At 44.0% G+C, this 72,089-nt stretch overlaps 1 protein-coding gene and 1 pseudogene across 2 annotated transcripts; both read right to left on the bottom strand.

Moving 5' to 3' along the window:
• Positions 1-17,767: 17,767 nt before the first annotated feature.
• Positions 17,768-62,694, bottom strand: LOC147001104 (arf-GAP with SH3 domain, ANK repeat and PH domain-containing protein 2-like). Of its 2 annotated transcripts, none has more exons than XM_085830217.1 (2): positions 62,303-62,694; positions 17,768-17,851 (listed from the first exon to the last, which is right to left on the bottom strand). In XM_085830217.1, the coding sequence occupies exons 1-2, from the start codon at positions 62,426-62,428 to the stop codon at positions 17,768-17,770; spliced, it is 210 nt and encodes a 69-aa protein (XP_085686343.1). In that variant the 5' UTR covers positions 62,429-62,694. The 2 variants fall into 2 exon arrangements, 1 of the variants encoding a protein (XP_085686343.1); XR_015045181.1 differs by lacking the exon at positions 17,768-17,851 and adding an exon at positions 52,665-52,739 and having other exon boundaries at positions 62,303-62,426.
• Positions 40,534-42,074, bottom strand: LOC147001105 (uncharacterized; annotated as a pseudogene).
• Positions 62,695-72,089: the final 9,395 nt, after the last annotated feature.

Below are 72,089 nucleotides of genomic sequence, written 5' to 3'. Positions count from 1 at the left end.
GTCTCTGCACCCTTCCTTCCTGCCCCATCCTCCTCTCTGTACCCTTTGTCCAGGCGACTTTCTGCTCAGGCTCACTTCTGAGTACACTCCTCCTGTGGTCCATCCTGTGGTAAATAACCAGCTTAGAAATCACAATGGACTTAGTTTCTAAGCTGCATTTACCAGAAAAGGCTACATGTCTAGAAGGCTTTGCAGGACCTTGTGCTAATTTTAGCTTCAATCAAAGAAAATACACTTTCATGATTTGTCAATTACATTTAATAGTTGCAGGTGATGCTGGAGTGACCCTGAAGTCCGTGTCATGAACTTAAAGCATAGCCCCATGCACAAGTGACCCCATTGGGGGTGCTGCTGCTTTTTGGCTAAATTCTACTCTTTGAGGGGTCTCTCCTAACTGAGGCAGTTTCTGAGAAACCTAGCAAGTAAACTCCCATGAAAGCAAGGGGGAGAGAAACACCCTATCATTTTTATATCAATTTTCTGCTCCACATATTTTCGGTCACTCACTAGCATATGAATTCTTCCATCCATGAACTCTGATGTTGGAGGTCTGTAAACAGAAACCCCAGACTCACCCAGTGGAAAAATAGTCCTGCAGGCTGCAGAAGCAGCAATTGAGTAGTGCACCACTGCCATCTAGTGCTCACATTCAGTGTTGGACCATAGGGTGGCTCTTGAATATCTTGGAATCTGGACTTGTTAGACTGTTCCTTGTCCTTTCAATGAGAACAATTTAGTCAACTTCAATGGCTCCCAGAAAAAAAGAAGTCTAGTGTAGAGAAGTTGGGGGTCAAGGGGACCCTGAGATGAAGCTGACAAGGCTTCCCACACCCTTTGGAAGGGGACAGAGACAAGCAGTGGTGACAGTATCTAGGGGCTCTGGGAAAGGCAGCACAGGGTTTGAGTCCTGAGTCTGTCCCTTGTCAGTTACTGGACCTAGAACAAGCTACTTAGGCCTCTTCATTCATTCTATGAGACAGGGTGTTCCTGGGGAGGCAAACATGGACTCAAATTTGAGATTCTTCTGCCTTAGCTCCTCTGGTGCTGGGATTGGAAGGGTGACCCATCCTGACTGGACCACTTAAAGTTTTGGAGACTGGTGTTTTTAATACCTAGTGGGAAACAGTACTAATGATCTGACCCTAATTAGGCCAGCATGGCCATTAAAAATATGTGAACCACAAGGAACATAATAGAGCCACCAAATGGAAGGTATATATAGTTCTTACTGACTGGTAGCTAGTAAACTAAGAAGGACGTATGGGGGACAGGGAAGGCTACACAAATGAGACAGAGAGACAAGGTTTCACAGGGTCAGTAGGCGTTTTCCATTCAAAGGGGGGAAGGGCAGTCCAGATGCAGGAACCCTGTGTACAAAGGCATTTTAGTAAGAATTGTCCCACTGTGCTGAGTGCATTTCATTGAGTTTGGCCTGGTCTAAGCTCAAAGTGGATGAGGTGTGGCTGGAGAGAAGCTCAATGGTTAGAGCACTTACCGCTTCTGCTGGGATCAGAGTTTGGTTCCCAGCACCCATGTACCAGGGCTTACAACTGCCAGTAACTCCAGCTTCAGGAGATCCAATATCTTGCTCTGGGCCTCCACAGGCACCTGCATGCATATATGCAAATGCATGTAGTCTTTCTCTCTCATACACATGCCCACAATTGAAATAATAAATCTTAAAAATCCACTGAGTGAAATAGAACAGGTGAGTTTGGCTAGAACCTCCAGGAGGGCTCAGGAGTCCATCTTGCTTCCAAACTTCCTCCAACCTTTCACCTCCCCACCTTGACATTCCCTCTCTGGGCTTCCTGCTACCACTGTCTCCAACACTGTCTGGCTACATGGTTTGGTATAGGGCAAGGAGTGGATTGGGGTTAGCTCCACCCACAGCCACAGAAGTGCAAAAGCCATATTCTGCAAGGCTCACCAAGACTTTGTCCCTTTTGGGTGGTGCTTCCTTCACGTGCTTGAATGGCCCTGGCTTCCTGACAGGAAGTTCATCTTTAGATTTAAAAATGGACTGTAGTATTGTAATTTTAGGGATGTGTTGGTAGTATCCATAAGGCTATGAAAGCTGATTGGCACCTTCACTTCCAACAAGACATCCTGTGGGTGTTCTGGGGTCCCATGGAGAAGGTTAGCTCAGAGTTTGGCCACAAGACAGCTTCTTCCTTGAATACGTTCTTTTTTTTTTTAAAAGGTTTATCTAAATTTATGTCTGTGTGAGGGTGCCAGATCGCCTGGAACAGGAGTTAAAGACAGTTGTGAGCTGATATGTGGGTGCTAGGGAATTGAACTCAGGGCCACTGGAAGTGTCACCAGTGCTCTTAATCACAAAGTCCTAATAAGTACATCCTATGACAATTGTCACATTTTGTTTTTCAGACGGAGTCTCACTATGGAACCCTGGCTGGCCTCAAACTCAGTATGTAGCTAGGAATGGCCTTGGACTCCTGATGCAATTGTCAGGTCCCCAGACTGCTGGGAATGTAAGCACAGGTGGAGACCAGAGGACAACTTATGGGAGTCGGTTCTTCCCTTTCACCATGTTGGTCTAGGAGATCAGACTTGGTCTCTGCTCTTGGATATTTGACCTGAGGTCTCACTACAGAATCCAGGTTGTCCTAGAACTCATGACTTTCCTGACTCAGCCACCCCATTTCTGTGCTCTTATTTCTGCCCCTCACTGTACTCTCACATCTTGTGTGTCTTTGGGTTCTCCATTTGAGAAGACTACCAAGGCTGGAGAGATGGCTCAGTGGTTAAGAGCAGTAACTGCTCTACCAAAGGTCCTGAGTTCAAATCCCAGCAACCACATGGTGGCAGAGAGACAGACAGACAGACAGACAGACAGAGACACAGAGAGAGAGACAGAAAGAGAGAGAGAAAGTCTTCATAACTGGCAGACACATCCATTGATCCTCTTATTCCCCATTATTTGAATAAGTGATCCTGAACTTGCTGGGTGACATTAGCCAAGGCACATGCCCTTTTTGGCCCTGAGGGACTGTTTCTATCTAATATCTAAAACACCTTCTAGCCAAAAGCACCTTTCTCCTTGAGGTGAGGTGGGAGCAAAGACAATGTCTGGCCAATCTCAGAGTCTCCAGTGCTCACCCAGGACAGGTGCTCAGTGGGTGCTTCCTAAACATCATCAGACGGTCTGGGGCTCAGTCTACAGGTTCTGTGGCTTTAAGCAGGAGGGCCAATGGCCTTGCTGTGTGTGGAGCCCACTGAGCGGGGACAGGCTGGATGGACTCTTCTCTGACTAAATTCTCGGCTGTTCCATAAATCAAGGATTTTCCCCATGTCTACCACTTATCTGCTTCATCCCCACACTCACTGGAGAGTGAACCATGAACAGGGTGCTTGGGGCAACACAGGAAACTCACAGACCTTGGTTTATTTGATCATTTTAATATGCCAGGTCAATGGAAAGGAAGGATGGAGCACACAGGAACACCTGTATTTGGAGGACGGAGGGCAGATGTCCACAGCCTTGGGCATGCATGCATCTCCTGTGTAATTAGGCAAATGAATACATAAATACCACAGCACAGCCAGACTTGGGGGTGGGGAGAATCACAGGTCACAGGGGACCATGCTATAAAGGTAGTCAGAGGCTTTAAATACAGGGGCTGAACCTTCTCACTTTATACAAAACGTATATATTAAAAGTAAGGATACCATGCAAGGATACATGCAAGCAGCTTTGGTCAGAGAAAATAAACAAGGGAGGTGGAGCCATGCACAGGAAGGGCTTGCCTGTCTGCTCTCGATCTTCTTCATCCTCACAAAGTCAGCTGGAATCATAGAATAAATCAGCTGGTCTCAGTAAGATACTGAAATGTCCTGTCTGGTGTCCTTAAGGGCCTCCAGGCCCTCTGTGGGCAGGGAAGGAGCCCTACAGCCGAGAACACTTGAAACCTTGGAAGGAACCAGCCTGGACTGGATGGGGGGGGGGGACATCTATTGGGTCAGATAGAGGAGGGAGCTGCATCCAGCCAGACCAGGTGAGTGTGATGTGCTGCCTGGACCCAGGTCCCTAGAGAGCAGGAGAAATCATGGAAAAATCCACTTTTGCAAGCAAAGCTGAAGATGGCAGGTCAAGCCTGTGTTTCTCACAAGTGTGTAAAAGCCCATTCCCCTCAGAACTGGCTAGCAGTGCTGGGATCACACTGCAGCAACCGGACAATGGATGGGTCGCTCTTGGCACCTTTGTTGAATTCTTCCAGGGACATTTTGCCTGAGGAATGGAAGAGGGAGACTTAGGATTAGCCAGTGCTCTGGTTAAAGTCTGGAACCCTCTGGAAAATGGACAATGTCCAGTCTCTTCTCTCTCTCTCTCTCCCTGTCTCTCTACCTCCCTCCTTCTCTCCCTCCTTTCCTCCCTTTTGATTTGTTTATTGAAACAGGGTTTCTCTGTGTACAGCCCTGGCTATTCTAGAACTCACTTTTTAGACCAGTTTAGCCTTGAACTCACAGAGAGCCTCCTGTCTCCTATGAGCTCAGATTAAAGACATGTGCCACCATGCCTGACCAGAGGGTAGAGTCAGGACCTTTCTCTCATCAGAACAAGTCTCACAGACAAGGTGCTGGGAAAAGGGAGCCAGGAAAGTTTAAGTGACGTTCAAGAGCACAGGATACAGCTGGGGCGTGGAAGAATGGAGGGCTCCTTGGTTCGGAGTAGAGGGGAGGTTGTGGGGTAAAGCGTCTGTCTGAAAGGAAGATCTTTGGTGGGGAGCTGGGAAATCCTGGAGGGAAGGTCAAAGGGGAAATACATCGAGCCCTGCCCACCCATGGGTCCTGAATCTGCAGATCCAACAAACTACAGGTGGGAAATAGTCTAGAAAACGAAGCTGGAGGTACACAGACAGTTTCTTGTTATTTCCCAAATAATACAAATTATTATTAACATCTATAGCCATTGTATTAGGCACTGTATATAACTACTTTACTTATTTTATGGATGTATGTAATTATTTATTTGGGGGAGGTGATCTCATGTGGAATCCAGTGGACAACTTGTGGAAGCTGGTTCTCTTTTCCTACCATGTGGGTCTTAGGGATCAAACCCAGGCTGCCAGGCTTGGTAGCAAGCACCTTTACCCGCAGAGTCATCTCACTGGACCAAATACAGAGATGGTTTAGAGCATAGAGCAGGAAGGATGCAGGGTGCACATAAGCATAGCTCCTGTGAAGAACTGACTGCTGACTCATCCTTTACTTTGTCGTTCTGATTTCTATAGGAAGCCCTATAGACAGCTAATGTGTGTGTATGTTATACATGTGTGTGCAGATAAACACCCACTCGTGCAGAGGCTAAACAGGAATCCCGGTGTTCACAAGATTCCCTTTTCTCTATCACTGAAACCGGCTGGGGCTTACCATTGTAGCTAGGCTGCCTGCTCAGCAAGCTTCTGGGACTCACTTGTCCCCTAGTTCTAGGGTTTCGGGCATGCTCAGCCACTCCTGACTTTTCCGTTGGTGTTGGGATCAGAACTCAGGTCCTCATGCTGGGTATCAAGTCTTGTTCCCCACTGAGTCATTTTCCCAGTTCTTGCTTTGACAATTCTTAATCACCTATGTGAGCCTCAGATCTCATTAGAGGTTAAAAAAAGAAGACCCAGTTTATAGAATTGTGTGAATAAACCTGATGGATGAGCTCAGCTGGGGCCTGATGTCCAGCAAGCAATTGATAGATGCTTGGTTTTTATCTTTACTCTCTGCAAAGACATGCAGTCCTTTAGTACACCAGGTAGCAAGTGGGCAGAGGAATGACCTGGTGTATGGGGCCAGGGATGGGGGTCCTGGATCCCTGCACTCCCCATGTGCCAGGCCCTGTCAAGTGTAGGTACCTGCACTATCTCCAGCATTTCACTGCTGCTGATGTAGCTATTGCTGTCTAGGTCGGATATGCTGAAGGCCCACTTGAGCTTCTGTTCCAGCTTGCCCCGAGAGGTCAGGCTCAGAGCAATGATGAACACTCAGAAGTCGATGGTGCTGTCACTGTTGGTGTCAAAGGTGTGGAAAACATGTTCAGTGAACTTAGAGGCTTCTCTGTAGGGAAAGAAGTTGGCCTAGATCTTGAAATTGTCCACAGTTAGGTGGCCAGTGGGACAGTCCTTGAGGAAGCCCTTGTACCATTCCTGAAGCTCATGGTCGGTGAATTCCGTGTGTTCCCGCAGGTCCTGCAGCACCTCAGGATGCAGCTTGCTGTTCTGCTTGCCCATGGCAGCTGGCAGTGGAGACTAAACCTGCAAGGCCAAGACACAAGGTGAGCTGTGGATACCTGAAACCCCAAGTCTGGCTTCCTATCACAACCTAGCACCATGATGGCTAAACGATATCCTCTGTATGTCCAGTGACATCCGTAACAGCAGTGGTTCTCAGCCTTCCTAAAGCTGCAACCCCTTGATACAGTTCTTCATGTTGTGGTGAACCCCCAACTATAAAGTCATTTTCGTTGCTACTTCATAACTGTAATTTTGCTATGGTTCTATATAACATGGCAAACCCCAGAACACTCTAGGAAAGACAGAAAGAATATCTTTTTATGGCTAAATACAGTCTACTTGGAGCATGCATGCAGAATCGTGGTATAAGGGGACAGGGAGAGACAACCTAAAATCAGTGAAATGAAGCTTTGCCAAATGTCCTGTGAGGGTTAAACAAGAGGCAGGATTGAGACAAACCCCTCAGCTCATCAGCTTGGGGAAAAGGGGTCTCATGGACCCAATCCTGACTCTTCGCTTTGAACAGCTCGTTCTTTTTCTCGTGGGGGACCCGGTGTGTTTGTTTCCTTTACACATATACATTTGCTGATGCTGCATTGTAAATAAATTATGCCTGCATAGGTGGATGTTAGTGGTTCACATTCCTAACTAACACAGCTAGGGTAAATTTAGAACTAGGTTGACACCCATCCTGAGTGGACTCAGGGATGATACCAGAGAACAGGAACATGGCTTTGGCCCTTCAAAGTTCAACTTCATTTATCAGCAACCCTAATTTTATAAATTACATTTAAAAACCCCATTCTTACCCAGATTTCTGGGTTAATCTGGGTAAGTAGGGTTTCATGGGGACCCAGGTATTAAAGCTTTCAAGCATGTTGACAGGGGGCTTTTAGACCCCCCAAGACCTCCCTGTCCCCCTCCATATAATACTGGGACAAGATACCAGCACGTGCCATGCTGTTTTGACCCTAGAAGAGACAGCTGGGGACCTTATGGGAGTCCCCACTCTTTATTATGCCTATGAGATATTGTTCTGCCAGGGAGATCTAGAATTGACATCAATCGGTTGGTGAATGTCGATGTGAATGTTAACAACTGAAACAAACCCAATGGAAATTCAGGACTGTGCTCCATTGGCCAGCACACCCCACTGCAGTCTCCTACAAGGCCCAAGTGTGAGATCCTGCAGTGATTGGCCACTGGACATTATTACTCATTCACTTCGCTACCTCAATTTTGGTTTCTTTCTTTCATAGTAACACACCTGCATAGCTCAGTTATTTTTAAAATGTGTAGAAGAACTAGTGTGGGTGAGTCTCCGCTACCCAAGTCCCAAAGGAAACCACTCTGAACTGCTCAGAGGCTTATGAATTCTAAGCTCTAGGTACTAGGTCCTGTTAAGGAAGATGAGACATGCACTCAGTATTACCTGCTACTGCCCCTGTCTTCTTCACCTCTTTCCCAGGCTGTTAGCGTTCTATGTACATATTTTATTTACTTATCTAGATGACTAGGAGATATTTAAAGTTCCTTGTTCAACACAGACATGTGGCAGCTTGATATTGCCTTGCAAAGCACACATTTACTTATCTAAACACCCAACTCCTGTATAAACAACCAACTCAAATGTCTACCAGAGAACTCCTAAGCTTGATAAACATCTTCAATGAAGTAGCTAGATATAAAATTAACTCAAACAAGTCAATGGCCTTCCTGTACACAAAGGATAAACAGGCTGAGAAAGAAATTACGGAAACAACACCCTTCTCAATAGCCACAAATAACATAAAATACCTTCACGTGACTACTAAGGAAGTGAAAAATCTGTATGATAAGAACTTCAAGTCTCTGAAGAAAGAAATTAAGAAGATCTCCGATGATGGAAAGGTCTCCCATGCTCATGGATTGGCAGGATCAACATTGTAAGAATGGCTATCTTGCCAAAAGCAATCTACAGATTCAATGCAATCCCCATCAAAATTCCAACTCAATTCTTCAACAAATTAGAAAGGGCAATCTGCAAATTCATCTGGAATAACAAAAAACCTAGGACAGGAAAAACTCTGCTTAAGGATAAAAAAACCTCCGGTGGGATCACCATGCCTGACCTAAAGCTGTACTACAGAGCAATTGTGATAAAAACTGCATGGTACTGGTATAGCGACAGACAAGTAGACCAATGGAATAGAATTGAAGACCCAGAAATGAACCCACACACCTATGGTCACTTGATCTTTGACAAGGGAGCAAAATCCATCCAGTGGAAAAAAGACAGCATTTTCAACAAATGGTGCTGGCACAACTGACAGTTATCATGTAGAAGAATGCAAATTGATCCATTCCTATCTCCTTGTACTAAGGTCAAATCTAAGTGGATTAAGGAATTCCACATAAAACCAGAGACACTGAAACTTATAGAGGAGAAAGTAGCGAAAAGCCTCGAAGATATGGGTACAGGGGAAAACTTCCTGAATAGAACAGCAATGGCTTGTGCTGTAAGATCAAGAATCGACAAATGGGACCGCATAAAATTGCAAAGCTTCTGCAAGGCAAAAGACACCGTCAATAAACAAAAAGTCCACTAACAGATTGGGAAAGGATCTTTACCTATCCTAAATCAGATAGGGGACTAATATCCAATATATATAAAGAACTCAAGAAGGTGGACTCCAGAAAATCAAATAACCCCATTAAAAAATGGGGCTCAGAGCTAAACAAAGAATTCTCACCTGAGGAATACCGAATGGCTGAGAAGCACTGAAAAAAATGTTCAACATCCTTAATCATCAGAGAAATGCAAATCAAAACAACCCTGAGATTCCACCTCACACCACTCAGAACGGCTAAGATCAAAAATTCAGGTGACAGCAGATGCTGGCGAGGATGTGGAGAAAGAGGAACACTGCTCCATTGTTGGTGGGATTGCAAGCTTGTACAACCACTCTGGAAATCAGTCTGGCTGTTCCTCATGAAATTGGACATAGTACTACTGGAAGATCCCGCAATACTTCTCCTGGGCATATATCCAGAAGACGTCCCAACCGGTAAGAAGGACACATGCTCCACTATGTTAATAGCATCCTTATTTATAATAGCCAAAAGTTGGAAAGAATCTAGATGCCCCTCAACAGAGGAATGGATACAGAAAATGTGGTACATTTACACAATGGAGTATTACTCAGCTATTAAAAAGAATGATTTTATGAAATTCCTAGGCAAATGGATGGACCTGGAGGGCATCATCCTGAGTGAGGTAACCCAATCGGAAAAGAACTCACACGATATGTACTCACTGATAAGTGGATATTAGCCCAGAAACTTAGAATACCCAAGATATAAAATACGATTTGCAAAACACATGAAACTCAAGAAGAACGAAGACCAAAGTGTGGACACTTTGCCCCTTCATAGAACTGGGAACAAAACACCTATGAAAGGAGATACAGAGACAAAGTTTGGAGCTGAGACGAAAGGATGGACCATCTAGAAACTGCCATATCCGGGGACCCATCCCATAATCAGCTTCCAAACGCTGACACCTTTGCATACACTAGCAAGATTTTGCTGAAAGGACCCAGATATAGCTGTCTCTTGTGAGACTATGCCGGGGCCTAGCAAACAAAGAAGTGGATGCTCACAGTCAGCTATTGGATGTCTCACAGGGCCCCCAATAGTGGAGCTAGAGAAAGTACCCAAGGAGCTAAAGGGATCTGCAACCCCATAGGTGGAACAACAATATGAACTAACTAACAATATGGCCATCAGTGGAAAGAGAGGCCCATTGTTCGTGCAAACTTTATATGCCCCAGTACAGGGGAACGCCATGGCCAAGAAGTGAGAGTGGGTGGGTGGGGGAGTGGGTGGGGGAGAGTGTGGGGGACTTTTGGGATAGTATTGGAAATGTAAATGAAATAAATACCTAATTTAAAAAAAAATAATCATCAACTCAGGTAGCCAGGTGCCACACAGCTGTAATTCCAGAACCGGAGGGTGGAGGCAGGATTATCAGGAGTTCCAGGTCATCTATGACTATATAGCAAGTTCATTGTCAGCCTGAACTACATGAGACCCTGTCTACAAAAGTTATATTAAAAGAGAGAACAGGAAGGCCAGTAGTGGTGCTTGCCTTTAACCCCAGCACTCAGTGACAGTGCAGAGAGATAGGAGTTCAAGGAAGGCTACCCTGGGCTACAGAGCAAGTTCTAGGATAGCTAGGACTACACAGAGAAATGCTGTCTCTCTCTCATAGACATACACACAGACACACAGACACAAAGACACACACATACACAGAGAGAAAGAGAGACAGACAGAGACAGAGAGAGACAGAGACAGAGAGAGATCTACAAATGGAAGAAGATTATGCACAAGGGCGTGTGGTGATTGCTGCCATCTGTGAGAACAGGTCAGATGGGTTTGTGAGTGAAAGCCTCCTGTGGAAGAACTTACTGGAAAGGTAAAGTTGACTGAAGTGGGGAATTGGCTGGATGGACAGGTACCTTGTAGGACCTTTTGTCGTGTTTTCCTTTGTAATTTTATTTGTTTATTTGTTTTCTGAGATAGGGTCTCATGTAGCTCAGGCTGGCTTCAAACTATGTAGCTGAGGACGACCTGCACCCTTACCTTCCTGCCTCCCCTGTCTAGCAGTCACAGGTGTGAGCCACAATGCCTGGCTCATTTGCAGGGTTTTTTGTTGGTTGTTGTTGTTATTATTATTGTTTTTTCGAGCCAGGATTTCTCTGTGTAGCCCTGGCTGTTCCAGAACTCACTTTGTAGACCAGGCTGTCCTCGAACTCAGAAATCCCCCTTACTCTGCATCCCCAGTGCTGGGATTAAAAGTCATTTGCGGTTTTAAAATGTCAAAATTTGTCCATGCGTTCTTTTCCTTTTTTCTCTTTCAAAGCTTTAAGAATATTTACTTATATAGTATGTTACAAATGTTTTTCTTGTTATATAATACATTGCCAGTTTGCCTGGTACCTGCAGAGGCCTGAATAGTATGTTGGATTCCTGAAACTGGAGTTACAGAAGTTGTGAGCCACCATGTGGGTGTAGGGAACAGGACTGAACTGGGGTCCTCTACAAGAACAGCAAGAGCCCTCTCTCCAGGATCCCAGTCCCCTTAGATTTTATTTTCTACTCAAAGAAGAAGCATCCCCAAATCACAGTGTCCCAGCCTCTATCTCTTGACTGGTGGCATGTCTAAGAACCTCCAAGTTGATAGAACATTATAGGCTAAGCCCTATCTGGGAGGGGCTTCAGGAACAAGAAATGGAAACAGAGCCTTGGCGCTGGAACATAGCTCTAATTCCAGCAGACAGAAGGCCGTGGCAGCCAGATAACTTTGAGCTCCAGGCCAGCCTGGTCTACAGAAAGAGTACCCTGCATCAAAAACAAGAACCAAAACTGAAAACGCAGAACTACAGTCCTGGAGGGCCTGCATAGAGGGGCACAGGCTCTCTCAAGACCCCCCCGTTATGGCTGACTGCCAGATCTTCTGTTTTCTTGCTTCACGAACTTCCTATCTCACAGCCTTGCTTCTACCACGGTTTAGTGTCCTCTTTCCATATCACCTATAGCCTGGGCTTCGACAGGAGTCAGGCAACATCTCCCTGCCTCACTGGACATTGAGCTAGACAGGGTGGCCAGTGCTGGCTGGAAGTACCCCTAGAAGCTACCTACATCCATCTCTGAACAGGAGCACAAAATACCAACTTCTCTAGCCACAGAGAGTCTGCCCTAAGAGGACAAATGTGACTGCTGGTGGCTGAGGGGTTACCACAGGTCTAGGATAAGCATACAGATGAAGAGCTAGCTGCGCTTCATTGAGCCCACTACCCAGGACTCTAAGCCACACCCCAAAACAGAGTAGGAGCATATCATGACTCTTTGGGAAGGGATAGAAATGCCCTAGTTTTATTGTAGGTAATTCATTTTGGAAACTCAATTAACAAAACACATGTAAAATTGAAGCCACCCTGGGAACACGGAAGTGTAGGTAAGAATAGGACAGCCAACAGTGAGAGGGTGGTACACCTGGTCATGTTTGGTCCAAAGAATCCCTTAGTGGCGAAGGACAAGAGATGCAAAAAGAGATGTTGAGATAATCCAGGAATATTGATGGGGAAGGAAGGGAGGAAGTAAGGAAGGAGGAAGGAAGCAACAAAGAAGGAAGGAAGAAGGGAGGGAGGGAGGGAGAGAGGGAGAAAGGGAGGAAGGAAGGAAGGAAGGAAGGAAGGAAGGAAGGAAGGAAGGAAGGAAGGAAGGAAGAAGAAAGGAAGAAATGAGGGAGAGGGAAAAGGAGGGTAAGGGAGAGAGAAGGGAACTGGAATACCTAGAGGAAGGGTCAATGAGCTGAGCCAAGGAGGTGGCTACTAGGATGTTACTGTCAGAGGCAGGCCCTCAGGCAGGAGACAAAACTGTGAAACAAGGTGAGCAGGTAACCCCAGAAAAGAGGGCAGAGTTTGGGGTGGTAGCAGGTAAAAGGTAGAGAAGCCAGGTTGGACCAAGATGGGAGGTGTGGGGTCCCCTGCTCAAATACTAGTATTGGAGAGAGAAGACCTAGACCCGGTGAAGCCATGTAGCTCCAAGGCCCTCAGCACTGAACCATTCACACAGGGAATCTTACAATGTGTCTCTGGCCTGGGGTCCACTTAGAAATGTCACCCATCAGATATATCTTGCTAACCAGAGAACTGACCATCAGAGAGCTGCAGAACCTCTCCTAAGTGAGCCAGGACCTGACTCCAGGATACCCAGCTGTGGGATTGTGCGGGTATGACAGTCCCAAAGAGGGCAGTGTGGAAACAGCTGCATTGCCACCATAGCCAGCCCTGTGCTTGTGGCTCCTCTTCATGATCAACAGCCCTGCTCCCCACAGCCTTGCCACAGACCCTTGGTTTCCAGCTCACCCACTCAGCATCCACTCACCTCATTGAACACACATCACTGCTGTGTCTAAGATTTATCATCTACCAGATGCTACTAGAATGCCAAACTCCTTGTACCCGCTCTGCAGATATCTGCTGGGAGGAGGCTGCAGTGCAGACAGCCTTTGAGGTGTTGGAGGAGAGACTTCGTTTCCCTTATTCCCATTCCCTTCCCAATGGCTTGAAGATCTGCTTTTTACCAAATACTTTGGAGGTGGGAGCTCCAGAACACAGGGCTGTGCCTCTGCCCAGCCTTTGCCTCCTCCCTGGTATCAGGCTGCTAATTAGAATGCATGCTTTGCATTGGTTTAGGACATTCTTGCAGTTGTGGTTATAGTACACACACACACACACACACACACACACACACAAACACACACACATACACAGACGCCCTTGTTCCCAGGATGTACTAATACTAATTTGGAGGCAGGAAGAACTTTGACATAGCTCACAACCAAGCAGATCCACGTGACCTTCTTTGGATGCAAATAACAAGGCGTAAGCATCAGGAGGATGGAGACCACCTGGGAACCTTCAATCCATGTTTCTGGGCTATCCCTGAGGCGTTGAGGGTTCATCAGATGTAGAAAAGGGAAAAGGAAGGGTCTGAGCCTCGGGACCTGGTTCTGAGGAGCAATGGCTTGAAGATCTGCTCCTGCATGCAATGTCATTTAAAGAAAGGGTTGTGACAATAGGAATGTGTCTGGCCATCTTAAGCACCTGGGATCAATGGCATAAGCAGTATGAGATAAGGAGGAAGAGAGGGTAGGATTGACCCTTTTCGGAAACTCCAGTAAAGAAGGGCTCTATGTAAAGAAGTCTTAGTCCTTGAGGGACTCCATGGATCATAGTCCTCCCACCCTGCCATGTTCCACTACACCCAGATGGGAAAACACACCTTTACAATGCTAAGTGCTGCTGAGACTCTTGAATATCCAGCAGCTAGCCCTGAGCCATAGGAACTCTCAGCCAGTGCAATCAGTGACAGTGAACCCCCTTCCTCTCCAAAGGGGACAAGGATTCATTACTGATGCTTGGGATAGAGGACCAACAATCATAGAGCAAGCTAGCCAAAGAACCCCCAGGGAGGACAAGAAAGCAGGCTCCCAGCAGCAGAAAGCCCCCCACCCCCACCTTAGCCTCCTTCTTGACAGATACACCCCATCACCTGGGAGAGTGTATCACCAGAGAAGCCCATACTTGAGCAGGCATTCAGGACCTGCTCCAGTGGTTTCAAGTCTCTTGGTTCTTGAAGTATAGATGATTGAGTCATGCTGGAGTATGGTCCCTACTCTCGAGTGCCCTGCACTACAATGGCACATTCCTAGGCAGGAGAACTAGGTGCTCTGGCCAAGAAGATGGAATTTAGAGTCAAAACTGTAGGCCCAGAGGGGATGGTGGAGGATGACAGCCTCCAGGGACTGGTAAGCGGTCTCACGTGGCTCAGCTAGGAGTTAGCAGAATGAGTCCCATTGAGAAAGAAAAGACCTAGGTTAGAGCTGGGCTCTGTCCTTTGGGTTTTGATCTATCCTGGGCCCCTTCCCTGCTAACATCCTGAGAGGCAATGAGGTTCCAAGGTGCCTTTAGCTGGTACGCAAAGAAGCTCTTGGCCAATAAAGTGGTTGTCAAAGCCATGATCTCTTAATGCTCACTTTCATGAACCTGCAAAGTGGAGCCCACAAATGCTGCATCCCTCATAGATGCTTCCTGGCACTTGCCCATAGATGCCTAACAGAGACCTAGATAAAATATTTAATACGAGGGACCTCATTTTAGCTCTCCTGGATGCACTGAGACAGCAGTAAAGATGTGTGACGGGCTCAGGCTTCAATACAAGCTAAGACTTTGAATCTTTCAGTGTATATTGTTTCCTCAGCCCTGTATATTGTTTCCTAAGTGGAAAATATTTTATTAGATAATGCCTCTAAAGGGAAGTTTACTTCAAATCTTTGTTTTCACACAGTGAGCTTTAAAGTTCTGAGAAATAATTGTTGCTCCATAAGATTCAGAGACAATATCTTTTTTAATATTTAGGGTTTTAGTTATACTGGAAAATTGAGGTACAAACTTGCTTCAAATTTTTATTTTCCAAAGCTTCCAGGAGATGTTAATTGGCTAAGACCTCACCTTAAACTCACCACAGGAGAACCTAAGCCTTTGTTATGTGCTATCGAGTGAGATTCAAATTAACTGGTGAGAAACAAAAAGGCTTTAACAGAAAGGAGAGGAAACTTCTGTAATCTATTGGTATTGATTGTAATTGGTGGTAATCAAATATTAGCTACATATTCTAGTTATTGTTATTAAATGTGCCCACAGCTATTCTTTGGCAAGAATAAACATTAATGTAAAATCATCCTTCTTCACCTCAAAGTTTTAACATCCTATTATAAGGCTGCTGTGGTGCTAATTAAGAATTAAGAATTCCTTGTTCCAAACAGCATTGGTTATTGCAGAATATTGATATTTGATCTATTGCATACCATCATTTCAAATAAAATTGATACTCATCCTAAAAATAATTTTAAAATTGCTTTTGTATCTTCTATAAATTCATGCATGCAGGCATGCATCCCATTTACTGTATTTAAAAACAACTCTTCTATGGGAGAAAAGTATATGTGAATTGGATCACATGTTTATTTGTTTGAGTTTCTGCCTGCTTCAGCACAGATAATTAAATTATGTGCTGTAGATGGTGTTTTAAAATGTTGAAGATTGCTTGGAAAAGACCTCTTAAGGCAATGCCACGCTAGATTTATATCCCAGGTAGATTATGGATCTTATACAAAAATAATAGGCCATATAATCTCATTCTTTACATCATCAAAATGTAATGGCTTGAGATAATAATTTGGAACTTAAAATAAATAAATAAATAAATAAATAAACAAATAAATAAACAAATAAATGTGCATGTCACATTGTAAAGATTTGCTCTCAGTGTCCTCAGTTTCTACCTGTTCCACACATTGGTGTTAATTCTCAAGGACTTATACTTAATCAATTATTGCAAATGGATACTCATTTTTGATTTTAGAAAAATAAAATATGCACATGTGACTATTGATACCTTTTTAGTCTTTCTAATTACAACTGCTTTAACAAGAAAAGCAACTAAAAGTATAGTTAGTCATTACCTGTGTTGATTTTTTTTTTTGGCTTGGTGTTCCAAATCAAATTAAAACTGGCTATTGCAGCCAAGCATTTAAGATGTTTTGTCAAAAATTTAATGTTACCCATGTTACTGAGATTTTTATAATTTTCAAGGAAACAGTACTGTGGAACTTTAAATCTATATCTTCAAAAAAAAATTTTTTTTTTAATTTTAGATGCCAAAAATCTCGCTGAGTGTCTATGGCACCCTACAACCAGGCATACTCACGAGATAAAGGGATCCACTTATTGGCACATGGCATGATCCTGTTCAGATACTTAATATGGGGAAAAGGGGGAGTGTTTCTGTTTTTTCCACAGAATGCTACAAGAACATGATAGCTTCCAATGTGACAGGCTGACCTGTGAGTAGGAACTGACAGTGCCCTGACAGTGGTGACAAGAAAGCTATATTGAGCGCACAGAGAAGGAGAAATCCGAGAGAGCACACATAAGCAAAATAAAGAAACTCTTCCTATCTCTACCATAGGCTACAGCAAGGAGAGCCAACCTGGTGTCAACTTTGGAGACAACTAGAAAAGCTGACTCGTGAGGTGGAGGAACTGCTACAAGATTTCATCAGAGACACTGTTTTTGGCCATTCAGACCAACTCCCCTATAGCTGTAGAAACTGTGTACCTTACCTGTATGCTATATTGTTAAATAATTTTAAGAGTTAAGATCGCCAATCTTGGCAAGTCTTTTCATATTCATTGTAATTCTTGTCATTTAACTAATTGTGTAGATCCTAAATTAGACAAGGAATCTGCTGTTATGATTTTGTTAAAGAGACCTGCTTATGCTTTACTGCCTATAGAGTTAGGAAATGATCCTTGGTTTGAGAATTCAGGATTGCAAACTTTAAAAAGACTAAGCGAACTTATTAGACCTAAGAGATTTGTAGCAGCACTGATTTTAGGAATTACTGCCTTAATTGCAATTTTAACTTCTTTTGCATTATCTACCACAGCCTTAGTTCAGCAACTGCATACCGCTCATTTTGCAAATGATATGCATAAGAACATTTCTGTAGCCTTGTCAGAGCTGCATATTATAGATAAAAAATTGGAAGCAAAGGTTAACGACCAAGAAGAAGTAGTGCTGGCAATAGGGCAAGATATTACTAATATTAAGACCAGGTTAGCTACTAAATGTCATGATTCTTTCCAATACATTTGTGTTACCCCCTTACCTTACAATACAACCAGTGATTGGGAAAAGACTAAAGCTCATTTGCAGGGAATATGGAGAGATACTGATATTTCTCATAACTTGGAACAGTTAAAGGCAGAAATTTCAGATATTAGTAAAAGTCATTTGGACACTTGCAACATTAATGAATTGGCTAGAGATTTGAAAAACAACCTAAGTGCATTGAACCCCCTGGATTGGGTTCAATATATAATCCTACTTGTTATTATTTTTGACATTGTTTTACTAATAATCGTTGTGTTTCCACTCATCTTTAGAGTGCTCCTGAGGTTTGTAGCTATGACGAGGTGGGACATCCTGGAACTTCGGCTGAAAAATAAAAAAAGAAAGGGAGAAATGCCATGCTCTCCAGTTGAGTCAGCTTGACAAGCCGAGAGGCTTGAAAGCTACTCCGAGGCAAAAGAGTTTCACAGAAACTCGCTCCTGGAGTCTGGCGTTCTCTCTAACCCATACATTAATTTTCCATTCCCGCGTTAGTCTAGTGTATGGATCCACATGCTCTCAATTAGTATTATCCTATTGTAAGTGCCTTTTAAGATTGAATTCTGACATAGCTAAAGCCAGTGTTCCAACAGTCCTAGAACGTCCTTGAGCAAGACCTTGGGCTTGGAATTCAGTACTGCTCCTGGTATTACACTATCACTTTGAGTAAAAGTTAGGTCACTGCCCTTCACAGGAATCTACCATCACCAAGGAAGAAAGAAGTTTCTGACATTAGGAGAAACCAGAATAGATACTTAGAACTATAGCTGAGTTACACCCATATACAGCAATTTACAATGGTTTAGGAAGTAGATCGGGCTGTGGTTTTAGAGTATTGTATTATTCATGAGATGGTTAGCTAGAACAGAACTCCCTAGTTAGAACCATGACTTGGGTGTGAAAGCCCTTGCCCAAGGAGTGAAAAGATCTGGCTTCTAAGACTATAGCTGACCTTAGATAGGGCTGACTTTGTCTCAGTTATTTTATTCCCCAGTTCCTGCAAGTCTTTGCGTTTTCATTCCTCTGTTCTGTATAAGAGTCATTAAGTATCTGGTTACCTCATTTGTAACTTGCGGGTATGTCACCCAACTTCCTTATTGTCTTCTGCATAAAACGTCTGATGTTCGATTTGACAAAATACATTCAGATCCAACACAACCTCTCCTGTGTCCATCTGTCTGTCAATTCATCCTACGCTTTGCCCACCCGAGACTAGAGACCCATTCCATGAAGACAAAGGGGCCCAGAGGGTCTGCGGCAACCTACATTCACTGGATCACTTGCCCATCACACACAAACCAATCCATATGCATAAAACTTAATCAACAAGGTAAAAGTGCAATGTAAAAGGATAAAGAGGGGCAGCTGGCAAGGCTGCAAGGAAAGCCTCACCCTACACCGCCAGACCTCTCTCCCTCTGCTCTTTTCCAAGCCTGAGAGGCCCCACAAGAGTTGGGGAATCAGAGAAGGTGGAGAAAAGAACAGGAAAACCCCAAGAACTTTTTTCTAAACAGAAACTTCTACTATAACAGGATGGGAGCCATGTGGATGACTCTCCTCACTAAGCTAGGCTCATCTGGGTCACACCCACTCCAGTCACCCAGGAAGCTCCTACTCACACCCTGCAGCCTGTTCAGACACAAACATCCCACCACTCCTTGGGGGCAGATTTCCCAGACTCCATGGTCACTCTCCCCAACATCCCGAATGGCATTTCTGACCTTCTGTTAAGACTTACACTTCTGGGACATCATTACTGTGTTTTCCCCCCTTTGGACCCTGGTAAGTCTGTTTCAACCCCAGGGTCTCTGCATCTGCAGATCCTCCACCTCTCTGCCCTTCTTGCTGTCTGTTTCAGAGAGGTTGAGTCCTTGGGTATATGTGCTTTCTCTTGGAAGAGGCCTCTAGGATTAGCATCAATTCTCATCTACCTTCAGACTCTGGTCCTGCTTTGTTCAGAGCACTTCCTCAGATCTGGTACTGAATTCCCTTTTCGTGTGTGTGTGTGTGTGTGTGTGTGTGTGTGTGTGTGTGTGTGTTACACACTCTATTAGAGTTTCATTGGTGTGAACAGATACCATGACCAACCATGGCAACTCTTACAAAGGACAGCATTTCTTTGGGGTTGGCTTACAGGTTCAGAGGTTTAGTCCATTTACATCAAGGAGGGAACATGGCATCATCCAGGCAGGCATGGCGCAGGAGGAACTGAGAGTTGTACATCTTCATCTGAAAGCTGCTAGCAGAATACTGATTTCCAGGCAGATAGGATGAGGGTCTTAAAACCCACACCCACAGTGACATGCCTACTACCACAAGGCCACACTTACTCCAAAAGTGCCACACCTTCTAATAGTGCCAATCCCTGGGCCAAGCATATACAAACCATCACACACACCCTCATGCACACACACATGCACTCTCATGCACACACATATGCACCTTTATACACATACACATTTGCATGGTTTCCCATGCAGAATATAGAGGTTGACATGAGAATGTGTTTTTCTTCCTTTTGCTTTTCTTTACTTCTCCCAAGACAGGTTTTCTCTGTGTAGTCCTGGCTATTCTGGAACTCACTCTGTAGACCAGGCTGGCCTCAAACTCACAGACACCAACCTGCCTCTGCTTCATGAATGCTGTGATTGAAGTTGTGTGCTGCCACTGCCCAGCTATATTTTTCGTTTTAAAAAAGATTTTTGAATTTCTATTCACATGTATGTATGTATGCCACATGCTTAGAGAGGCAGGAAGAAATCAGGGCTCTGGAACTGAAGTTACTGGTGGCTCACAGAGCCAGATGTGGGTGCTGTGAAGTGAATTCACAGTAGTAGTTGTTTGTAAGCACAGAGCCAGGTCTACAGGCCTCAGAGTCCTGCCCCTGTTTTAGAGTCAGGGCCTCTCTCTGAACCCAGAGAGTACTTATCATCATTTTGTCTAGACTAGCTGGACAGAACAACCCTAGAATTGGTTCCTGTTGTCTCTATCCCACAGTGCTAGGGTCACAGAGAACAAGGACATATGTGGCGCTTTACACAGGTGCTGGGGATCTGAACCCAGGTCCTTCTGCTTACACACAGGGAGCACTCCACCTCTCAGACTGTGGGGCCCTGCATTTCTGCATTTAATACTTTGCCACCATGAACCCCCACAGTGCCCCCAAACAGGGCGGGGTACACACACTGTTTATAACTGTGAGTCAGGGCTGCATGACATTTCAGAGGCTCAGCAGGAAGCCCAAGAGACTCTTCCCATCCTGAAGGCTCAAACACTTTGTGACCTCCAGGGTTAGGGACTCAGGAAGGAATGTGAGGAATGTGGGTGAATTAGTCTTCTAGAAAGCTCCATTCTGGCACAATAGTGACAGTAGAATAGACACACAGGAATGTGTCACACTAGGGGCTGTTCACTTGCCAGATGCTGATGTCCCTCCTTTTGGACAGCAATCCAGCTATGGGGTCCCAAGTAAGGCTTCTTGTTCCTTCCCAAGAGGTCATTATCATCAAAGATGATCATCACCAGACCAGACCTTTTACAGGCCTCTGCTTCTGTATGGGACCAGCAGGACATCTGGGCAGCTAGTTCCCTGCAGTGGAGGAGGGGAAAGCAAAAAGCAATGTGTGAGTGTGTGCCAGGGCCAGAGCTAAGGAGAACTCACTGCCCTGCAGCACACAACAGCTGCCCAATGAGGAAGTGACAGTAGTATCCCCACAGGGACAGAGGTCGGCCAGCTAACATGGAGGACAACCAAGATGACCAACCCAAGCAGACTAGGAATTGGCAATGGGGATAGCTGGAAAAACATGAAAGGCAGGGCAGGTCCAGGCCTTCACGTTCCTCACCTAATGTCCAGCTTTACGGAAACCTTAGGGAATTAGAAAGTCAAAAATCTCAGGACACAATCGATGCTTGACTACACAGTAGAAGCTCAAAGCTGATCCAGAGGGACAGACACCTGTGTTATACAAACAGTCTTCTTCCCGTGGGCTGAGTCCACAACCTGTGGTTTTGAGATAGGGTCTCATGTATCCCAGGCTGGACACTGAACTCATTATGTAAAGGATGATGACCTTGAACTCCTGATCCTCCTGCCTCGATTTCCCAAGGGCTGGGGTTAGAGTCATGCACCACCACATGCATTTTGTGGTGCACTTAGGGATAGACTTTAGACTTCGGTAAATCTTTTTTTTTTCTTCTTTTTTTTTTTTTTTTTTTTTTTTTTTTTTTTGGTTTGGTTTTTCGAGACAGGGTTTCTCTGTATAGCCTTGGCTGTCCTGGAACTCACTTTGTAGACCAGGCTGCTCTCAAACTCAGAAATCTGCCTGCCTCTGCCTCCCGAGTGCTGGGATTAAAGGCATGGGCCACCACGCCCGGCTAGACTTCAGTAAATCTTAGGCAAGCATTCTACCAACAGTCGTAGCCAACACCAACCTATCCTCCCTCCTCTCCCTCCCCTTCCCATTTTCATGTAACAGAGTATTTTTTTTTAAAGATTTATTTATTTATTATATGTAAGTACACTGTAGCTGTCTTCAGACACTCCAGAAGAGGGCACCAGGCCTCGTTGCGGATGGTTGTGAGCCACCATGTGGTTGCTGGGATTTGAACTCTGGACCTTTGGAGGAGCAGTCGGGTGCTCTTACACACTGAGCCATCTCACCAGCCCCGTATTTTTTTTTTTTTTAAACAAGCTTTCGCTGTGTAGCCCTGGCTGTCCTGAAACTTGCTCTGTAGACCAGACTGGCTTGGGAACTCACACAGATCCATCTACCTTTGCCTCATGAGTACTAGGATTAAAGGAGAGCCTCACCACCATCTGGCTATGATAGAGTCTTTCTATACAGCCCAAGCCAGCCTTGAACTCAAGACACTCCTCAGTCTGCTGAAATTACTGGAGCACAGCATGCCTTAAGTGCTCTTTTGAAGGATATGTAAGACATTGCTGCAAGCAGGAGAGGGCAGAGGCCTCCAATTCGTTCCCCCAGTCCCTCTACAGATGGACATCTTGTGCAATCAGTCCTGGTGGGATTGAGTCAGAATAGGCTTCTCTGCCTTGCTGCTCAACACCCAGGCTCGGGTTGGCACATTGGCCCCAGGCTTGATGCAGCAGGTACTTTGGGGTCCATGAGCCAGCTATGGAATGACTCACACATGGGCTCCTGATTGGCTGGGATGACAGGTCATATCAACTGTGCTCTGATGCTGCAGGCCAAGAAGCCAGCAATGGCCTTTCCCCAGTGGCCAGGGGAATAGCATGGTACCTCTAGGACTGGCTCTGCATGGTCAATGACTCAGGCTGCCCTGGCCAGTGGCCAGAAACCAACCCTCCTCGGAGGGTCCAGCAGTAACCCAAGGGTGATGAGACAGGCCTAGCAAAGAGCAGGGTGGAATATCTCTCATTGCTCCTGTCTGAGCCTATGTGTGTCCCTCTCTAAAAGGAGCTGCAGTTTACTGTGTCACGATGCAATGGGACATGCAGATTTGGTGGTCTCTGGGTCAATCCCTGCATACAGCCTTCCCTTCTAGCCATATGTTCTTGCTACCTTGATTTCTCTGAGTCCTGTCTCCTTAGCTGTAAACCAAGAGTGAAGGTCCCTGTGTGTGGACTTTACAGCCTATTTCTATGAAAGGAAGGGAAACAGAAGCTATGAGGAGACAGAGACAAACTGAACCACCAGGCAAATGCTCGGTGGGGACATTAGAGGACCTTTACTGTGAAAGACCACAGGCTTCCTCAATGAGCTCCATCTGAGTACAGCACCCTGTGAGGAGGGAAGCCACCGACCTAAAAAGCTTCTCTTGCAGGTCACATCTAGTGCAGTGGCATTAAAATCCGTGTTCTGTCCTGGTAAAAAGCCTGGTGTCACTGTGATCTAAAAGCATCCCTGGGTAGGGCCAGTGACATGCTAATTCCTGTACTTCAAAGAGGAAATGAGGAGAGTGAAGGAAGGATGTAGCCAGGCAAACATCAGCCCAGGGACCTCAGAGGCTCCTGTTGCTGAGGGGCAGGTCTAGTACAGGGGCCCAATCACCAAGGGCTTGCTAGACACAGGGGTGGGGTTTCAGGAGGAGGAAGGCCCCTTTTCTCATGGCAGCAGGTATCCTGGGAAGTCCATGCCTACTACTTGGGAATAGGAGTGTGAGGGTTAGGGATCCTCAGGCAGTGGCCCGCACTTCATGCCATACACGTTGCAAAGTTTACAGACACACACACACACACCAACACCCCTCCCACAACACAGAGATGTGTTACCTCACTGACTACTCAGAGGCTCCCATCCCTCCTAGCTCCAGTGATAGCCCAGGAGGAAAAGCTGTTAGAAGGAGGACTCCTCAGAGCACCACACAGGACTCCGGAAGATATCCCCCTTGGGAACTCGTTATTCTTACACACAGGAATATGAGTCATTTGCTCATTCATTCATTCAGCCACCTTTACCAAGTATGCATGGACTTGGCCTGAAGATGTGCTGAGAGAATGACTCTAACCCTGGGCAGATGGAGAAGATGCTGACTGGTGGACAGGATACTCAGAGGAAGCCTCAGTGTGCTCAGAGGTGAGCCACTATGACACAGAGAGAGCAGGAACATGTGTGGAAATTAGGGAGGGAGGGAACAGGTCATTATCTACAACCGCAGAGCTGTCACTCAGTATATGTTGAGCTCTGAGCTGCAGGCTCTGATTCATTGCATCCCCATCAGCCTGACCCATCTTTCCATCCTCTCTGGCCATAAATATCTCCACTGCTTCTGTCTCCGTCCCTATGGCTGCCCCTGGGCCTTTGCTCCCACACCTTCTTCAGGCTCTCTCCCTGCTCACATCTCTTAGCCTTCCTGGAAAAGTTTGTTGAAAAGGGAAGCCTCTACACACAACCTTCTAAGCCTAACCTCTCTCCAGCTTTACTTTTCCCAATATTATAATGAGTTCAAGGCCCAGGCTTTACTTTGCTTTTCTTGGCCATTAGAAGCCAGAGCCCTCAAGCTCACTGGGGACAGAGCATATTCTCAATACATGCTGAGCACAGCCATACTGCCTGCCAAAGTGGACAGCTAGCAGCAAGGCTGAACCCCAGACTTATACATGCTTTCATCCACAGGCAGATGGGTGGGAATGGAGGAGGTGCCCATCATCAGAAGGATCTTTTTACTGATCATCCTCTGACTTCTGACACCATAGCAAAGTTCTGACCTAAGATTAAGAACTATCTGACCCAGACTCTCCTCATTCAGTGCCGAGGTGTGTGTGGCTACAGAGGAGGCACTGGGTGTACACCAAAGCATCCAAGGGCCTCAGGATGAGAAGAGACACTATAGGCTAGAACTTGTACTCCTCTGACCTCTTTGTCTGCTCCAGCTTCCAGGCATCAGTTTCCAGGCTTGACTGGACCCTACCACACACTTGTGCATGGATGGCATCTGGAGTCGAGGACCCTGGGGCCTGGAGGCATGTATGCAGGTGACATTCACTCATATAGACTCAGGAACTGCTCTCTTTAGCCCCAGCACTGCACATGATATTCCACTATGTCTATTTTCGATTGAGGGGACCCAAAGACCCTCTCTCCGAAGACAAGGGCCTCTTTCTGGGTATCTCCTTCAGACTCACTGACAACCTGGACAGAGTGTCTATGGAACGTTGGGGAGTGAAGAAAAAGGCAGCAGGAGATATCCTCTCCCTCCAGAAGATGAATGCCAAAACGGAACTCAACCTACAGGAAGTCCTGAGGACTCCCTGTGCCATGAAATTCTCTCTAAGAATGCTGTAGCAGCTTGGGCTTGGGGTAGGGGTGATGGAGACCCAGCCACTCCCAGGTCTGCTGGGAAGTGCTGGTCTAAGTCTCTAGGGAATTTGCTGCACTTACCAGAGCCAACGACAGAAGTACCGCTTGACATTTGCCTCTGCATCTTGCAGACCTCTTGAGGTAGCAGCCATTGGGATTAGAAAGAACCATGAAACATGCACAAACTCTGAAACAATGGTGGTGATGCTGGCCTCATGGTTAAGTAGGTCTGGCTCATCCTGGTACTTACAGGGTTCTTCTTACCTCTCAGCCTCCGTTTCCTGACCTGTCCTCTGAGATCACTGAAGAGACTGTCCCCACAGTCTCTGTAAATGGCACCCCTTTCATCCATAGCTCTAATGCTCTGCAGGCCTATTGGCCTTGGGGTGACTTATCTAGGGCCAAGTGGAGGCCAAGACAGAGCAGGGATCAGAACCACTGGGGGATGATGCACAGGCTCAACAAGCTGCTAGACCATAACCATGGAAAAGAAGACCACAGGTCACATAGGGCACTGGCACCTGGATGAGCTCACAACATCCCTTCACTTACCCCAAGTACCCAAGTAAAGCTGATTGTGTGTGTGTTTACGTGAGTATGCACGTGTGTACCTTGTGTGCATTTGTGTATGCATGTTCTCTGTGTGTGTGTGTGTGTGTGTGTGTGTGTGTGTGTGTGTGTGTGTGTGTGGTGCACGCATATAATTCATATGATCCTCCATTAACAGAAGTCTGGTGAGATATTGGTCACCCTCAGCTGGAATAACATTGTCACAAAGCCAGTGTGGGTGATGGTCATATCCATGCTTCTCTGGACACAGAATATTAATTATAACTCAAATGGTGACTGGGCTATCCAGATGCAGCTGTGGGTGGCTCCTGGACATTTTCCCCTTCTGATCATTAGAATACTTGATGGAGCATCCTGGCTGGGCTTGGGAAGGCTCAAAATAGCACCCAAGGTCCTGCTCTGAACCTTATTGGGAGTGACCCAAGCCAGGCCTTTTCCTCAAAGCCCATATTGCCCAGACATGCTTCCCTGACTCAGAAAATGGCACATAGAAAATGTACACATGGAGTAAAAATATATCCCAACTCAGACAGCACACAAGCCCTCACCAATCTAGTCAAAGATACACACAGTCAGCATCATGAATATACCTTAGCCCCCCTGTAGAGCCAGCTCAGAAGGCCATCTCTTTCCTCCCTGTCTGCTCCCCACATGGGGACTGGAGGCCTCTTCCCAGTGAACAGTATTATGGGACTGTTCCTAAATAGTCTTGTACCTCACTCAAAGCTGTCATTGTCCCCTGGGATCCTCAGGACAGACCAAGGAGGGAGGCCCTGTGTTACCTCCATTTCCTTGAGAGGGAAAATGGGGCTCACAGGGAGGCTAGTAATTGACTCAAGAGCTAAGTGGCAGTCAGAATGGGACAGGAAAGTCCTGTCACCCGAGCACAACTTCTCCTAGGCTACAGCACTGTCTCAGTTTCCCCTTATGGTGCAGAGTCTCTCCATTCCCAGCAATGATCATACTTGCAATGTTCTTACTGAACCAAGCACTGGTTTGCTCCAGAGTCTGTTCTAAAGAGCAAGAGGACCTAGGGCTCCCCTTGCTCTGCAGACTGGGGGTAGGGGTGGGGACTGTGTGTCTGCCCTCCTCCCACCCAGCCAGATTGACTGGACACCATGAAGTCAAGAGGGCATCACTTCATTCATTACCTTGCATCAGTGCCTAGCCAGGAGCTATAAACAAAGCAGGCACTCAATACTCAGTGCTTTACAAAGGACTACCCCTGAATTTAGACTCAGACCAAAAATCCAAGATCTGGACTAGAAAAGCCATGTACTTCCCTAACAGATATGTGCACATTAGGGTAGGAATATGCACATTAGTGCAGGTGCCTGTGGAGGCCTGAAGAGGGCACCCGATCCCCCAGAGCTGGAGTTACCAGTGATTGTGAGTCTCTCAACATGGGAGGAACTGAACTAGAGTCTGCTCAAAGAACAGTAAGAACTCTTAAGCATGGAGCCACCCCGCCAGTCCCCATATGTATTTTTTATTATTTTCATTACCTTTCAAATATTATCCCCTTTCCTGTTTCCCCTTTGAAAATCACCTATCACTTCCCCCACTCCCGATGTTCCCCAACCCACACACTCCTGCTTCCTGGCCCAGGCATTCCCATATACTAGGGCATAGCACCATCACAGGACCAAGGGCCTCTACTCCCATTGATGACTGACTAGGCCATCCTCTGTTACATATGCAGTTGGAGCCATGGGTTTCTTTTCTTTTTCGTTGGTGGTTTAGTCCCAGGGAGCTCTGCGGGTACTGGTTGGTTCATATTGCTGTTCCTCCTATTGGGCTTCAGCTCCTTGGGTCCCATATGTATTTTTTTTAAGATTTATTTATTTATTTATTATATGTAAGTACACTGTAGTTGTCTTCAGACACACCAGAAGAGGGTGTAAGATCTCGTTACAGATGGTTGTGAGCCACCATGTGGTTGCTGGGATTTGAACTCGGGACCTTTGGAAGAGCGGTCAGTGCTCTTAACCGCTGAGCCATCTCACCAGCCCCCCATATGTATTTTTTTTTTATGTAAGTACACTGTAGCTGTCTTCAGAGGCACCAGAAGAGGGCATCAGATCTCATTATGGGTGGTTGTGAGCCACCATGTGGTTGCTGGGATTTGAACTTTGGACCTTCGGAAGAGCAGTCAGGTGCTCTTACCCACTGAGCCATCTCACCAGCCCGCCATATGTATTTTTAACTGACTTTATTTTAGGGCAGTTTTAGATTCATAGAAAGATTGAGAGACAGGCAGAGACATTCCCTGAACCCATCTGATCAACACCCTCCACCAGAATGGGGCATCTGTAGCATGAACAATCATTATCCTCACTCAGTCTACAGCCTACACAGCATTCATGCTTTGAGCTGCATGTTCTGGGTTCACAGATGCATGTCTTCTACAATGTATACAGACCAGCTTCACTGACCTCAGATACCCCGTGCTCCACCTTGTCCATATTTTCTCAAAGTGTTTCAAAGCCCCCAGATTCAATAGCTTCCAGGAGTTCTGATTTGACATTCATGGGGTCAAAGTGCAGGCAGATGGTGGAACTTGTGGAAGGTCATCAGACACACAACCTGGTGGTTGCAGCAAAAATCACCAGGCAAGTAGGTATACAAACAATGTCAGCTACTGATTTCCTCATCCTGCCTTCCCCACAACCTTGGCCAAGAGCCATGCTCCAAGGGGCTCACTGAGGGAGAAGAGACTCTGGGACATTCCATGTCACTCTTGGCTGAGTGGAACACCCACAATGCAAATTCCTCAGCCCAGGACCTGCTTTCGGCTTTTATCCTTGTTAACAAAATTGATCACACAGTACACATGACATGATTTCATGCAATCAGGAAGAAAAGTAATATCATGATACTTACACAGAAACAGAAGGAACTAGAAATCATTGTTAAGCAAAATGAACCAGAATCAAAAAGAGAGGTGTGTATAGTGTGTGTGTGCATATGCGTGTGAATGTATGTATATGGTGTGTGTGTGCATGTGCTGTGTGGTGTATGTGTGTAGTGTATGTGTGTGAATGTATGTATGTGGTATGTATGTGACTGTGTGGGGGTATTGTGGTGTGTGTGTGTGTTACTGTACATGGTGTGTGTGCATGTGTATCTGTGGTGTATGTGGGTGTATATGGGTGTGAATGTAAGTATGTGGTATATGTGTGTGTGCGTGTTTTTGTGGGGGCATGATTATGTGTGTGTGTTTGGTGTATGTGTGGTGCATGTATGTTTATGTGCGTGATATGTGTGTATATGTATTAATTAATGTATGTATTTAGTATGTGTGTGTGCATGATTGGGTGGGGGTATGTGTGTGTGTATGTGTGTGTGTGACCTTATTAGCAGAGACCCCAGAGGACTTTCTTCCTGTATCCCAAGAAAATAACTGTTGGCCATGTTTCTGTTTTGTCTGTTGGGTTCTGAGGTTACAAGTGTGTAAAACCACATCTTACTTTCAATTGCATTTCAGTCATTGGGCACAAGCTGTTTTTACAGCCAACTTGTTGTGGTAAATATTACTTGTGGATTTCTTACCACCACATAAATTACAGAGGTATGAAATGAAATAATAATAATACGAAGAAGAGAAGAAGAAATGATAATAAACCAATAATAAGAAAGAATAAGAAATGATACTATGAAATAATAAAATAATAACAAAATAATAGGAAATGATAATAAAAAAGAAATATTAAATAATATAATAATGTAGTAAATGATAATAACGTAAATTAATAAAATAAATAATAATAAGAAATAATAATAATTATTATTATAAGCATTAAAGCACCAGCATGGGGCAGATACCATTCTTCTATGCTAATTTCTCTACTTCTTTACTAAGAACTGTGAGATATCACTCGCCATATTCTTCCTCCCCCGACCCCCTGGAGACAGGGTTTCATTGTATAGCCCTGGCTGTCCTGGAACTCACTTTGGAGACCAGGCTGGCCTCGAACTCAGAAATCTGCCTGCCTCTGCCTCCCAAGTGCTGGGATTAAAGGCGAGTGCCACCACGCCTGGCTCACTTGCCATATTCTGCCCAGGCTGCTCATACTCTCAGGCTCACCCTCCTGGCCATGCTCTCCCAATCCATCCACCCATGGGACCTTTTTCCTGCTTCTTCTTCCCTTTCCTTCATGGTCTCTTCCAAAGACACCAAGGCCAGGAACTGAAGTGCCATCAACCTTTCTTCTTGCCAGCTGCAGGCATTAGATGTGTTTACTGATTGATCACAGGAGGTAGGACTGATGTAATCATAATCCCCCAAATTATCGTAAAATATGGGTCCAAGAGTCGAGGATCTGGGATCAGATCAAATATTACTCATACTGTTTACTCTCAGCCTGAACGTCTGAAACCTAGAACATAACCGTCCTTTTAGACAAGGCTACATCAAGCTAAACATATGGATAGACTTATAGATAGATAGATGAATAGATAGATAGAATTATATATATTTATAGATATATAGATTTTATATAGATTTATAGATAATATATATAGATAGATGATTATCTATCTAGATTTATTGATATATGGATAGATATATACATGTATAGGTGTATAGATATATAGGTATATGCATATAGATGTATAGGTATGTAGATATATAGATTTATAGGTGATATATATATATAGATGTATAGATTGAAGATATATAGATTGTCTTAGTCAGGGTTTCTATTCCTGGACAAAACATCATGACCAAGAAGCAAGTTGGGGAGGAAAGGGTTTATTCGGCTTACACTTCCATACTGCTGTTCATCACCCAAGGAAGTCAGGACTGGAACTCAAGCAGGTCAGAAAGCAGGAGCTGATGCAGAGGCCATGGAGGGATGTTCTTTACTGGCTTGCCTCCTGGCTTGCTCAGCCTGCTCTCTTATAGAACCAAGACTACCAGCCCAGGGATGGTCCCACCCACAAGGGGCCTTTCCCCCTTGATCACTAATTGAGAAAATGCCTTACAGTTGTATCTCATGGAGGCATTTCCTCAACTGAAGCTCCTTTCTCTGTGATAACTCCAGCTGTGTCAAGTTGACACAAAACTAGCCAATACATAGATGATATATAGATATGTAGAAGACTAGATAGATATAGAAATATATAGATCGATATATATCTATATATTGATATATTGTTGTAGGTTGAAATGTTACATAAGGACAGGTCAGTGTACTGACTTCAGGGGGTGAAGAGGATGGCAACCGGATAGGAAGAACAAAACTGTGAGCTAACCTGGACACTTCAGACCTCCCAGCCAAAAACCAAGGAGCATCCAGGGTCTGGCTCATTGCCCCAGGCATATGTGTAGCAGAGGACTGTCTTGTCTCTCTGTCCACAATGGGACAGGAGCAGAATGTACTTGAATAAATAAAAAAAATTAATTAAAAAAAGAAAAATTGCGCCGGGCGTGGTGGCGCACGCCTTTAATCCCAGCACTCGGGAGGCAGAGGCAGGCGGATTTCTGAGTTCGAGGCCAGCCTGGTCTACAAAGTGAGTGCCAGGACAGCCAGGGCTATACAGAGAAACCCTGTCTCGAAAAACCTAAAAAAAAAAAAAAAAAAAAAAGAAAAATTGGAACATAATTGAATATGTGTGTGTGTGTGTGTGTGTGTGTGTATGTGTATATATATATATATATATATGTTATCTGGCAGAAAAAGAAAAAAGCTACATCAAGCTAAACATATGGATAGACATAGATACATAGATGGATGGATAGATTTAAAAATATACATATATGTACATATATACATTTTTAGATATATAGATTTATAGATATATAGATTTATAGATAATATATATAGATTATATATATTTATTGATATATGTATAGATATATAGATGTATAGGTGTATAGATATATATAGATATATAGATATGTAGACATATAGATTAATAGGTGATATATAGATGAATAGATAGATATAGAAATATGTAGATCCATATATGAATATAACGTTGTAGGTTGAAATGTTACATAAGGACAGGTCACTGTACTGACTTAAGGGGGTGAAGAAGATGGCAACCCAATAAGAACAAAACTTTGAGCTAATCTGGACACTTCAGACCTCCCAGCCAAAAAACAAGGAGCATCCAGGGACGGGCTCATTGCCCCAGGCACATATGTAGCAGAGGACTGCCTTGTCTTTCTATCCACAATGGGATAGGAAAAGGATGTACTTAAATAAATAAAAAAATAATTAAAAAAGAAAAAAATGAAACATAATTGGATAGATTCATAGATAATATATAGATATATAGAGGATATCTATCTATCTATCTATCTAGATTTTAAAAGGACTAAACATAAGAATACTTAGGAAGAGAGGAAGGAGAATCCTCGCTCAATATCTCAGAAAGTATTGACAACCAAATCGTAGGAGAAAAACTTCCTAACCTAAAGAAAACACAAGAATCATCAAAACACCAAACAGAAGGGACCATAAAATAAAATCTCTTCCCTGTGTAATAATCAAAACATACAGTTCAAGGAAAGAATACTAAAAGCTGCAAAGGTAAAACGCCAGGAAAAACATAAATGAAGATCTCTTAAGATCACAGATGTCGATATAGGGCCACAAGCCTCTTCCGGTCAGAAAAGCACCGGGGAAGCTAGGGTGCAGGGTCGGCTTACACTCGCCAGCTACCCACAACACCCGCCACAGGATCTTAAGACTTCTGGTGAGTGGAACACAGCTTCTGCTCCAATCCAATTGCACGCGGGACCTGAGACTGCATTAGTTAGGGAAGCAGAAACCGGCCTGAGTAGGGCCACAGGCCTCATCCGGCCGGATCAGCACCGGGGTAGCTAGAGCGCAGGGTCGGCTGACACCCGCCAGCTACCCACGACCCCCGCCACAGGATTTTGAGACTGCTGGTGAGTGGAACACAGCTTCTGCTCCAGTCCAATCACGCGGGACCTGAGACTGCTTTGGTTGGGGAGGGAGAAATCCGGCCTACATAGGGCCACAAGCCTCTTCCGGTCAGAAAAGCACCGGGGTAGCTAGGGTGCAGGGTCGGCTGACACTCGCCAGCTACCCACATCACCCGCCACAGGATCTTAAGACTTCTGGTGAGTGGAACACAGCTTCTGCTCCAATCCAATGGCGCGCGGGACCTGAGACTGCATTAGTTAGGGAAGCAGAAACCGGCCTGAGTAGGGCCACAGGCCTCTTCCGGCTGGACCAGCACCGGGGTACCGCCAGCTACCCACGACCCCAGCCACAGGATTTTGAGACTGCTGGTGAGTGGAACACAGCTTCTGCTCCAATCTTTAAACAGTGACAACGACAACAACTAACCCCAGAGATTACCAGATGGCGAAAGGTAAACATAATAATCTTACTAACAGAAACCAAGACCACTCACCATCATCAGAACCCAGCACTCCCACTTCGCCCAGTCCAGGGCACCCCAACACACCGGAAAAGCTAGACACGGATCTAAAAGCATATCTCATGATGATGGTAGAGGACTTCAAGAAGGACTTTAATAACACACTTAAAGAAATACAAAGGAACACTGGTAAACAGGTAGAAGACAGTAAAGAGGAAGCACAAAAATCCCTTAAAGAATTGCAGGAGAACACTGCTAAAGAGTTACAAATCCTTAAAGAAAAACACGATAACATAATCAAACAGGTAGAAGTCCTTAATGAAAAACAGGAAAACACATCCAAACAGATGATGGAAATGAACAAAACCATACTAGACCTAAATAGGGAAGTAGACAAAATAAAGAAAACCCAAAATGAGGCAACACTGGAGATAGAAACCCTAGGAGAGAAATCTGGAACCATAGATACGAGCATCAGCAACAGAATACAAGAGATGGAAGAGAGAATCTCAGGTGCAGAAGATTCCATAGAGAACATCGGCACAACAATCAAGGAAAATGTAAAATGCAAAAAGATCCTAACTCAAAACATCCAAGAAATACAGGACACAATGAGAAGACCAAACCTACGGATAATAGGAGTGGATGAGAATGAAGATTTTCAACTCAAAGGACCAGCAAACATCTTCAACAAAATTATAGAAGAAAACTTCCCAAATCTAAAGAAAGAGATGCCCATGAACATACAAGAAGCCTACAGAACTCCAAATAGACTGGACCAGAAAAGAAATACCTCCCGACACATAATAATCAGAACAACAAATGCTCTAAATAAAGATAGAATACTAAAAGCAGTAAGAGAAAAAGGCCAAGTAACATATAAAGGCAAGCCTATCAGAATTACACCAGATTTTTCACCAGAGACTATGAAAGCCAGAAGATCCTGGACGGATGTTATACGGACACTAAAAGAACAAAAATTCCAGCCCAGGCTACTATACCCAGCCAAACTCTCAATTAACATAGATGGAGAAACCAAAGTATTCCACGACAAAACCAAATTCACACATTATCTCTCCACGAATCCAGCCCTTCAAAGGATAATAACAGAAAAAAACCAATACAAGGACAGGAACCACGCCCTAGAAACAACAAGAAGGTAATCCCTCAACAAACCTAAAAGAAGACAGCCACAAGAACAGAATGCCAACTTTAACAACAAAAATAACAGGAAACAACAATTACTTTTCCTTAATATCTCTTAATATCAATGGACTCAACTCCCCGATAAAAAGACATAGACTAACAAACTGGCTACACAAACAAGACCCAACATTTTGCTGCTTACAGGAAACTCATCTCAGAGAAAAAGATAGACACTACCTCAGAATGAAAGGCTGGAAAACAATTTTCCAAGCAAATGGTATGAAGAAACAAGCTGGAGTAGCCATTCTAATAGCTGATAAGATTGACTTCCAACCCAAAGTCATTAAAAAAGACAGGGAGGGACACTTCATACTCATCAAAGGTAAAATCCTCCAAGAGGAACTATCAATCCTGAATATCTATGCTCCAAATACAAAGGCAGCCACATTCATTAAAGAAACTTTAGTAAATCTCAAAGCACACATTGCACCTCACACAATAATAGTGGGAGACTTCAACACACCACTTTCACCAATGGACAGATCATGGAAACAGAAACTAAACAGGGACACAGAGAAACTAAGAGAAATTATGAATCAAATGGATCTGGCAGATATCTACAGAACATTCTATCCTAAAACAAAAGGATATACCTTCTTCTCAGCACCTCATGGTACCTTCTCCAAAATTGACCACATAATTGGTCACAAACAGGCCTCAACAGATAAAAAAATATTGAAATTGTCCCATGCATCCTATCAGATCACCATGGACTAAGGCTGATCTTCAATAACAAAATAAATAATAGAAAGCCAACCTTCACGTGGAAACTGAACAACACTCTTCTCAATGATACCTTGGTCAAGGAAGGAATAAAGAAAGAAATTAAGGACTTTTTAGAGTTCAATGAAAATGAAGCCACAACATACCCAAACTTATGGGACGCAATGAAAGCATTTCTAAGAGGAAAACTCATAGCTCTGAGTGCCTCCAAAAGGAAACTAGAGAGAGCACACATTAGCAGCTTGACAACATACCTAAAAGCACTAGAACAAAAGGAAGCAAATTCACCCAAGAGGAGTAGACGGCAGGAAATAATCAAACTCAGGGGCAAAGTCAACCAAGTGGAAACAAGAAGAACTATTCAAAGAATCAACCAATCAAGGAGCTGGTTCTTTGAGAAAATCAACAAGATAGATAAACCCTTGGCCAGACTCACTAGAGGGCACAGGGAAAGCATCCTAATTAACAAAATCAGAAATGAAAAAGGAGACATAACAACAGATCCTGAAGACATCCAAAACACCATCAGATCCTTCTACCAAAGGCTATACTCAACAAAACTGGAGAACCTGGATGAAATGGAGAAGTTCCTAGACAGATACCAGGTACCAAAGTTGAATCAAGATCAGGTTAATGATCTAAACAGCCCTATATCCCCCAAAGAAATAGAAGCAGTCATTAATAGTCTCCCAACTAAAAAAAGCCCAGGACCAGATGGGTTTCGTGCAGAGTTCTATCAGACCTTCAAAGAAGATCTAATCCCAGTTCTTCACAAACTATTCCACAAAATAGAAACAGAAGGTACTCTACCCAACTCATTCTATGAAGCCACAATTACTCTGATACCTAAACCACAAAAAGACCCAACAAAGATAGAAAACTTCAGACCAATATCCCTTATGAATATTGATGCAAAAATCCTCAATAAAGTTCTTGCTAACCGAATCCAAGAACACATCAAAACAATCATCCATCCTGACCAAGTAGGTTTCATCCCAGGGATGCAGGGATGGTTCAATATACGGAAATCCATCAACGTAATCCAGTATATAAACAAACTCAAAGATAAAAACCACATGGTCATCTCATTAGATGCGGAAAAAGCATTTGACAAGATCCAACACCCATTCATGATAAAAGTCTTGGAAAGATCAGGAATTCAAGGCCCATACCTAAACATGATAAAAGCAATCTACAGCAAACCAGTAGCCAACATCAAAGTAAATGGTGAGAAGCTTGAAGCAATCCCTCTAAAATCAGGGACTAGACAAGGCTGTCCACTTTCTCCATACCTATTCAACATTGTACTTGAAGTCCTAGCCAGAGCAATTCGACAACAAAAGGAGATCAAAGGGATACAAATTGGAAAAGATGAAGTCAAAATATCACTCTTTGCAGATGATATGATAGTATATATAAGTGACCCTAAAAATTCCACCAGAGAACTCCTAAGCCTGATAAACAGCTTCGGTGAAGTAGCTGGATATAAAATTAACTCAAACAAATCTATGGCCTTTCTCTACACAAAGAATAAACAGGCTGAAAAAGAAATTAGGGAAACAACACCCTTCTCAATAGTCACAAATAATATAAAATATCTTGGCGTGACTCTAACTAAGGAAGTGAAAGATCTGTATAATAAAAACTTCAAGTCTCTGAAGAAAGAAATTATAGAAGATCTCAGAAGATGGAAAGATCTCCCATGCTCATGGATTGGCAGGATCAACATTGTAAAAATGGCTATCTTGCCAAAAGCAATCTACAGATTCAATGCAATCCCCATCAAAATTCCAACTCAATTCTTCAACGAATTAGAAAGTGCAATCTGCAAATTCATCTGGAATAACAAAAAACCTAGGATAGCAAAAACTCTTCTCAAGGATAAAAGAACCTCTGGTGGAATCACCATGCCGGACCTAAAGCTCTACTACAGAGCAATTGTGATAAAAACTGCATGGTACTGGTATAGTGACAGACAAATAGACCAATGGAATAGAATTGAAGACCCAGAAATGAACCCACACACCTACGGTCACTTGATCTTCGACAAGGGAGCTAAAAGCATCCAGTGGAAGAAAGACAGCATTTTCAACAAATGGTGCTGGCACAACTGGTTGTTAACATGTAGAAGAATGTGAATCGATCCATTCCTATCTCCTTGTACTAAGGTCAAGTCTAAGTGGATTAAGGAACTTCACATAAAACCAGAGACACTGAAACTTATAGAGGAGAAAGTGGGGGAAAGCCTTGAAGATATGGGCACAGGGGAAAAATTCTTGAATAGAACAGTAATGGCTTGTGCTGTAAGATCGAGAATTGACAAGTGGGACCTCATGAAACTACAAAGCTTCTGCAAGGCTAAAGACACCATTAATAAGACAAAAAAAACACCAACAGATTGGGAAAGGATCTTCACCTATCCTAAATCAGATAAGGGACTAATATCCAATATATATAAAGAACTCAAGAAGGTGGACTCCAGAAAGTCAAATAACCCCATTAAAAAATGGGGCTCAGAACTGAACAAAGAATTCTCACCTGAGGAATACCGAATGGCAGAGAAGCACCTGAAAAAATGTTCAACATCCTTAATCATCAGGGAAATGCAAATCAAAACAACCCTGAGATTCCACCTCACACCAGTCAGAATGGCTAAGATCAAAAATTCAGGTGACAGCAGATGCTGGCGAGGATGTGGAGAAAGAGGAACACTCCTCCATTGTTGGTGGGATTGCAAGCTTGTACAACCACTCTGGAAATCAGTCTGGCGGTTCCTCAGAAAATTGGACATAGTACTACCGGAGGATCCAGCAATACCTCTCCTGGGCATATATCCAGAAGATGTCCCAACCGGTAAAAAGGACACATGCTCCACTATGTTCATAGCAGCCCTATTTATAATAGCCAGAAGCTGGAAAGAACCCAGATGTCCCTCAACAGAGGAATGGATACAGAAATTATGGTACATTTACACAATGGAGTACTACTCAGCTATTAAAAGAATGAATTTATGAAATTCCTAGCCAAATGGATGGACCTGGAGGGCATCATCCTGAGTGAGGTAACCCAATCAGAAAAGAACTCACACGATATGTACTCACTGATAAGTGGATATTAGCCCAAAACTTAGGATACCCAAGATATAAGATACAATTTGCTAAACGCATGAAACTCAAGAAGAATGAAGACCAAAGTGTGGACACTGTGCACCTTATTAGAATTGGGAAAAAAACAAGATTTTGCTGAAAGGACCCAAATATAGCTGTCTCTTGTGAGACGATGCCGGGGCCTAGCAAACACAGGAGTGGATGTTCACAGTCAGCTATTGGATGTATCACAGGGCTCCCAATGGAGAAGCTAGAGAAAGTACCCAAGGAGCTAAAGGGATCTGCAACCCTATTGTTGGAACAACATGATGTACTAACCAGAACCCCGGAGCTCTTGTCTCTAGCTGCATATGTATCGAAAGATGACCTAGTCGGCCATCAATGGAAAGAGAGGCCCATTGGACTTGCAAACTTTATATGCCCCAATATAGGGGAATGCCAGGGCCAAAAGAATGGGAATGGGTGGGTAGGGAAGTGGGGGCCGCTATGGGGGACTTTTGGGATAGCATTGGAAATATAATTGAGGAAAATATGTAATAAAAATATTAAAAATTAAAAAAAAAAAAGATCACAGATGTCTTCTCCTTGGAGTCTGTAGATGCCAGAAGGGTTTGGACACATGTACCGCAGAAACAACAGATGCCTGCATTTTAATATGTAAAAAAAGACTACACTGCAAATAGAAAAAATTAAGATAGTCCATGATAAACTCAAATTTAAACAACCTCTCTCTAAACATACTGACCTACACAAAGAGATAGAGGTAGAATCTAACCAGAGGAAGTTAAGGATACACATGAAAACACGGGTAGTAAATAATCTCTTACTGTCTACAAAAGAAGGGAAAGCACACACACAGCCCAACACCAACACCACCCGCAGCTGCAACAACACAACAAAATACAAGGAGTTAGCAATCACCATTTATTGACTCATTCAATAAAAATAAGTTTTGATTTGGGAGAAAATGTAGCTATAAGTTGACCCAGGACTTTGAGGTTTTTGTGTTTGAAAGCTATACAACTTTCTGTCTCAGGTTGGGTGTGGGCGGTGGGGTTTTGAAGATAAACTTCTGAGTATACTTTTGTGTCTCTCACTGATAAGTAGTGACTTAATTCCAATAAATTCTTTTTTTTCGCAGACAGGGTTTTACTGTGTAGCCCTGGCTGTCCTGGAACTCACTCTAGACTAGTCGAGCCTTGAAGTCAGAAATCTGCCTGCATCTGCCTCCAGAGTGCTAGGATTAAAGGAGTGCATCACCACCACCCAGCCCAATAAATTCTTATCCTTTGCATTGTCCTGGTGTGTGAATTGTGTTGAACCTCAGTGGACCCAACAATGTAAAGGCTTTACCACACTGCTGACATTCATAGCATCTGTCACCAGTATGAATAGTCTCATAAAAAGAAGAATATCCATAAAAAGAAGCTCAATGAAAAAGCTTCACCATACTAAATAGATTCACAATGTTTCTACCCAGTTCAAATTCTTCCATGATGAAGATAACTACAAAATTGTGCAAAGGCTTTACCATATTAAATATACTCAGAGGATTTCTCCCTCAGCCTTTCAATGGCTAGGAACAGATCTCATGACCAAATCAACTCTCAGAAAAGCAAACATTTAAATTGGGGTTTCTCTGCCGTACAGTTTGTCTTGTGTATGCCTAAAGAACTCTGACATGCAAAGGCTTTACTACATTCATAACATTGACATGGGTTCTCACTTGTATGTGACCTTTTATGTCATTGTAGATGACCGTGACATCAAATGCTTTACAACACCGATTACCTTCCTAAGGTTTCTGTCTTCTATGTGTTCTTTGAAAATAATGGAGATGAGAGAGTTTTAAAAAGTCTTTACCACATTGATTGCATTCATGAGGTTTCTTTCAAGTGTGAAATCTTTTATGTTTCGAAGACGAGTGGGATATGCACAGGCTTTAGCACACTAACTACATTCGTAAGGTTTCTATCTAATATGGGTTCTTCTATGATTATAGGGACAATAACTTTGAGAAAAGGCTTTATCACACTGATTCTATTTCTAAGGTTTCTCTCCATCATGGGTTCTTCTATGATATTGGAGACAATAAAGGCTTTACCACATTGATTACATTCATAGTGTTTCTCTCCAGTATGGTTTTTTTTTACATTTCAATTTTTTATTAGATATTTTCTTCATTTACATTTAAAATATTATCCCGAAAGTCCCCCTATAAACACCCCCCGCACTGCTCCCCTACCCACCCACTCCCACTTCTGGACCCTGGCATTCCCCTATACTGGGGCTTATACAGTTTGCAAGACCAAGAGGCCTTTCTTCCCAACGATGGCAGAATAGGCCATAATCTGCTACATATGCAGCTAGAGACATGAGTCTTGGGGTACTGGTTAGTTCATGTTGTCGTTCCGCCTGCAGGGTTGTAGACCCCTTCAGCTCCTTGGGGACTTTCTCAGGCTCCTCCATTGAGGGCCCTGTGTTCCATCCAATAGAAGACTGTGAGCATCCACTTATGTATTTGCCAGGCACTGGAATAGCCTCACAAGAGACAGCTATATCAGTAAAGCATGTGTTCTTTTATAACATTGGAGATGACTGTGATGTGCAAAGGCTTTACCAATTACATTCATAGGGTTTCTCCTCCAGTATGTGTTCTCTTATGACATTGGAGATAACTGGGTCTTGCAAAGGCTTTACCATGTTGATTACATTCATAGGGTTTCTCTCCAGTATGTGTTCTTTTATGAGACTGGAGACCATTGTGACCTGCAAAGGCTTTACCACATTGATTATATTAATAGGGCTTCTCTCCAGTATGTATTCTTTTATGATATTGGAGATGACTGTGTTGTGCAAAGGCTTTACCACATTGATTACATTCATAGGGTTTCTCTCCAGTATGTGTTCTTTTATGACATTGGAGACTACAGAGTTGTGCAAAGGCTTTACCACATTGATTACATTCATAGGGTTTCTCTCCAGTATGTGTTCTTTTATGATATTGGAGATGACTGTGTTGTGAAAAGGCTTTACCACATTGATTACATTCATAGGGTTTCTCTCCAGTATGTTTTCTTTTGTGATATTGGAGACTAATGAGTTGTGCAAAGGCTTTACCACATTGATTACATTCATAGGGTTTCTCTCCAGTATGTGTTCTTTTATGATATTGGAGACCATTGTGACTTGTAAAGGCTTTGCCACATTGATGACATTTATAGGGTTTCTCTCCAGTATGTGTTCTTTTATGACATTGGAGACCACTGAGTAGTGCAAAGGCTTTACCACATTGATTACATTCATAGGGTTTCTCTCCAGTATGTGTTCTGTTATGACATTTTAAACTACGGAGTTGTGCAAAGGCTTTACCACATTGATTACATTCATAGGGTTTCTCTCCAGTATGTGTTCTTTTATGATATTGGAGACTACAGAGTTGTGCAAAGGCTTTACCACATTGATTACATTCATAGGGTTTCTCTCCAGTATGTGTTGTTTTATGATATTGGAGACCATTGTGACTTGTAAAAGCTTTACCACATTGATTACATTTATATGGTTTTTCTCCAGTACGTGTTCTTTTATAACGTTGAAGATGACTGCATTTTTTAAAGGCTTGACTACATTGATGACATTCACGAGGTTTCTCTCCAGTATGGGTTCTTTCATGGTATTGAAGATGACTGGGTGTTGGAAAGTCTTTAACACATTGGTTATGTTCATGTGTTTTCTCTCCAATTTGTCTTCTTTTATGACTTCGGAGATGACTGGGACATGAAAAAGCTTTAGAACGTTCATTACATTCATAGAGTTTCTCTCCACTATGATTACTTACATACCTGCAATGAAAATTGGCATATGTGATATGTTTACTACATTAATTCCCCTGTTCAATCATTTCATCAAGATGAATAAAGTTTACAAATTGGTCTACTGATAAAGATGTACCAGATCATCTGGTTTTATCACTTCATATGTTCATGTGTTCTCCCTCATTATGGGTTGTTTTGCATCTTCTGAGATATCTGTGATGGTTATTACATGGCTGACATGGAACAACTCAGAGCTTTATAACACTAATTGCTTTCATAATTTTTCCAGTAGCATGAATTGTATCACATTTGAATGTGAACCAGGACAAACAAAAGAATTTCCAAATTCCTAGTACCCATAAAGATTTTGTACAGTGTGAGCTTGGAGAAGTTCCCAGTAAAATTAGAAAACCAATTGATTGCAAACGTTTCTCATATTCAGAATGTCTACCAAAGGCAGAATCTGACATATTTTCTCACTGCTCTGGGATAGAAAGCAGTACATTGCTTCTTTCAATATCCCTATGCTCACATGGCTTTCATCCATTGTGACACATGATATATATATTGAAAGAAGAATAACAGATGAAAGGTTTCCACATTGCATTCACACTGTTTGACTTTTTGTTCCTCATAGACATGTAATATATGAATTAAGGTTTCTCCTATGACAATACTCTTGACTCTCATAAACTGTACCCTAAACAATGATCAATTTCACTATAAGAATATGAGTATCAACAACTTTCCCATGGATTATTTGCTAATCTGAAGGTTTTGGATATATATTTATCACTATTCGATGTGCAATATCTAAGTCTTGTAAGTCTATACACATTGTCAGATCAGTATAGCTCTAATAGAGCTACAAATTGAATAAAGGTATCTCTTAAGGCAATGTTTCCTCGTCTTTTTTTTTTTTAAAGAGCAATGCTTTGATAGATAAATCAGGTAACTACATCAAGGCAGAACTTTTTTTAAAGAATATTATAATTAGGGATAGTGAGATGGCTCAGTGGTTAAGAGTGCAGATTGCTCTTCCGAAGGTCCTGAGTTCAAATCCCGGCAACCACATGGTGGCTCACAACCATCAGTAACGAAATCTGGTGCCCTCTTCTGGAGTATCTGAGGACAGCTACAGTGTACTTACATATAATAAATAAATAAATCTTAAAAAAAGAATATTGTAATTATAGTTACACTTGAAGTATTGACATTTTACACTTCTGCTTTTCTTTAGAGCTTCCATAAAATAGTAATATTTCCTCAGAGCCATAATTGCATCAGCTTGCACATGAAAATTACCTTTCATTTCTTCTTGAACTATGACAACGTCCTTCAATATGATGGTTTTCCCAAGTGTAGCCTAAAAGACAGTACCAGAAAAATGAATGATATAGTATTGGAAATAAGGCAAAATTCAAGGTACTGTGAATTTTCACATCACTGGACACTATTTATTCAGCTCAGTCTTCCTTGTTCTCAATTGAAATAACTGAGCATCATCACTCACCAAGAGACATGTCTTCCTACTATTTTGAAAAGCAAAAGAAAATTCACAGTCATACCTATAACAGTGAGGTTCCAGTAGGTCTCCAGCATCACATCTTTGTAGAGACTCTTCTGGGAAGGATCCAGCAAATTCCACTCTTCCCCAGTGAAGTTCACGTGCACATCATCATAAGTCACTGCATCCTAAAATATCCCATACATGTGTACATCACAAAGCATGGTACTGACATCACTGTAAAGTAATGTATGCTTCCTTGACCATCTATACATGTAATTCTGGTGCTTTCTCCACTGACTTTCAGGCACAAAAGTCATAATCTAAGTACCATAACATTTTAAAGGAAATTGAGTTGAAGGTTCACCTGTGTTGCTTATGAACATTTTAAATAAATAGGAAAAAGTCTTTCAAGAGGAATTCCAATTGAGAGGGAGATGTAGGGTGAAACAGATCAACAGTACTGAGGACACATCCCAGAAATTGTAAGAAGAATCACAAACGAGAAAAATCCTGGACAAGCAGGGTGTATTTGTTCATGTCTTTAATCCCAGAGTCACAGGTAGGTATACGTCATTGAGGTGGATCCCAGTCTGTTCTATGTAACACATTCCAGGGCAGCAAAGGTTACATATTAAGACCCTTACTCCACTGCAAAAATCAACCACGGAGACAAAAATGATAGAAAGAACTCAGTTGTGTACTACAGTTCCTACAAAGAAGTATACATTGCCTGCACTTCTGTACTCATCTAGCAGAAACAGGAAGTGTACTGCTTTAAACTGCAACATTAGTAAAACTTTACTAGCAATCAAGGCACATTTAATGGACCAATGGACAGATGAAAATATTAGTAATATAAGTGTTGAACATAAAAATCAACATAAGGCATGAGAGAGCGATAACTCAGCCGTGGAAAGCTCTTGCTGGTCTTCCAAATAACGGTGGTCAATTACTAGCATTCATGTGACCCATGGCTTTATGAACAGGAGTTCTGAGTCCACGTTCCAACAACACTAAGGATGAGGCACACATGATATTCATATTCATGCACACAGGCAAAATACTACTTATTTTAAAATTTCAAAACAAACACAGAATTTAGGGAAACATCAACACCCAAAATCCAATGACTCTGAAGCCTCAGGCAGTATTGATGTCATGAGCATATGCCATCCTGAAAAATAGACTACAACCTATGTGCCCAGAGGGTACACAAGGGGCCCCAACCCCGCTCAAAGGAGAAACAGAGGAGATTGGGAGGAGGGAGTCTGTGAGGGCAGGGACATAGAGTAGGGACCGTGATCAGGGTGATAATGAATATCTAAATTATAAGGTAAAGAAGAAAAAAGGAAAGAAAGAAAAAGGAAATTTTTGAGTGTATATACACTTTCATCTTCCGCGAGATGAATCTAGAAAGGCTCCTGCACGGTTGAAATGTCTAAAGTCTCTGCTGATACTCAAGACAATATCTTGACAGCCACATCTTGCAAAATCAGAAAGCAAGTTATATCTTTCCAACATAAAATGGCACTGAATACCCCTTCCCATTCCAATCAAAAGGAATGTGCACACAGTGAGAGAAGATTGGACAAAGGCAAGAAAAACAGCAGGGCAAACACCAAATCCTATAGCTTTGTCTCAAACACATTGGACTTCAATTCCTAAAGGCATAGATGGTGCTCTTCCTGTAACTTCTCATACATCTCTCAGTTTGGGTACTTCATCTCCCTGTAAGCATCTCTCCATGGCAGATTTCTCAGTGATTTAGTTTTCTCCACAACCTGTGGTCACAAAATGCAACTCAAGCATCAACCTCACCACTTAAAAGCAAGGAACTCAAACAGAGTCTTCCCTGGGATCCTGACTGTCAAAAGATGGCTGGAGTGGTGCTAAACTGACACCATAGAGAAAGAATCTATGACCATGCTATTTTCATCTTTCAGTTTCCAGAAGCAGCACGATATGGATGATCCTGTGAAGTTTGGCTTCTAAATTAATGGACCCTGTCTTCCTTGGACCACATTTGCAGCAAGTTTTGTTTAAGGTTCCATCCTGGGATGAGGAAACACGTTGAATACTCCTTCCATTAATTTAAAACACAGCAAGCAGGAGGAAGTGCTACACTTAGGGTACCTTCATAGGCACATACCCACAAGGGCATTTGCTCCACTAAGTTCATAGCCACTTTATTTATAACAGTTAGAAACAGGAAAGAATGCAGATGTTCCTCAACTGAAATGTAGACACAAAAACCATGTTTCATTTACAAAATAGGGTGCTATTCAGGTATAAAAAACAAGGACATTATGAATTTTGCTGAGAAATGGGTACAACTAGAAACTAATATCTGGAATGAGGTAACTCAGGCCTAAAAGGACATGCATGTACGTCCTCACTTACAAGTGAATAATAACCATAAGTACAGGATATCCACACTGCACTTCATAGACCAAAAGACACTAAACAAGACAAGGCACAATTGAGCATGGTTGAATCTCACTCAGAAGGGGGTATGAAAGAAACAGAAGAGGCAGGTGGGAAGGGAGAAAACTGGATGGGACGGTAGTCCAGAAAGAAGAAGGGGAGTGTTAGGAACAGGTGTGGAAAGAGACAAGGGAAGGCCGGAGAGCCAGGAAAATGAAATGAAATCAGCAGATGCTGGGAGGGAGCGGGGTTAGGGTGGGGGCATCTGTAGAATGTGCCTGAGACTATGAATGGAAGGGCACAAATGCAGCTAGGGAGGTGATCTTAGCTGAGATAGATAGCATTGAGTTATGGACCATGAAGAGGTGACATCTTGCAGTCAGGCAGAACCACCAGTGAAGTGTTCACTACACCAAGAAAACCAAAAACCTTTCCTCCCAAAATTTGTTCTGTTTGCAAGGAAGGCAGGCACAAAGTTGAAACAGAGACTGAGGGAATGGCCAAACTATACCCTGCCCAACTGGTAACCCATCCCATGGGCAAGCACCAAGGCTGGCATTACTGAGGATAATTTGTTATACTTGCAGATAGTAGCTTAGCATCATTGTCCTCTGAGCGTTTCCATCCAGCATCTGACTGAAACATATGCAGAGACCCACAGCCTAACATTGGACAGGGCTCTTTTAAAAGAGTAGGGGAAAGAATTGACGGCCTCTGAAGGAATAGGAAGGCCATGAGGAGACCCTCAGAGTCAACTAACCTGGAACCTAGGAGACCCTCAGAGTCAGAGCCACCAACCAAAGAGCACACACAGACTGGGATGGAGGCCCACACCATATATGTAGTGGATGTGCTGCTCAGTCTTCATGGGGTCCCCAACATACAGAGCGGGACATGTCCCTTAAGCTGTTCCTTTCTGTGTAAACTGTTTCCCTAACTGGGCTGCCTTGTCTGACCTCAGTGGGAAAGGATGTGTCTAACCCTGCAGAGACTTGACATGCCATAGTTGGGGGATACTCAAGTGGTTCCCACCCTCCCTGGGGAAATAAAAGGGAGTCAGTGATGAGGGACTGTGGAAGGTGGAATGGGGTGGGTGTACCGATTGGAATGTAACTTGAATAAAGAAATTGAAAGATTGAACAATAGAATAAAAATATTTAAATCAGGCAATAATTTTTACTCAATACTCAATATCTCAGGGCATAAGCCAAGTACAAAAGTTTTGGTTTTTTTTTTTGGGGGGGGGGGGGCAAAATATCACACAAATGACCTCTTCTTAAAGATTTCAGTTTATTTTCCACTGAAATTCTATGACCTCAACTTCGTGTGGCTGCATTATTGTCAACACTCCAATCTTCCAGACCCTATGGGAAGAACCGATTAAGCTCCATGTACAGCTTTCTATGATTTTTGCCATCTCAATTTCTGATATTTTCCATATTCCTTCAAAAGAGACCATAGATTCTGTCCAGCAGCAAAATCAGCTTTTGAAACAATTGCTGTTGTTGTTGTTATTGTTGTTGTTCTACCTTGCTACTCTGCTGCTGAGATGGTTTCCTCTGAGCAGAAGCATCTCAGGTAATAAATGTTTGTTTTACATGGTTCTGTCAGATCACAACTGACCACACTGGGAGCTCAGACTGGAAACTGAAGCTAGAAAATGAAGGCAAAAACATTTGACAAACACTACTTCCTGCCTTGCTTTCTTGCTTGGTCACTCTCTCATGCTCTGTAGCCTCCCTCAGCCTCGAAGCAGGCTGATCCAGACTTTGACTTTTTTGCTGCCACTAAGGAGATTACCTAGTGTCATTGTCAGGGATTCTATTCCTAAACAAACATCATGACCAAGAAGCAAGTTGGGGGGGAAAGGGTTTATTCGGCTTACACTTCCATATTGCTGTTCATCACCAAGGAAGTCAGGACTGGAACTCAAGCAGGTCAGAAAGCAGGAGCTGATGCAGAGGCCATGGAGGGATGGTACTTACTGGCTTGATTCCCTGGCTTGCTCAGCTTCCTTTCTTATAGAACCCAAGACCACCAGACCAGGGATGGTCCCACCCACAAGGGGCCTTACCCCTTGATCCCTAATTGAGAAAAGGCCTTACAGTTGGATCTCATGGAGGCATTTCCTCAACTGAAGCTCCTTTCTCTGTGATAACTCCAGCTGTGTCAAGTTGACACATAAAACCAGCCAGTACACCTAGGGTAGAGCCTTCTGACCTTGATGGCCCTATTTGTCTTCTCTAAAACACTGCTTCCTGCTGAAAGGTCCTTGAGAGGTTCTGGAGACAAGCCCTGTAGATCGCCTATGGGCTGGCTCCAGGCACCAAGAATGGGCTGTTGGGGGATGGGCCTACCCTCTTTATAAGCAGAGACTCTCAGTGAACTTCAGAGGCTTTGAACAGAAAGGATTGTCTTGGCCTCATTCTTTTGTTGCCCTCTGATCTCTTTCAGACCCGTGCTGCCTTTCAGGGGAACCCAGTTCACATGGCCACAGGCAGCTACAATTCTCACCTAGCTCTCTCATCCAACCCATGACCACTTGTTTCCCAATATTGCCACCATTCCTGGGAGAGTCTTCCTATATCAATTATCAACACTATCTCTCAGAGACATAGAAACCAGCCATTCTGATGAGGGCACACCTGCAACTGAGGCTCCTTCAGATGACTGTAGTCTGAAATGTTGAGTTAAAACAACTATGACACAGAGACAATAATAAGTGAGAAAGTTGTAAAATTCCAAAACCAAAGATCTAACCATCTCATTACAGGACCCCTGCCACCACATCAGGGATTTGGAGTAGTGTCTGAGCCAGGATAAAATGGGAAGGGCTCCTGGTTCAGACATTGGAAGGATACGATGGAATGGGGAGAAGAGAGGCTGCACTGCCCTGTGGTGAGGTGTCCTTAACCCTGGATTCCCAGGCCAGGGAGACCAAAGAGGTGGCCAAACAGCTAGAAGGTGAATAGAGGAGCAGATTGCCCCACAGACCCGGAAATAAGACTCCTGGTCTAAGGAAGATATGCTAACTTTGCTGGAAGGGATGAAAAACAACCTCCCATATACTGACAGCTCCAAGTTCAAAACTACAGAGTCACATATAGACTGAGAACAGGGTTGTTTAGAAGGGGGCAAAATGAGGTCTCTGTCCTTTCCACCGTTTTGCAGAGTCTGATTTTGCCCTGAATGTGGTCATAAAGAGCTCTCTGTCAGGGGCAATTTAATGGGTACAGGTCCTCTTGATAAGAAGGACTTAATCCAAGGTGGAGGGTGAATAACTATATCAATTGGGATGGAAACAGTCTCACTTCCTCTCTCAGTAAGAGAATACTAAAGTGGCACACACATAATAGAGGGCCACCAGGGGGCGGTGAAGGCTAAGCAGCAGATTCCACCACTTGTACAGAGGAGAAAATGAAGAGAGGATGGCAGCTGTGAGCCATGGAGAAGGGTTCCGAGACTACTGTAACTTCCCAGAAATCAAGACCAGGGGCACACGACCCCTATTCCAGGCCCTGGAACATCTTCCTGGCCCTTTCTTGCCACGACTCTCCAGCATTTCCACTTCACTGGAGTTCCACATTCACTATGTTCATCTCCCTCCATGAGTACTCAAGAAAAATCAAAAAACCAAGGTACACAGACAGATTTCTGACAGACAGGTCACTCACACAAAGAACAGCAATGACACATCCTAACAGACGTCTTTCAACCCTTCAGATGGGAGTCCTGAGGGTCTTGGGGTTCCAGTCAAAGCATCAAGGTTTTATGCCTAACTCACAGAAACTGCAATGACCAGCACAGAGCTGATTGCAATGCAAATACACAGAGGCCATTTTTATGAGCTCAGTAACAAGGACTCTCAGCAGTCAAACTCCCATTAGGTACAAACTGAGAGACCATGTCTAGAGGTTTTGTGTATTTATTGTAGTTACACCAAGATTGGGGGGGGGGGGGTTTTACAAAAATAGAGAGCTGCTATAGCTGGTGGTCCATGTATATAAAGCACGCCTGACAACAGACACAGGGGATGGAGGCAGGAAATGACATAAGCAGTTGCTAAGTCCCAAAGATCAGAACATGAAATTAGCTTGCATACAAATCAGCATTGTAATATTTTAAAAACTGTATGTCTGGCATAATGTGCAGGAACCAAGCAAGGGGGGCCAAAAAAAAAAATCTGACAACTAATTTGGGTAAGCTGTTTTTGTTTTTGTTTTTGTTTTCTATAGGAGGTCTTAGTTATCTCTATGTAGCTTGACCCTGCTGATGTTCCTTAACTGGCTGTTGATAAGGGGATTTTGTCATGGGATTTTTGCTGGAATGTACAAATGTACATTCTCAAAAAGCAAACTGGAGCCGGGCGTGGTGGCCCACGCCTTTAATCCCAGCACTCGGGAGGCAGAGGCAGGCAGATTTCTGAGTTCGAGGCCAGCCTGGTCTACAAAGTGAGTTTCAGGACAGCCAGGGCTATACAGAGAAACCCTGTCTCGAAAAACCAAAAAAAAAAAAAAAAAAGCAAACTGTTTGGGATTTACAAACTCATCTCTGTTCCTGAGCCCCTGATTATCGACAGAAACTCCTGGTTAACCACAACCATGCCTGTCTGTAGACTAGACTTTGTCCAAAGACCTACCTCACTATCTGTTACTGCAGACCCTAATATCAGCTGCCCTTATCACTGGAACAGAATACCAGTGGAAATTTCATCTCTTGCTGTGCATCCTCCTATAGATACCATAGACAATCCCCACCTGCCCATCCATTCCTGCCTCATCCCTGTGTCTCAGCCCCCACTTGGGCAGATACTCCCTGTTCAACCACATTCCATGCCTGAAAGGACACAAGGTAAGCTTCCATAGATCAACTTCATGATTGATTTCTTACTCCAGATTCAATTTTCCCAGTTGTTCCAAAATTGTATTAAACACCATGGGCTGCTTGACCTCTCTCCTGACTATGTCTCCTTGTGGATTACTAAGATCTTCTGTTCCTGCCTGTCTCTTCTCTTAGCTTTTAATATCACAAAGCATCCCCTCTTGAGCATACCCACCTAATAGGTCAGTAAAATAGGAAACTGTCAATGAACACTCTTTAAATCCATGCATCAAACAGTAACCCAGGAACAAAACTCCCCCCCAAAAAAGACAAACCCAGAGGCCAGTACCTAGGTCAATTATCACCCAAACAGAGATGGCTACACACCAGCATAGCAACATAGAGAGTAACAGCCGGGAACAATTGCAACCAAGAAATCCAAGCTATCCCATCACAGCAGGTCTGAGAAATTAAAGCATGCAACAGATAAAGTGCAAAAGAGGTTGTTTGGGGGAAGGGAGAGGAGTGAGAACCTGGGGAAGGGATAGAAATACACAAGAGGACCTGCAGACAGGCACACAGACAGGGAGGAGAAAGAGAGCCATGAGGGGAGAGATGACAGAGTGTGTGCATGTGCAGAGAACAGAGACAGGGAACAAAAATAGAGATCTGCTATAGCTGGTGGTCCATGTATATAAAGCACGCCTGACAACAGACACAGGGGATGGAGGCAGGAAATGACATAAGCGTTGCTAAGTCCCTAAGAGCAGGACATGAGATTACCTGTACACTGACAACTACAGAGGCAAGGTTCACCCATAGAACAGGAAAGGAAGACAGAATCTCAGGGATTCAAGAGGAAGAGAAAAAATTGATTATCTCAGTCAAAAAAATGTGGATTCTAAAAGTCTCGTGGCAATAAACAACTGGGACTTCAGCAAAATATGTGAAGGCGAAAATTACAAACGATTGAAATAGAAGAATATCCTCTCAGAGGTCTATCATTTTTCAATAAAACCACAAAAAAATTCTGAAATTATTAAAGTCCCTTTGCCAAATAATTATCAACTCACTAAACATATGATGCAAAAAATATGAAAAAGCTGCAACAGAACAAAAATTAACAAAACCAAAACAAAACAAAACAAAAACAAGTATAATGTATGAAATCAGACCTATTAGATTTTTACCTGTCTTCTTAATGTATACTAAAAGACAAAGGGGTTTGGACATGTGTGCTACAGACTCAAAGAAACCACCCTTGTTTTCACAAGCCAGCCTAAGGTTCAAACGATTTGGGCAATGATAGGGAAGTTATTCAGAGGTCACCCCCGATGGAGCAAGTGAGGAGCAACACGAGAGACCTCACAGGTGCTCACATATGACTTATACTTCCCATCCAGCCCCAGAGAGGACTCACCACCCCAGCTTCCACTGCTCAGCACCCTGCCCCTACCCTCTGTGGGCAGTAACCCTGTGCTCACCATGCCTCGAATTCAGAGCTTCCCTGAGGTCCTCTCACAGCACCCAACAGCAGAGCTCAGAGCAGGACACAGAGAACCATTCAAGCCTGCACAGCCACAGTGAACTTGGGGAAAGGCACCCATAAGATCCCGCCTCCTTGTCTGACTGGCAGGTCGGACTGGAGACCTTGATTGGCCAGTGGGTCTCACCCTTCCCCAAGGTTAAAGTGTGCTTCATGTCCAGAGTCAGACCTTTTCCAGATCTCAGGTGTGGCTTGCACTACATTAGCACTTGAACCTGTCCTCCAAGAGGACTCTCACCCCTCCCAGCTCTGGGGGAGAACTCACCTTTCATGTGGGGCATTGGGCTATGCACAGACAGGTTGGTCTCCAGTTGAGCTGAGGTCTGAACCCCGAAAGGGTGATAATTCACCTATGTGACAAGGAAGGCATTCATTCTCTCATGCTCAAGGCACTCTGGCTCCTGCTTAAGTTACTGCCCTGCCCCTCCCCACAGCCACCACCAGAGAAGCATGGCTAAAAGTAGGCAAGGTCCCAAGCTTCTAACCTTCAGGATAAACTCCTCCCCAATTACCTAACAAAAGTAAAGACCATAAAAAGGGCTGTTATCTCTCCTCTCCTCTCCTCTCCTCTCTCTATCTAGCCTTCCCCCTTCTAGCCTTCTAGGGGGGACTCTCTCTCTCTCTTCTACCTTCTCTCTTTCTCCCTGCCTTTCTATAATAAAGCTCTAAAACCATAGAATGTCTCTGCTCATCAAGGCCCACTGAGTTTGGAGGATGGGATAGGCTTTCTCGTAATGAGCCCTTTCTAATCTCCCCATGGAAGGCCTTCATGTGCTCCATCCAGATCCACTGTGCTCACTCTCACAGGTGTGGGAACCTCTCATCCCTCATCCCTCTCTCCCATAACCCCAGGACTTTAGGAAAGTAGCCCCGGGGCTCCCAGGTTGGGCTGCCCCTTGTTCAGGCCCGAAGAGTGGGTCAAAGGCTTAGATGCACACCCGGGGCTGAGCAAAGAGTGTATGGCAGCTCTCCCACATCTCTGTCCAGATCATAGGTGGAACTCTGGCACGGTGTGGGCCTTCCCCCCTTTCCTTTCTTCCCCAGGGCCCCCTTTTAGTTCCCAACACATTCCAGCTCAGGCTAGTCAGCTGCCTGCTCCTGCCCTCTGTGAGTAATGATCCTGCATTACCAGGACCTGACTTCAGACCTTGCCTGAGCTTGCCTCACAGCACTTGCCTTCCTCTTCCTGAAATCCAGGGGAAGAGCTTGCATAGCCCATTACCCAAGGTGCAGTGGGGTTATCAATCTGAGTGGGAGGGAGCCCAGGCAATGAACATTAAAGAGGGATTTTAGGAAACAAGAGTTTTGTTTGTGGCTCAGTGCTGGGCTCAGGGAGACTGCAGCTCCCTTTCACCAGATGATACCAAATAATCCTGGGAGGAAAGCCAGAAATGTAAGGGAAACACTGTTGAGCCTTCTTGGTAGCCAGCACATCGCCATCAGTGGCAAAGTAGAGAAAAGCCACAGTTGTATTAGGACAGGTTCTCTAGGTAAACATATCTCAAATCAGAATGAATTTCTCTATGGATATAGAAAGGAAATTTGATAGAATGTCTCTCTAATGTCTAATATAGAAAGGCTCTCGGCCAAGGGAACTTAGAAAATTCAAGGACGGGTTATCTCATGTTGCAGGATATTGCAGCTGATATTCACTATGTACCAGAATTCTGAAGAAGTAAGTACTTTCCAATGCCAATTTTAAAAATCAAACAAGCAAATCGCCTTTTCTAAAATACAAAAATAGGGCAAGTATAAAAAATGAAAGAATAACCCTGTTCATTGTCTTTTATGTATATAGGATGCCAAAAGAATCTATTGCCTAGATTGAAGGTGGATCTATCTCAAAAGATCAAGATTAAGAAATGGTTTCTCACTTCAAAAGGTATACTGAAGACATTTCCCTCACAGTAAGCAGGGTTAGACTTAGGGTTAGGCTATTAGAGGGTTAGGGTTAGGATTAGGGTTCTTAGTGTTAGGGTTGTTAGAGGCAAGGCAATGGTCAGGAAGCGGGGGTGAGCTGAACTGGAAGGTTTATTATTTATTTGTTATTAATTTATTCTTTGACAATTTCATATGTGCACACAGTATATCTTGATTGTTTCTATCTCTCATTCCTACCTCTACCTACATGCTTTCTCACACTTCCACATTCGTGTCTTCATTGTGTCTTCTTTTTCCTCCTAGTTTCCCCATTTCTCCTCCCCCTCCATCACTCTTCCCCCTCCACCACCCCTCCCCCTCCTCCTTCTTCTTCCTGCTCCTCTTCTTCTTCTCTTCCTTCTCCTCCTCCTCTTCCTCCTCCTTCTCCTTCTTCATCACCATCACCATCATTACTAAGGTCACTTAGTGCTGCCTGATGGAATATTACTCAATATCTGTTACGCTGGATCTTGTGCATGTAAATGGAATGGCACTGCCCAGGGTGCAATGGTCACATTATATCCAGAAAGCAAGTGTTTTACCAAATTTGTCCCTTGATGCTCTTTGTAGCCCCTCTTCTGCCATGTTCCTGTGGGTATTAGTTTTGGAGACTTTTTCTTTGATCTGAGAAGAATGGGTCCTAATGATTAGGACAGCCCTAGGTGGAAGGTCTGTCCCTAACAGTTACCTTAGTTGACATGGTTTAGCTTGTGCCCCTCTAAGAAGCAGCAGCCACCACACACAGATCTCCTGGCCTGGAAGACACACCCTGAGTCCGTTCACTATGAGGCCTTTATGTACACAACCCAGATGGTTTACTGGAACCCACAGCCCTAAGGGACCAGGTGTATTATTTGACAACTCATTCTGTGGCAGTGAAGGCCTCTCAATAAATGCCTCTAGAGGCTACGGAGGCAGCTCAGTTGGTAGAATGTTTGCCTGGCATTTAAGAGGCCCAGGGTTTGATCCCTGGCACCACATAAAACAAACATGATAACACATGCTGTAATTGCAGCCTTCAAAGGTGGAGGCAGAGGCAGGAGGATTTGAAATCCAAAGTCATATTTGGTACATAGAGTTCAAGGCAACCCTGAGGCCCTGCCTAAAAAGTAAAACAAGAGAAGAAAAGCCTCTAAAAAAGGGCCTCTAATGCTACCTGTCTCCCCAGGGGTTAGCACTTGATATCTCTGGAGTTGTCAGTCTTGGCTCCTCTAAGTCGACAACAATGGAAGCTGGCCTGCAGAGACTCAATGGACACCAGCTTGCACTAAGGAAACCCACTTCTGTACAGTGAAAGGACATTGAAGAACCAACCAGAGTGGTCAGAACTCCTGTTTTGTCAACTGCTGAAACCCAGAGTCACATGACTCCATTGTGCCTAAACGACCTCTCTCAAAAAGGAATAATCTTAAATAAGCCCATTTAATGCTTTCTTACTTTACTTTTCTTCATTTTTTGAAATTGTAATATAATCTCATTGTTTCTATTCTCCAAACCAACCCACATCTCCCTGCTTGCTCTCTTTCAAATTCATAACCTCTCTTTTCATTTGTTATTTTATACATATATATATTCCCTAAACATATAAACACAGCCTGCACAATCTGTATAATATTATTTATATGTCTGGCTTCGGTGCTGACCATTTGGTATTAGGCAACCAACTGGCAAAAGCACATTTTTTTAACATAGAATTAAAGCTCATAAAAATACTGGTTATAGCCCGGCGTGGTGGTGCACGTCTTTAATCCCAGCATCAGGAGGCAGAGGCAGGCAGATCTCTGGGTTTGAGGCCAGTCTGGTCTACTAAGTGAGTTCCAGGACACCCAGGGCTATACAGAGAAACCCCGTCTCAAAAAACAAAACAAACAAACAAAAAAAAAAAAAAACAAAACCAAACAAACAAACAAAAAAAGACTGCTTTCAATACAAGTCCTCCAGCCAGCCAATCTTCACAGTAGCCCTGGTCTCTACCACTAAGGCATGCTGGACAGTGCCACTTTTACCTTGGGGATGATAGGAGACCCATGCTTCAAGTACCAGGGAATGACACCCAGTTCAAAGGACACTTCTGAACTGCCACCACCGCAGCACCCAAATGAACCCCTACTCCTTTGCTGGTCTCCCCACTTTTCTCCAAGGCCTAGGAACAAGCACTGAAATGTCTTTAAACTGTGAAGCAGTGGCTGGAGAAATGGTTTATTTTAAGAGAACTTCCTGCTCTTCTGGAGGTTCCAAGTTTCATTCCCAGCACCCACAACCAAGCAATTCACAGCTGCCTACAACTCTGGCTGCATAAGCTGAGGGCATCTGTACTCCGAGTGTCACACACAGATACAAATCAATAAAAAGTAAATCCTAAAGAGGAAATCAGACCATGGGAGTCTGAGCCCCAAACCCTCTAACAGCTTTGCGCTACTTCACAGCCAAAGTGCAAATTCTCTCCCCAAGGTAAAGCCCAGTGCTATCTGGACCTAAGCCACCCCTCCACACAGGCCCCTTCTGCTCTCCCTCACCTCTGATCACAGGCCTTCTCTCTGCCCTGATACTCACATCTCAGCCCTTTTCCAGGACTCCTCTATGCCCAGGTCTTTGCAAGCAGGCAGCCTCTACATTCCAGACTGCTCAAAGGTCACCTCTGCAGAGAGGCCTGTCTTTACTTCAGTTTCCTCCCTTCCAAAACCACATCCTTTCCCCAAGTTATGCATAACCTTGATTCATCACTACCTGGCACACAACATGACATAATCACCTGTCTATCAGTGATTATCAACTAGGGAGGAGCCTTTTACAAATATAAAAGCTCCAGGCCTCACCCAAATCATATGAAATCAGAATTCAGGAGAGCAGAACCAGGTTCTTCCAGTCCACAGACCCCCCCTCCCCCACCCGGCAACTCTGAACACAGCCAGGACTCAGGGCAGCCTACAACAGTACTTTCAAACCCTGGTGCACACACTGCTCCTGAGAGTGCTGTTAAAATGCACACACTATTTCCACAGCTCTGCCATGGATCCTGAGGCTCTGCAAGTTCCACACCACACTGACTGGTGCTGTCAGGTGAAGCATTTTGGAGTTGCAAGGGCCTAAAACTGTGCTCATCAACAGGACTTCCTGCAAGTATGGAGAACAAAGTCCTGAATCCACATCATGCAACAGAGTGGCCACCAACCCATGTAGCCACCAAGCATCTGAGATCAAATAATGTTAGCAAGGAGCTGACTTCATTCTTGGGCTACAATGCTGACCAAAAGCCAAAAGTGCAGTCCCCCACCATGAAAGGCCTCTGTAAATTCTTGGCCTAGCAGCCTTCTGCAGCCTGGATGGATAGAAAAATTCCACCAAAGGCCTAGTTGATCACCAGCCTAAGAGTGGATAAATATTTCCCTAAGGTAGGGACACAGATATGGAAGACTGGATTAAACCACCTTGGAGCCTCTTGCACCAGGCTTCCATTCAAGGCCCTTTCATCCACATCCCTGACCACATGTAAGCAGTCCCAGTCTTCCTGTTTTCTATATCATCACCATAGATGCTCTGATCACATGTAAGCAGTCCCAGTCTTCCTGTTCTCTATATCATCACCATAGATGCTCTCGCAGACATGGCCTCACGTCACTGATCTGCCTGGAGAATGGGTTTCTCCCCACGGAACCACAGATTCTTTCAAAGAGAAGAGATGTCTAATCCCTTCACCTAACACACAGCAGCAGGTCCCAAATGCACCACAGCAAGAGCTGGGATGCACAAGGAGTGGTATCATAGTAACTGCACTACTAATCATAAAAGAGAAATTGAATTCACCTGGAGGGAAACCAATTCCACCCTAAGTGATTCAACACGTTCCAGAGACACCAATTCAAATTTAGGGGAAGCATAAAATGATGGCCTGTTAACCTACTCCCTTCCAAGGATACACTGAGAAAAAGGTAGCTACCTTCTGACCATAGATTCAAAATCTGTTAGCCTGGGATTCTGAAGGAGCTGGTTTACAAACAAGTCACAAAGGACTACAACTCAGAATCAAATGCAAGGCCAGTTCCCACTGGAACTGCTGGGCGGAGCCTGGCCCCATGAACAGCATCCCCTGGGAGTCTGTACAGTCTAGATGTTCATTCTCCTTTTGCAGTTAGAATAGCAAAGCAATTTCCAAGGTAACCAAGGACAACAAAATAAGAGACTCATGGCCATGGAAGGAAAAAGTTAAATTTTAATACTTAAGAGTCAATATCAAATTTATTTTAAAACTACATCAATGCCAAATAAGCAGGGTAGGAATGAATGGAGCTATGAAGAAGCCCTAACAAACAACAGGAGTGTCCCAAGAATGCACACAATGTTTCTCTATTTCCAGAGTATTCTGAAGTAACCAGAGGCTCAAATAAACTAAGAAACAAAAGTCAAAGCTGGGAAGAGGGTGGGGGGTGGCACAGCTCTGTTTTCAGATTTATGCCACAACTACTTATTTTCTCCCTTATTTCCAAAGCACAAAGCTTACACCAGTTGCGCTCTGCACTTTGCAAACTGTGCAAAGTAAGTCACCCAGAGAAAGTCATCACTAAATGAAAAGTTTCAAACCAGCTACACTCTCACCTGTTACCAAGACAATAAGCTCCTTAGAGAGAATGCATGGGGGCTGGGAAGACAGCTTAGGGGGTCTGGTGCTTGCTACACAAGCTTGTGAACCTGCATGGGGATCCCCAGGATTCAGGGGAAGCAGAGACAGGCTGTGGGGAACTGATTCAGGAAAGCTTTGCAAGTTCAGCCTCTGGCCTGGGTCAGCACAGGAGCCAACACACACACACACACACACACACACACACACACACACACACACACAGAGGCACACCTAGGGGGAAGGACAACAATTTCCATTTATATGCACACCTTCATCCATTCATCCATTTTCTTCTCCCCTGCTCCATTCTCATTCCAGGGTCTATACAGTAACTACAGTGAAATCTGGTAAAGCAGCTACCATTTACTAAGTCTACTGGGTACTGTACCAGAACCTTCAGAAATAGACATGATTATCTAGACTGTGAACTGGACTGAAAACGGTAAAAGAGTGTGTGGGCAGGGAGGGTCTCATCCCAATTCATACAACTGGAAAGTGATGGAGCCTGACTTGGAGGTGGCTGATCTAGCTATGGGCAGTTTTGAGAAAGCACCATAACTAAGCATTAGATAACGCCATGCAGTTTGAGAAAGCAGCATCCAGCCAAGTTTAAACTCTACTTGATGTGTCTATAACCTGAACTAATCTCCTAGCCTCAAATTCCTTATCTGCACAGCAGGGATAGAGATTAAACACAACAGTATGATACCTGTAATACAGGCTAGGCACTGGCTAACCACTGACATTCTAGCTACGGGTATGCAAGCCAAGAAAGCCTATTTCAGTCAGAAAATAACATGGCTAGACATATTCTCCATTGGAAGCAAACAGGTTTGCCAAAGTTAATCAGATAAGTTTACTAATTCCATAACTCATTTAAGTAGATGACCAGGGACTTATTTTTTTAGTTGTATTTCTATGAAATTCATAACATTTTGTATGTCACAAAACCTACCCTAATGTCTCATCTTACCATAAAAAGACATTTGCTTAAAGTCCAAGTATTGTAAACATGGTGTGTTATTACACTAGACAGAGAACAACTTTTTGTTTTGGAAGTGAACATTAAATAATGTAGGAGGAGAAAGAAAGCATTATTTTAAGGAATCCACACTGAGACCTTTCACCCTTCAAATTAGATCACACACACTATTATCTTAGAGTGGATGCTGGCTTTACTTAAAATGAGATAAGCCTGCAAAGATTTCAGGTTTTCCCTGTTTCCAACTCAAATCCATCTTCTGCTTAGGAGGCTGAGTGAAGCCAGCCTGCAATTTAACAGAATGACCAAATCCAGTCTCTCTTTAATCTACCCAGTAACTGAGCTCTTGGGTAATCTCCTGCACTGCATGGAAAAGCAGCTATGGGTTCATCCACTATAAACGAAAATTAACCAGAGAGACGCCATGCCAACTTTAATTGCAACTCCTATTTGCCAGGCTTTCCAACATTTGTGAGTATTAGTGATACCTAACTGATTCAATACAATGAGAGAAGCGTCCTAACTTTATAAAATAAACATGGGCTGTCTTTTAAGGACATCACACACAAGTGTCCTTTCCACAGAGGGAATTCTACCTTTAAGCAATCTGTTCTCACTGAATTTGCTACAAAAGATTTACAAGCAGATCTTTTGGAAGACAGGAGAGAGAAAAGAAAGGGGATGAGGGTGAAGGAGAAGAACTGATACCCTAGCTCACTTCCAAGAGCAGGATGCTGAACCTAGTATTTTTCATTGTGTCTAGTCCTGACTGTGTAGGTCTACAAAGACAAATATTTTTTTTTAATTTTTATAGTATATTTAATTTAATTTAAATAATTGGCATTTAAAAATTAATAACAAATGATATTTCGAAGCAAGTTTTAAATGTTTGTACCCAAATATATTTGTAGATGAGCTACATCTTCTGTTCCTTATAGAATATATTTTAACTTCTATCCAACTAGTTCAATTTATTTGAAAGTGCACAGTTGACAAAAAATTTCCCCTTAAAAGTAGGATTAACTCCAATGTCAAAATACTATTTTGACTCAAGAATACTACTTAAAGACTCTTTGCTATTCCTCAGCTTGTCTGCAGTTCTGAGACGTGACTAGACTAGGGAGTGTAGCAAGTAATATAGTACAGGGTTTAATACGCTCTAATACATAGGAAATTTACTTCTATAATGACTTATTGGCAGAAGTTTAATTCGAAAATTATACGAAAGAACAATAGTCTAGTCTCCCACCCCACCCCCTGCCCAGGCGAAGCCTAATAGCAAATGCTTTGTTCAAGCAAGGGGAAAGGATGTAATGATATAGCTTAATTTAAAAGCTCTCTGAACAACAAGCTCTGGCACAAGTATTTTAAAATATCTACCTTGATGTTAAAATTCTGAGCAAATTATGTAGTCATCGGTTCACTACTGCTACACATGTGTGTCTCGTTCTCCAGCTACCTTTTGTGAGTCTGGCTGGACGCACAAAGCCTACAGAGCTGAAAACACGAAACTCTAAATTCTGTTGGGGAGGTAAAGAAAATGATGTAAGTGAGGCTTTCCCAAGCTGTGGACAGCCGTGGTCTCTGGACTCACACAGCCTCTTCCAAGCCTGCTTCAATTTTCAACCCAAAGGGCTTCCTTCTCACAGTCCCTCTTCCCCAGGATCTGGAGAGCTCGCTGCTTAGCTACTCAATACAATGACTATGCAGGCCCTTTTCCAGGTTAAGGGCAAAGGAGCTGACTATACTGTCAACAGGCACCACACAGGTAGCCCAGAAGTGGGCACCAAAGACCTTTTGGACCTCAAAGCGCTGGTTCTCCACATCCCTCTACTGCGCTGCTCTGAGGCAAGTAGTGGGCACTGCCAGGCCTCCCAAGATGGGATGGGCACCCATGCCTAAGCAGCTTGGGGTCCCCTGGATCTGCTCTGCTTGTTGGCTCAGAAGGCACAGCTGCCCCGGCCGGGCTACTTCTGGAACAAGTTGGAGAGGTCCGCGCAGGGAGACCCATCACTCCGGGACCGCAGAGCTCGCAGGGGTCCCCGGCTCGCAGCCGCCACGCACTATGCAGCGGAAGTTGACCTCTCCGAGGATGGGAGCAAAGAACCTGAAACCCTGCGAGGGAAATGGGAACAGGCAGGAGCGTTCCCAAAAAAGGCCCAAAGTGGCCAAGCAGCCTCCCTCTAGAGCAGGGAACAAAGGGCTTCTGTGTCGGGCACTGCTGGTCCGGCTGCGTCCGGCTTTGGGGGACCAGAAACTTTTCCCGGGTGTGGGCGCAGGCGGAGGGCACTGGGTATCGGGCACCAGGCGCGGAAGCCTACCGGGTGCCCAGGGCGCAGCGCGATCCCCGCGACCCTAGCCTCCCGCCCCGCGCGGGCGACGCTACCGCTCACCTCCTCGATGGCCGCCACGGTGTTCCGGCACTGGGCCGTGCGCGTGGTGAAGCTAAAGGCCGTGGGCGCCTTGTAGTCGTCATGGGTCTCGGCCACGAATTCCGACAGGGAGATCTGGTCCGGCATCGCCGGGACACCGGGGCCCGGACTGCCGCTGCCTCAGTCTCTCAGGGCGCGGGCTCCGACCCCGCCGCTCGGGGACTCAGACAAAGGGAAGCGCGGGCGCGGAGGTCGCCGCGGGGCGCGGGAGCCACCACGGGACGCCGGGTGGCAGCAGGGGCGCGCGCAGCCCTCAGCTCTGCTGGCTGTGCTCCGGGAGCCGCCGCCGCCGCCGCCTACTCTGCATACCAGCCCAGACGCGGGCGCGCACAGCCAGCGAGAACAGTGCGACCGAGCCGGTTGCCCGCTACGCCTCCTGCGAAGAGGGGCGGATCCGACTTGGGAGAGGGAAGTGGAAGGGCGGACGCGGCGGGGCGCAAGCCTGGCTGCCAATCGGGACTCGCGCCGCCAGGAAGCAGAGGCCACAGCAAGGAGGGCGATGTGCGATCGGGCCCAGTCAGCGACTGTGGGCCGCCCCTTTGCGTCTGCCTTTGGGACATGCTGGGGTTTGAGGGCGCGCCTTCTCCCGGGCTGCGGTGCCCGGCTCCCACCCTGCACCCGCCATGACCTCTAGCAACATTACCCAGAGGGCGTGGAGTGGAACCGGGCAAACTGGCTTCCCGGCTGGAGAGTAGCCCACCCTTTTGCTCCCCAATTCCACCCTTAGCCTCAGAACCCCCTGAATTCCCCACCAGAACCTCAGGGAAGTGCCAATGAGACAGTGTGGGTAGCTCGCCCCCTACAGGACAGTGAAATCCTCCAGGGCACTTTAGCGGGACAAGATGTTGGGACAGTTGGGGATACAATAAGAGGGACCATGTTCTGTCTGTGCGCCTTCTCACAGCCTTAAGAAGCCGGGGTAACAGGGATCCATCCCATAATCAGCTTCCAAACGCTGACACCATTGCATACACTAGCAAGATTTTGCTGAAAGGACCCTGATATAGCTGTCTCTTGTGAGACTATGCCGGGGCCTAGCAAACATAGAAACATAGCAAACATAGAAGTGGATGCTCACAGTCAGCTAGTGGATGGATCACAGGGCTCCCAATGGAGGAGCTGGAGAAAGTACCCAAGGAGCTAAAGGGACCTGCAACCCTATAGGTGGTACAACATTATGAACTAACCAGTACCCCCAGAGCTCTTGACTCTAGCTGCATATGTATCAAAAGATGGCCTAGACGGCCATCACTGGAAAGAGAGGCCCATTGGACACACAAACTTTATATGCCCCAGTACAGGGGAACGCCAGGGCCAAAAAAAAAAAAAAAAATGGGAATGGGTGGGTAGGGAAATGGGGGAGGGGGGGGTATGGGGGACTTTTGGGATAGCATTGGAAATGTAATTGAGGAAAATACGTAATAAAATATATTAAAAAAAAAAAAAAGCCGGGGTAAAGGGAGGTATTTTGCATAGGGAGTTGACCATGGTACAAGATGAATGGGAATTCAAACCCATGACCTTCGACTTGGAAGAATACTCCAACCCCTAGTAAGCATCGTGTTCCCTAAGCTTGTACAATTAGGGATACTCCCAGTTACTTGAAGACAGTTTTAGGGTTCTAGGCCAGGCTTCACCCTGAGAAGATCATAGAATGCACTGATGTGGGGTAGGAAGTGGAAGTTCTCTCAAGAGAACCAGAGGTAGAGCGGGGGGGGGGGGGGGGGGGGGAGGGAGGTATTGTACCTGATGGGTCTCAGAGAGTACTCCAACCCACAGCTGACTGATCACAGACACAACTGGGCCAATAAATCATCTGAATTAGGACATTTTCATCTATATCTCATTCAGAAATTCTCAGCTGTATTTTTAAAACCCAGAGGTTCTGAAGACACTAGTCAAAAATCACACCCTCTAACTCCCTAGTCAAGAGGCATGGTTACTGCTGCCAACAATACAGCCTAGAGAAACTTTACAAAAACCTTTTGTGGGTCTGAAAAGGAGGGAATGTGAGGGACATTGTAAACCCAACGCGGGAAATAAAAGTGGTCTCCTGCTGCCATAGGACAGTAGACCAGTCAATGTTTTTAAGGCTCCCATGTACAAATCTGCTGTATGTGGTGGCAGCTGGGGTCAGACATTATGTATGGGTTCTGGTATTTTACCAGCACTGCATGTGAATAAGTTCAGACTTCAAAAATAGCTGTGCCAGTGGGTAGCTTTTATTCCTGCGCAAGGGAATAAACTACAATCCCAAAACTCTGCAACTCTCTGCCACTTTCCACCATTGTGAACATCCTTCCATTTAGTGTCTCAGGGACACACCTATCTCAGCATGTATTAACTCGAGGGTATTGTGTTATAGTACAGGCTCTCCTGCAGGAAGCAATTTTCTGATCCCTCTGCCTCTCTTCCCACCTATAAGTCCTTTTGTTCTTCTCTGAAATTGAAGAATATTCCCTGTAACTTTTCAAGGTTTTATTTTTGGAAACCTGGTCTCTGTGATGCTTTGGGAAGTTAAAAGAAAGTAGTGTTTTTCCTTGGCATAATATAGTACCAGTCAAACAAATGAATGTGTCTAACAGACACACACAGACTCTCACACACACACAGACACACACAGACACACACACACATAGACATACATACAAACATACACAGACATATACACACACATACAAACACAGGGCCACACACATACACACACAGACACGGAGACACACACACAGAAACAGACACACACATACACAGAGACACACACAGGGACACACACAAAGGGATATACACACAAACACAGACACACACACACACAGACATGAACATAATTTAAAGTTTAAATGTTGAACAGGAATCAAGAGAACACTACCCACTCCTTTGTATGTGGAACTGAGGATTGAATCCAAGGCCTTGAACCTATAGGCAAGTGCTCGAACACAGAGTTACTACCCCAGCCCTCATTTACATATTTTTAATGCATCAAGAAAAGAAGATGCTGGTATTACCATTAGAGAGACGGACACCACTAAGTTTATTTTTAAAAATACCTGAAATATCTATTTTTAAAATTAATTCTTGTTGGGCATGGTGTCACATCACTTTAACCTCAGCACTCAGGAGTCAGAGACAGGTGGATCTCTATGAGTTTCAGGACAGACAAGTCTACAAAGTGAGTTCCAGGATAGCCAGTGTTCTATACAGAGAAACCTTGACTCAAAAAATATATAATAATTCTCAAGGATAAAATTGTCCTAAAACTGAATTGAGGCAATATACAATTTCACTATCCTCTCCCTTCCTACTGATCATCTTGCCTCTATCTTATGCTTCTTGTTCTTCACCGGGTGTCCCTCCTTGCAGCCTAAGCTCCATAACTCCCCGTACCAGCTTCAGGCAACCTGTATGAACATTCCAGCTCAGACTGGGCATCTCTCTTCCAGGTCCCACAGAGACCTGAGCAGGGTTCCATTCAGAACTTGGAGGCTACCTCAGGACTATCTGCCATGTCTGTCTTTCTGGGCCTGGGAGATCTCCACTAGCAGGTATCAGCTGAAACTCCAAATGGAAGCCTTGTATAGTCCTGGCCTTAGCTGCCATGCTCTGACAGCTAGTGCAGGAATAATGGATCAACCACACCTTGAACATGAACTGTGAGCCCCCGACTCGCCACCAGGAAGACGCCACAGCAGGATCCTTCTGAACACGTTTATTGGGAGAGCTTGACTGCAGAGGCGAAAAGACCCTGAGCCCCAGAACTGGTGCTGCTTATATAGGACTAGGAAAGGCGTGTCTACAACCAATTGGTTATGCTTTCAGTACCTCATTTGCCTGCCTCGGGCCAGGCAGTGACTCGGCAAAAAACTCTACTGCACATGCGCACACTGGTTGTTTACCCAAACTTATGGGTGGTGGCCAGCAGTAGCCAGTGCCATCTTGTAATGGGGTATGTGGCTTCCCACATCTCCCCCTTTTAATTTTAATAAAATAATGCTGGACTAGTTCTGTCCAGTTATGTCCATCTGCCACGGCTCCTGTTTTAGGTCGTTCCTCTAGTGTCTCAGTCTTACCCGTCATAGGGTTACCCTATCGCCACCAGGCCCCGTGTCTTAGGTTGGTCTGTGCACGAAGAAAGTTGCCCGTCTTTGGATACCGTGACGCTGTGTGACGGCAACTGCTAAATAACCTAGGGCGAACTCTACAAAAGAGGCCAGCTAAGTTTTAAGGGAATGAATTAGCGTGGAAATCATGATCACCCTACCGCATGCAATGAGGAAACCTCAGCGATGTGCAAGGGCTGATCAATGATTGTTGAGTCTCTCTCATCCCAGTGCAATGGATCCGTAAATCCGTGGGGTACAAGAGCAGAGAACTCAGACGCCGACTAATTCTTGAGCATAGATAACCAAATTTCAGGGGAGGCACCGTTTTCAATGGCTAAAAGTGCCTGACTTATAATCACCTTGTCACGTTTTTGTTGGGTTCTTTATTTGCAAACCAACCAAAGCATGAATACCAGTCCACAGCATATGGCAGCACCAAACAAAATCACTCCCACCCATTCCTTAAAGTAAGAAAATGCAGAGGTAAGCCAAGAGGTAAAGTCTCCAAGGGTCACTGGTTCCACTCTGGTTCCATTAAGGTTCAGGATCTGTATCTGCAGCTTCGTCTGCAACCTTTCCAGCTCCTGCGACCAGTTCCCCTTCAGATAATTCGATAAATCTGTACTTTTAATAAAAGAATTATTAATATACCTAATGGGAGTAATGCACACATGCAGAATTGATGCCACACAACTCATTTGTATGACATCCATCATCTGTTCCATGTTATGTTGTAAAATATCCACTCTTTGATTCACTAACATTAACCCTGAGGTGAAATGGGAATCCACCCTTTGCAGGGTAAGCAATGCCTCAGACGTTTTTTCTGCTATCTGACTTATGGTGTCAGCAGTATTAACTTGATTGGCCATAGCAATTCCTGCAGTAACCGCTGACGCTGCAGACACCACAATGGCAGTAACAATGGCAGCTGTGACTCCAAAATCTCTCTTTTGCCGAACAAGACTCATAATTGGGAACTTCTCTGGATCTGCCTCAACAGGCACAGGGACAAAGGTTGGCAAATGTACCACTAAGGCTAAGAAAGTGGTTCCATTCCATTGCGTCAAAAAACAAGTGACATATGTACAATCTAACCATTCTGTATTGTTTTGAAATTCAGCCAATATAAAGAAAAATGGAGGATTAACACAAACTTCTACTGGAGAAGTAGTCATATTTCTGATAACTCTATTAGATGTCACATTATCTAAATGAGCAGAGCTATTGGAAAGTATGGCAGAAACATTCAATAACTCATGAAAGGTTCCACTCAGCAACGCAAAGGCTAACAAACTGGTACTAGCACCTGCCTCATTACTTAAAATCCATTGGTAATATGGCCAAATATTTTCTTTTCCTGTAGCATCTCCTTTATCATTCATTACGGCAAAATCCAATGGAAGTGACAAAACAAAACCCTTTGCTATTTCTTTCTGAGGAAAAATTTTTGATTGGCAAGGTGAAAAACTATAGGAAATGCAAGGTCTGTATGACACCAGGGCACGCTGCGTATAGCAGTAGCATTACCAACAGGCCATCGTGATCTTTTAGGAATAGTCACATTTCCCTTTATCATAATAGTGGCAATGTTTATAGGTAAAGTTACATTATTTCCAACATCACTTGAGCCTGATTGTGCTCCTTGAACAATGTACTGGCTAGTTTTGTGTCAACTTGACACAGCTGGAGTCATCACAGAGAAAGGAGCTTCAGTTGAGGAAATGCCTCCATGAGATCCAACTGTAAGGCATTTTCTCAATTAGTGATCAAGGGGGAAAGGCCCCTTGTGGGTGGGACCATCCCTGGGCTGGTAGTCTTGGGTTATATAAGAGAGTAGGCTGAGCAAGCCAGGGGAGGCAAGCCAGTAAAGAACATCCCTCCATGGCCTCTGCATCAGCTCCTGCTTTCTGACCTGCTTGAGTTCCAGTCCTGACTTCCTTTGGTGATGAACAGCAGTATGGAAGTGTAAGCCGAATAAACCCTTTCCTCCCCAACTTGCTTCTTGGTCATGATGTTTGTGCAGGAATAGAAACCCTGACTAAGACAAATTGGTACCAGCAGAGTGGGGTATTCCTGTGACAACCTGACCATGTTTTGGGGAGGATTGTGGAAGGACTTTGGAACTTTGGGCTTGAAGATCCTATCGTTGTTAAGAGCTCTGTCAGATGTTGTGTAGGAGCTTGGAAGATAATGTTGAGAACAGTACAGAAGATGGAGGTCTGGTTTGTAAAATTTCAGAGGGAAAATTAAAGACTCTTTTCAGGGCCATTACTGTTTTGATTGTGAAGATTTTGTAGTTCTGGTTAGCTGGGGCTGAAGAATCAGCTGTGATTAACAAGATACCAGAACTACTAAAGCAAAAACTTTGCATTACTGGGACTATTGATGCTGGTTAGCTGGAGCTAAGAAATTAGCGGTGATTAAGAAGAGACCAGCATCGTTGAGGTGACATCTTCTGGGAAGTGTTTTCTGAAAGCACAAAGAGGCTGTGTTCCAGAGAGAGCCAAGGTTGTACTCCTTCTGCAGCGGGACTTGGTAATGTGTAAGGGTCACCCAGGTGGTACTGGTTTTGAAGGCATGAAGGGGTCACACAGAGCAGCTGAGGCTCGGCACTGTGAGAGGTCATGGAAGGCCATTGGTGAAGGTGCAGCCTCAGTTGCAATTGAAGGCCCAGGACTGAAAGAGTCACGCAGTGTTTTGGAGATGCCAGTACCATGAGATGACCACCAAGAGCAGCAGCAGCAGTGGAGTATAGGCATCTGGAGCCCAGAGGACGACGTGTGTGCTACAAAGGGCATGGCTGGAGAAGTGACCCAAGCCCTTGGAGGAGCCCAGAAGATCATGAGTTGGATCCCAGACATTGGACGGTTGGAGATTGATTTTTGCTTTGATTGTGACTGTGCCCTGATATTTTCCCTCTTGAAGGAAGAAACTGTTTTAGTGGAGCCCACAGTTAAGAGATTTTTAATTGTAAAAAGACTTTGGATTTTAAAAGAGATGGATATTTTAAAGAGATTGAAAATTTAAGAATATGTAAAGATTGTGGGACTTTTTAAAGTTATTTAGATCTTGGGGATGAATAAGAATGCAAGGGTTGAGGCTTACTAGTGATGTGTTTGTGTGTCAAGTTGACAAGGGGTCAATTGTACTGGCTAGTTTTGTGTCAACTTGACACAGCTGGAGTCATCACAGAGAAAGGAGCTTCAGTTGAGGAAATGCCTCCATGAGATCCAACTGTAAGGCATTTTCTCAATTAGTGATCAAGGGGGAAAGGCCCCTTGTGGGTGGGACCATCCCTGGGCTGGTAGTCTTGGGTTCTAAAAGAGTAGGCTGAGCAAGCCAGGGGAGGCAAGCCAGTAAAGAACATCCCTCCATGGCCTCTGCATCGGCTCCTGCTTTCTGACCTGCTTGAGTTCCAGTCCTGACTTCCTTTGGTGATGAACAGCAGTATGGAAGTGTAAGCCGAATAAACCCTTTCCTCCCCAACTTGCTTCTTGGTCATGATGTTTGTGCAGGAATAGAAACCCTGACTAAGACAAACAACTTGCGTTAAAGCATTAAGTAACACTCCACAGCTCACTTTATTTTGGCTAATGAGATCTTCCCAATTAGAGATAATCTTTTTCTTTAATAACATACAGGGTGTAAAAGGTTTATCCACACTATGCACAAAGCATAGTGTATAATTTAAATGAATACTCGTACTATTATACACCATGGCTCTTGAGGAGTTTGTCGTGCACAAGGTGCATCCAAAAAACATTCAGTTGCAAAAAACAAAGGCAAGGTAGAGGAATTGGAATGTACCAATAAGGGTACTGGCCATGATCTCACTACGGCCCACAAAGGTATACTTATCCCTGTCTCAATCATCAGGAGTAAGAATAACAGAATCTTGGGATTCATCTTGATCTTTCACGGTTCTTGTCAGTCGCGTCAGAACCCAAAGTATATTATCTTCACCCTGTGGAAAAACACAAATAGCTCCCCTGGATCTGATTAATATGGGATCCAGGCCATACCATTTATTATCAAGGACATTTTTCCATTTGACCATTTCATGGGGCGGTTGAGGCCATTGTCCATGCCTTTCAGCTGATGATCTTCCAGCATCATCCAATTTTTTAAAATTAAGAGTAAATATTGTAAGGGATAGAGCCATCTTTGGCGTCATAGCCTATATTCCCCCTTTTTGTTTTTGCAAATATTGTTTCAAAGTACGATGGGCTCTTTCAATGATGCCTTGGCCCTGTGGATTATAGGGCAACCCATTAATATGTTTCACTTGCATTTGTTTGCAAAATTGACTAAATTTAGAAGAGGTATATGCAGGACAATTATCTGTCTTTAGCAGCAGGGGCTTGCCCCATGCAGCCCAAGCCTCTAAGCACTGGGATATGACATGAACTGCCTTTTCCCCTGTCAAGGGAGAGGCATGTAGGACACCAGAACTGGTATCAATGGACACATGTATATATTGTAATTTACCAAAAGCTGGGATATGCGTGACGTCCATCTGCCAAACATCTAGGGGTTGCAATCCACGAGGATTAATGCCCATGGAAGGTGCATTAATAAGTTCTACACATTTACCACACTGTAGGACAATATCTTGAGCTTCTGTTCATGTGAGCTTAAACTTCTGTTGCAATGTAGAAGCAGGGACATGATAAAGTTGATGAAAATTCTTAGCACCTTCTATAGAACTTTGTGATAGCAAAACCATATCTCTGGTGGCTGAATCAGCAATTTCATTTCCCTTAACCATAGGTCCAGGTAATGATGTATGTGCTCTAATATGTTGAATATAAAAGGGATGCTCATGCATCAAAATACAATCATGTATTTTCATCAAAATTTCAGATACTAGACTAGACTGCTTAAAATTTCCGGCAGTCTCTAATGCTAATACAGCATTAACCACATAAACAGAATCAGAGATAATATTTATGGGCATAAGGAACCCTTTAAAAACTTCTAAAACCACCAAACATTCCACCAATTGGGGAGCTCCTGGTGTAAATTGCAACCGTACAGCCTTTTCATTAATCACATAACTTCCAATTCCTGTTTTGGATCCATCTGTATAAATATCAATGGCTCCCTTTATAGGGGTATTAGCTAACACCTTTGGAAATATCACTGGATGCAATAGCATAAAATGTAATAAAGGATGTTTAGGATAATGATTATCAATTAAACCAGAATAAGTGCATCTAAGAATGGCCCATTCATCTATGGTAGCACACAATATTTGCATTTGTGCCGCAGTATATGGAATAATTATACTATCAGGCACTTTTCCAAAGTGAGTAATTGAACTTTTTAAACCTTTATGAGCCGTATTTGCCACCATGGTGGGATAATGCTCTACAGTCTTATTAGGGGATATATGTAGATGTATCAATATTAAAGGGCCATCTTGCCATAACACAGCAGTTGGCAAATTTATGGTTCTTAATATGCATAGGCACAAAGATTCTTGCTCATTTATATGATTTAACTGTGCCTTTTGGATAGCTCTTTCTACCCTCCTAAGAATTTCAGAAGCCTCGGGTGTTAATTGTCTCAATGAGGAAATATGTGATTCTCCTTCTAAAATTTGAAATAAAGGTTTTAATTCCGAAGTAGGGATCCTTAAATAAGGT

Source organism: Mus caroli, unplaced genomic scaffold (genome assembly GCF_978045245.1).
Source record: "Mus caroli unplaced genomic scaffold, Mus_caroli_1 scaffold_14, whole genome shotgun sequence".
NCBI classification, from domain to species: domain Eukaryota; kingdom Metazoa; phylum Chordata; class Mammalia; order Rodentia; family Muridae; genus Mus; species Mus caroli.
Note: the sequence above shows the minus strand (reverse complement) of the source record. Positions and strands in the feature narration are given on the sequence as shown.

Bases quoted from the DNA above. Each gene is read 5' to 3' on its own strand.
- LOC147001104 (XM_085830217.1), bottom strand. From the start codon at position 62,428: ATGCCGGACCAGATCTCCCTGTCGGAATTCGTGGCCGAGACCCATGAC. The intron at 17,852-62,302 runs GTGAGCGGTAGC...TTTATTTTTCAG, and splicing joins CCGTGGCGGCCATCGAGGAG to CCGAAGTTCCAGGATGTCCC.